Source organism: Trifolium pratense, linkage group LG4 (assembly GCF_020283565.1).
Source record: "Trifolium pratense cultivar HEN17-A07 linkage group LG4, ARS_RC_1.1, whole genome shotgun sequence".
Classification (NCBI taxonomy): domain Eukaryota; kingdom Viridiplantae; phylum Streptophyta; class Magnoliopsida; order Fabales; family Fabaceae; genus Trifolium; species Trifolium pratense.
The window spans coordinates 19,383,218-19,455,306 of NC_060062.1; the positions used below are offsets into that span (position 1 = coordinate 19,383,218).

General features: G+C 32.9%; 9 protein-coding genes and 2 pseudogenes across 10 annotated transcripts in view; 5 read left to right on the plus strand and 6 right to left on the minus strand.

The window, feature by feature from the left end:
• Positions 1-374: 374 nt before the first annotated feature.
• On the plus strand, positions 375-5,606 carry LOC123924277 (protein trichome birefringence-like 38). The gene is made up of 5 exons (XM_045977115.1): positions 375-784; positions 1,183-1,354; positions 4,343-4,521; positions 4,794-4,952; positions 5,177-5,606. The coding sequence occupies exons 1-5, from the start codon at positions 480-482 to the stop codon at positions 5,463-5,465; spliced, it is 1,104 nt and encodes a 367-aa protein (XP_045833071.1). The 5' UTR covers positions 375-479; the 3' UTR covers positions 5,466-5,606.
• Positions 5,607-6,374: 768 nt separating this feature from the next.
• On the minus strand, positions 6,375-10,049 carry LOC123922230 (annotated as a pseudogene).
• LOC123922231 lies at positions 6,636-17,244 on the minus strand (annotated as a pseudogene).
• Positions 16,957-18,962, minus strand: LOC123924278 (two-component response regulator ARR14-like). Its single transcript, XM_045977116.1, has 2 exons — positions 18,289-18,962; positions 16,957-18,204 (listed from the first exon to the last, which is right to left on the minus strand). The coding sequence occupies exon 2, from the start codon at positions 18,189-18,191 to the stop codon at positions 17,253-17,255; it is 939 nt and encodes a 312-aa protein (XP_045833072.1). The 5' UTR covers positions 18,192-18,204; positions 18,289-18,962; the 3' UTR covers positions 16,957-17,252.
• Positions 18,963-38,819: 19,857 nt separating this feature from the next.
• LOC123922232 lies at positions 38,820-41,901 on the plus strand. Its single transcript, XM_045974969.1, has 2 exons — positions 38,820-38,856; positions 39,206-41,901. The coding sequence occupies exon 2, from the start codon at positions 39,208-39,210 to the stop codon at positions 41,899-41,901; it is 2,694 nt and encodes an 897-aa protein (XP_045830925.1). The 5' UTR covers positions 38,820-38,856; positions 39,206-39,207.
• Positions 41,902-42,044: 143 nt separating this feature from the next.
• On the plus strand, positions 42,045-45,195 carry LOC123922233. The gene is made up of 5 exons (XM_045974970.1): positions 42,045-42,714; positions 42,998-43,298; positions 43,391-43,523; positions 43,620-44,024; positions 44,148-45,195. The coding sequence occupies exons 1-5, from the start codon at positions 42,045-42,047 to the stop codon at positions 45,093-45,095; spliced, it is 2,457 nt and encodes an 818-aa protein (XP_045830926.1). The 3' UTR covers positions 45,096-45,195.
• A 1,072-nt stretch (positions 45,196-46,267) lies between these two features.
• On the plus strand, positions 46,268-51,609 carry LOC123924279 (CDPK-related kinase 5-like). 2 transcript variants are annotated; one of them, XM_045977118.1, is made up of 11 exons: positions 46,268-47,523; positions 48,381-48,511; positions 49,005-49,046; positions 49,217-49,325; positions 49,766-49,844; positions 49,935-50,231; positions 50,315-50,427; positions 50,522-50,629; positions 50,715-50,777; positions 50,866-51,033; positions 51,136-51,609. In XM_045977118.1, exons 1-11 carry the CDS (start codon positions 46,996-46,998, stop codon positions 51,277-51,279), a joined length of 1,782 nt encoding a protein of 593 aa, XP_045833074.1. In that variant the 5' UTR covers positions 46,268-46,995; the 3' UTR covers positions 51,280-51,609. The 2 variants fall into 2 exon arrangements, with proteins under 2 accessions (XP_045833074.1, XP_045833073.1); XM_045977117.1 differs by having other exon boundaries at positions 46,359-47,523; positions 49,766-50,231.
• Positions 51,610-53,085: 1,476 nt separating this feature from the next.
• Positions 53,086-55,132, minus strand: LOC123924280 (protein ALP1-like). The gene has a single exon (XM_045977119.1). It carries the CDS (start codon positions 54,727-54,729, stop codon positions 53,404-53,406), a length of 1,326 nt encoding a protein of 441 aa, XP_045833075.1. The 5' UTR covers positions 54,730-55,132; the 3' UTR covers positions 53,086-53,403.
• Positions 55,133-57,267: 2,135 nt separating this feature from the next.
• LOC123922234 lies at positions 57,268-57,702 on the minus strand. Its single transcript, XM_045974971.1, has one exon. The coding sequence runs from the start codon at positions 57,700-57,702 to the stop codon at positions 57,268-57,270; it is 435 nt and encodes a 144-aa protein (XP_045830927.1).
• A 3,955-nt stretch (positions 57,703-61,657) lies between these two features.
• LOC123924281 (zinc finger protein ZOP1) lies at positions 61,658-66,713 on the plus strand. The gene is made up of 5 exons (XM_045977120.1): positions 61,658-61,895; positions 62,301-62,501; positions 65,168-65,246; positions 66,026-66,121; positions 66,211-66,713. Exons 1-5 carry the CDS (start codon positions 61,887-61,889, stop codon positions 66,555-66,557), a joined length of 732 nt encoding a protein of 243 aa, XP_045833076.1. The 5' UTR covers positions 61,658-61,886; the 3' UTR covers positions 66,558-66,713.
• A 4,764-nt stretch (positions 66,714-71,477) lies between these two features.
• LOC123924282 overlaps positions 71,478-72,089 on the minus strand; it is a 1,354-nt gene continuing 742 nt past the window's right edge. Inside the window, exon 1 of the mRNA XM_045977121.1 lies at positions 71,478-72,089. This exon is cut by the window's right edge and continues 742 nt beyond it. Coding sequence (XP_045833077.1) covers positions 71,625-72,089 — 465 coding nt within the window. The 3' untranslated portion in view covers positions 71,478-71,624.

The following is a 72,089-nucleotide window of genomic DNA, read 5'->3' on the forward strand; positions in this document are numbered from 1 at the left end:
TTTCACGCATTTATACAAATAAAACATATCTCTTTCCTGTTTTTTTTCCTCCTTTTTGTTTCTCTTTCATCTACCAAAAAAAATAAAACATATCTCTAAATATTATATCAAGATCGAATAACTTAAATTTCAAATTCGATATAATTTTTTTAAAAAAAATCTACATTAAAATTTAAATTATTTGATCCCAATTCAACGACTATAAACGTGTTGACTAATATGGCAAATTATTAATTCTATTTGATCTCATTTGCTCACAAGTGACATCATATTCCTATCACTATTGCTCCAAAAACCCTCCAAACTCAATTAATTAAGAAAATTAAAATAATTATTCTATAACCCCTCCATGTGACCCCTCCATCTGTCACTAATTATTTTGTTTTCTCCATCCTATATATACATAACCAACTATCACATAGATACAACACAAGCTATTATTCTCTTACACAGTTATTGGACCCCTAATATAGGACCATATGGGTTTCAATATCTATACATTGATTTTGCTCTCTCTCTTTAGCCTAACTTTGCTTGTGTCCATGCACCAAGTAAGTGCAACAAAGTCACATAATGCTCCTCATCCTTCAAAAAGGAGAAAAGAATTGACTAGTTGTAATTTGTTCTATGGAAGTTGGGTGATTGACTCTTCTTCTTCATATACTCTCTATGATTCTTCAAGCTGCCCCTTCCTAGAATCTCAATTTGATTGTCTAAAGTTTGGAAGACCTGATAATCAATATCTTAGATACTCTTGGAAGCCTAATTCATGTTCCTTACCAAGGTATTGTTATTTTCCATTAAATTCCCGATTCGCTTCTGGCCACGATTTTCTATCGTTGCATAATTTATTTTGTTGTAGTGTACTGTTTTATTTATTTCTGTAATGTTCGATCTTTGTTGCCAACAATTTCCTCCAACCCTAACAAAATACTACCGTGGAGTCTGAACTTAAATATAAGCAAAAGTCAAAACATATTTAGGTAAAATTTGGATCAGATATATTAGACTTTTGTTTATATGTAAATCCGGAGTAAACATAATTTTTGATCAAGAACAACAAATTAAATGTTAAAGTCTATGTTTTGTAATGTAATTAGTCTAATGAATTTCATCTCCTATTGTATATATAGTACAATCAAAATGTAATATTGAGTATATTTTTTTTTTTATGTGGTGTAGGTTCAATGGAGAGGATTTCTTGAACAAGTGGAAGGGTAAGAAGATAATGTTTGTAGGTGATTCATTGAGTCTAAACATGTGGGAATCATTGGCTTGTATGATTCATGCGTCTGTACCAAATGCTACTACAAGCTTTTCTAAGAAAGATTCAATATCTACTGTGATTTTCCAGGTAATAGTTGTTATTTGTCTTTCTCTCGTGTTTCAAATTTTAATGATTAATTTAATTTTTTGTGTGAATATAATATTTCATGTGTGTCTTCAAATTTCATTCCATTGTTTGTTTATTATATATATATATATATATATATATATATATATATATATATATATATATATATATATATATATATATATATATTATTCAAGTTGTGGTTGTGGATTATGACACGAAGGAAAAATGTGTCAATGAGCACTTGAAGGAGCCACATAATTTTTTTTTTGTTTAAATAACGTAATGACTAATGTTTTTTTAAGTTGAATAAGTAGAATGTTTGAAATTCGACTAAATAAATATATACGATGTTTTCATTAACTGGACTCAAAATTTACGAGGACAGATAAATTATGATTTAGTGGCTGGCCTTTATATTTCAAAATAACTATGGAGACCTCGAAAAGTTTGATTGAGAGAACAAACGAGTAGAGATTGAAATAGGTTAGAATCGTGAAATAATACGTAGAAAAACACTTGTATTTTAACTCTTAGTTGTATTGTGTGGGTAGCTAAGGAAAATTATACAATACATTTACAAGTTGGACATATGAAGTTCATATCGGTATATAAGATTCGTTGGGACATATGATATCAGGTGACTACTATTGAGTCGCTCAAATTACGCTTTAGAAGTTTAGTTTTAACTTTTAAGTGTTAGAGAGATAATTTAAGAGTCTTACATTGGAGCTGAATTATGATAAGTAATGAAAATGTGTTTCAAGTGTGTCTACCATCACATCACCTTACCAGTCAACTTTTTATAAGACTTTTGAGTTCTCAATTTAAATTTTAAATCATAAGACAAATTTGTGAAATACCTATAAGTGTCATTTTAATTTATGATAATCTTTCTTGTCCTGAATATTTTAAATAAAGACTAGTAATAAAAATTGATATCCTAAAATTTTGTTGGATATGTAAATATTTACACACAAAATTAATTAATTCAAAATTTAAATTCAAACACAACACGATAAATAAGTACATATATAAAGTCCTTAATTAAGAAAATGATATTCATAAGCCACTAAGTTTGGTCTAGTGGTGAAAAATTTGGGTAATATATTATAAGTCATGAGTTCGTTTCCAAGCTCATTCTAAAACAAAAAAAAATGATATTCATATGGTCCTATGGAGTGAAAGTCTTCTTTACACTTTGGATTTCTCACGGTTCCATAGTCACGGACCCAAAGAGTATCCGATCAAATAACTTTTCACATATGTTGCATATTTTTTTTATAGTCTAAAGAGTATTTTAAGGTTCTCGTGAGCTGATATAAACGTCATATTATAGTATATACATGAGTTGAAGTTCAAACCCCAAATAGAGAATTATACTATATATATGACCAACATGAGAGAAAAAATTAGAGAGGATCCAAATGGTTATATATACATGAGTTGAAGTTCAAACTCCAAATATAGAATTAACGTAAGAGATATATTTATTTAACATTTTTTTTATATTTATAATGAACTGAGAATCGAGCATAAGACCTATAACATACTATTTAAATTCTTCACCACTGGACTAAACTTAGTGACTTTATTTATTTAACATTTTATATCATAACTTTTAACATAAGAATGTTAAAGAGGAGACTATTTTAACTAACACATACAATTTTAAGAATAAATTTGTCCATTTGCAAAATTTAGACATTATTTGACCAATGTCATGTCTCAAAATCACATATTGAGTTACTTCAATTTTTTCTTCCATAAAGATATATTTGAATAAGACTTGACAGGCTGTGAGAAGAGGATGCCAACTTGTTGTGATTAGAACAATTTGCAAGTTGCAAGCTCTCTACAATTATTTTCATTCCTTATTTTGGTTTAATCAACATCAGTCACGGGAATGCCTTTGTTATTATTATTATTTATTATATTTATATAATAATAGTAATGTTTAACCATTATTTATGCCAGGTATGTTGTTAGCCACATATGTATAATCATATTTTGCAAACAAGAAAACTAAAAACCACTAAAAATGGACATAGCTAGTCTAGTGGGTGAACTTAATTAAAAAAATTTGATAACTAATTTACTATTTCATCGTTTCTTTTTTAAGTGTCGTTTTAGATCACTGCATACATGCACAACTTTATTCGCTAATATTTTTAATCGTCTAAATAAAAAATTATGAAAAATTTATATTTTAAAAATACTCGTCGAGACAAATTGAACAATATTTTACATACTAATATTTATTTTTATATATTAATAAAAAATTACGATCAAAGGTCCTCATTAGTTTAGCTCAATTGGTAGAGATATCTCACTATATGTGTAGGAGTCGGAGTTTGAACCCTGGACACTCTACTTATTCACATTTAAGGTGTATTTTCTAGCCACTAGACTACATGACAAAAAAAAATTACGATCAAAGTAGATTATGTAAATAGTGTATAGTTGTAGAAACAACACTTAAAAAGAAACGGGAAAGTAATAGTTACTATGTATCCTTTGAACATTTTACTTATTCAAATCAATGAGTTTCCTCATTCCGGTGACCCCAAGCTCAAGTCGTTCTTTTAACCTTATTATTGATGTGAAGTGTTAATCTGAAACTAACATATTGAATTCAAGTGGTTAATGAGTTTTTTTTTGTTGGACGAATCATTCGAGAAAACCCAAGTTTGATTCCTAGTGAAAACAATTTTTGGCTAAGCTTTACTAATCTCGTGCCGAACTCTAGATTATCGAAGTTTCATTCTCCTAGGAACCAGAGGGTGAATAAGTAAGATTATCAAAGTTTAAATTTCGATCCCTATATATTAGTATTACATGCAATATTCCTACCACATGAATTATATACATGCTCACGGAATCGAGTTTTTTAGTCATTTATTATAATTGTTTTAGTTTAAATTTAATTTGAACAGTGCAAAATGGAAGTGGCAGTATGGTAATGATACAGTTTATGATTTTTCACAGGACTATGGAGTAACCATACAGCTATACCGTACACCATATTTGGTGGACATAATTGATGAAGATGTTGGGAAAGTGCTTAAGCTGGATTCCATAAAAGCTGGTAATGCATGGCTTGGCATGGATGTGTTGATCTTCAACTCTTGGCATTGGTGGGTCCATAATGGACCTGCATCACAAGGGTATGCTTAATTTCGTTTACAATAATCAATTAATCATCATCATTATTAGGTAGATAGTACCACAATTTCATGTATGTTTAGTTTAACACTGTTAAATATGATTTTGTTGAAAGTTGAAAGTAATATCATGACAAAATTATCACACACACACAAAAAAAAAATCATGGCAAAATTAAAATGACACAAGAATTTGTCAAACTTATTGTCAATTTTTTTATGCAAATACTCACTAACTCAAACTTGATGGTTGTTAATGTTTGCTACATAATCAGCTGGGATTATATTAGAGATGGTCCCAATCTAGTGAGAAACATGGATCGTTTGGATGCATTTTATAAAGGATTAACAACTTGGGCAAATTGGGTTGATGCCAATGTTGATCCTACCAAAACTAAAGTCTTCTTTCAAGGAATTTCCCCTACTCATTATCAGTAAGTAACTACTACATAACTTTTTACAAAATTCTCTTGATAGTTGAACTCCCTTTCGTCCCAAAATATAAGTAAAAATGAGTCAACAAAGGTTAATGTAACTGGTCTAAATTTTACACCAAATACATCAACTTTTGTTGACCTGTTTTTGCATATATTTTAGGATGGAGGGAGTATTTCACAAGATTAACTGAAACAAATTAAATGATTCTCCTTTAATCCAGAGGCGAAGATTGGAATGAACCAAAGAAGACATGTAGTGGCGAAGTTGAACCATTACCTGGGCCAACATATCCGGCGGCTCTTCCTCCGGCGACTGATGTAGTGAACAAAGTGTTAAAGAATATGAAGAAGCAAGTTTATCTGCTTGACATAACACTCCTCTCAGAACTAAGAAAAGATGCACATCCTTCAGTGTATACTAAGGATCATGGCATTGATTGTAGTCATTGGTGCCTACCAGGATTACCTGATACTTGGAACATACTCTTAAATGCAGCTCTAATAATGTGAAGTTAGAGTATTATTGTGAGTAGATGTTAATAACATTATTGATTCTTGAAGAATATAGAACACAGTCCCAATCAAATTGTTACACATGTTCTAAAAACAATAAAATACTACTAAGTCCGTTTAGTGGCGGATCTTGAGTGATTTTGTTTGCCGTACTGAAAATCTATAAATTATATAAAAAAAAGTAAAAATAAAAAGAAAATTGTATTTGTATAATATAATTCATTGGTTCGCCCCTTTTGTGTTGCATTTTTTTATGATCCCCCATTTCAGTTTGCGTTTTTCGGATAGCCGGGATCCGACGTTGATTTCCGATTTATTTAAATGTCAGCTCCATGTTTTGGGTGGCCCATCTGGTTAGTTCAGCTATCACTGCTGGAAGCCCCTGCGGTTGTTCGGCTGCGTATCTCACCTGGTATTTGAATCATTTGCCATATTTAGGGACCTCTCGATGAACATCTTCAACTGGTTGCAACTGTTATGGTATTATTTAATTACTTATGAATATGCATAACGTAAAAAGATATCCCAGTCAAAAGAAACAAAAAAGACATTCAAAATCAGAAACACAAAATCAAGGAGATAAGTAGCGCTGTACACATGCATAGTTTTCTTTTTCTGAAAAAAAATAAGAAACATAGTTCTAACAATGCTTGAAATACTTCTAACAAAAGTTATAATTACTAAATTACATATTGTTAGAAGCTTGGGACAAATTGTTCATATATGTGTCCTTTATAAAAAGCAGAAAATCCTAGTTCTTGGAACAATTTAGCTTCTCCTTAGTTGTCATTGGAGGAACTGAAAGTATTAACGTTACAACAGTTAGGCTAATTCTGAAACTTCGTCTTTGATAAACATCCACTGTCCAATTAATGTTATATTATATGTATTGCTTTCTTGTGATTTTCATAAGTGTGCAACTTTGGCGTGGTATGCAGCTGTAGCCACAGTGGTCTTACTCTTCACCCTCTGACCTTGTGGAAGGCTGAAAGCTCGGAGGCTTCACTAATAGAAGCAAACCGAAGCTCCGATGGATGAATGAAACAGTATATGGAAAGGCCGGGAACGTTGAATGCCAGCTCCTCAATTGTCCATGCTTCTTCCATCCTGGTCTTAGTGTGGCTCATTGTTGTTTCCCCAAACCTGAAAAGTGTCACTAGAGATTGGCCCGAGTGACCATCATAATCCCTTTAACAGGTTTATAGTCATCGAGAAATGAATTTATCGTGGTCTCCCAATAAACTACATCGCCTTCTGAATGCGAAGTGAACAAGAAGTCCTGTTTTCTGACTAAAGTATCCGAACAAAACATGCCTTATGTTCTCTGCTGGACCTTCACTCCTGGCTTTTAATGTCAATGGATCTGCACAAACAATCCTCTTCATTTATCTTCTCCTCTCCAATGCATCTTGCATTGATAAACATACTAGGAGTTGTTCTTGGATCAAGATCCTATACATAGAACCAAACAAGTCTAAATTATAATTCAACAAGAGTCGCATATGTAAAGGTAGGAGAGAATGGAAGAGTTCTTTAGCAGTATGTGCACCAGCCAAGGTGTGTGCCTCCGCACAAGCTTCTCATTGCAACCAGCATCTTACGGCTACCAATAGCGAGTTCCACATACCACATCCGGATTCATCTGCCACAAAACAAATCAACCAGACTCTGCAACTTTGAAGGAAATTCTGGTTGCACGGGACTTTCTTAGCAGTCTCGAACTCGGATATTATCAACCTCACTTTTCCCTTTGCATAAGCATTGCCAATGGAATTTTGAAAGATTCAAACCACCGGATGCAGCAATGTACTGCTGCAGTATGTACTGAGCAGAAGAAGCTTCCTACAATAACACCCAATAATACCACAACATCAACATTACATTGCAATACTCTTACAAATGTAGAAAAAAGAGAAACCATGACTTATGGCCTGTTTAGATTGACTTTTATTAGCTTATATACTGACATAAACACTTGTAAAACTGTTTGAGAGAAACAATTAAATATTCCAAGTCCTATGAGATTCATTGATATATGAATATGAAACTTAGCTTAGCAACAAACCTTATCTAATCCAAATCTTCAGATTGTAAGTAGCTGCCATACTCATGTAGTAAGCACTAAGCACCTATATCATGAAAAACCAGACCAGTACCCTACAGGTTCAACACAAATTAGATAGTGAAACTCCGAACAAGTTTGCATTGTTGCCATCGTGTTCCAGTGTTGTTAATTGCAGATTGCAAAAATGAGTGGTTTGTTCAAATTCTGTTATGCTAATTTTTAAGCAAGGGTAGGCAAATGCTGTATGCCCGTATAAATTGACCAATTTCCAAATCTATTTGAAACTTAATTTGCTACATTTTGCAGAATTAGGAATTTTTAACTGATGCAATATTAAACAAAACTAAAACCAATTGCAATATTAAACAAAACAAAAACCAATTGCATAAAACTGATATATATCATGATCAATCATACAAACATGGCCTCATATTGAGGATGATACAACATTAATAATCATCAAAATAAAACCTAATTTACATCAAATTAGTAATAAACCCTAAACTTAAAGATATGTAATAAATTCCTTGTAACTCTTAGCAATGTCCATCCAACGGTAGGTCTGAGAAATTATCCAATTGTAAAGAATTCAGTGGCATAGATGAGCCTCCATCGTTGAGGGTTGATGAATCAAATTGAAATAGTGAGTAAAGATAACGGTATGGACATTAGGAGTGAGAATACTTTCGATGACTTTGATGAATGGATTGATCCAAAGGCTGAATCGATCAAAGTAGTTAGCAATAACTGAGTCTGAGGCATGTATAAAAGATTAACTCTGTTTCCATAGTCATTCATTGGTTTTGTTAGTCAAAATAAGGACCAAAATCTTCGAATGGATACCATCCTTGTTCATATAGTGATGATGAATCATCTAGCATCATGTTGGTCTTGTTAGTCAAAATATTGGAAACTTCAAAATCATCAAACACCATCGGAATCGGATGTTGTTGTTGTGCATGAAAGTTGTTATCAGATTTTTTATCATGTTCTGGCATTGACTCAACAACTTGAATGCTTTCATAAGGAACATTTAAATTTTCCCTTCCCCTTGTTGGCTTTGCCTTTTTACTTGAACAATTGAAACGACGAAGTCGAAATTTTTGCAAGTGGCTAGCAACCTGCGAGGTTTCCAAACCCCGAACATCCATCAACTCAATAATTTGTTTTGGTGTTGCCTTGTCAATGCCAAGATGATTCACAGCTCCTATAAATTTTTCTTCAAGTTCTGGTGATGACCTCCATGATACTCTGTTCATCTTTTTTTCACTTTCTTCATCTCTCTTCTTTCGTTTTTGTCCGGTTTTTACCACCTCCGAGTCTCTTTGAATTTGATCATGTGGAATTCTTGTAACATGTAGCCACATGCTTTTGATATCATTCGGGTCCAAAGGTTTTAGCCAATAATCACAAGCCCCATTCATCCTTTCACTTGTTGTGTTATCAACACCCATTATAATGACCGGAATTTTTATTTCTTGTGTAACACGTTCCAAAAAGTCATATGTATCCATATCCGGCATTTGAGCATCAATTAATATCAAATCAAAAAAAGGACCCTTTGTTTGTCTCAAAAGATTTAGGGCAAAAGAAGCCAAAGTGGATGTCATAACATGATAGTTGTATTGAATACACATATTCGCGATGGCATGAAGTCGAGTGATGTCATGATCAATCACAATGACTCTTAAACTCTCTTGTAATTGGTAATGAACTAGGTCATCAATCTCAGTGGAAAGAGCCATTGCAAAAAGAAACCTTTCAATTCCGAGGGGCAAGAAGGAATTAGTGGAGAACTCGCAAGAAATCAAGAATGAATAAGGGAGGGAGGAATTATTGTACCGTAAGTGAATTATCCGAAACAGAGCCGTTTGCGAAGGATGACGGGCGGAACGGCGGCAACCTTGGCGATGAAAGGTGGAGAACTCGCAAGAAATCAAGAATGAATTATCCCAAACAGAGCCGTTTGCGACGGAGGAACGGCGGTAACCTTGGCGATGAAGAATACTGAGGGAGGGGCAAGAAGAGAACACAGAAACAAGAGATAATTTTGAGGGGAATTAGAATTCTGGGCAACCTTGATTTAAGGCGAGAGAACAGTATCCCTTCGTTCGTCAGTAACCCTTCTTGCAACAGAGAGATATCAGATAAATTCTTCAGAAAGAAGCGATAAATTCTGAGGGGAATTAGTGAAGAACAGGGCAAGAACAGAACTTGCAAGAAATCAAGAATTGTATCGCAAGAATTTAAGAGAGAGTGAGAAGAATTTACTGAGAGCGAAGAATTTGAGAGTGAAGAATTGAAAGAATGAGTGAGCGCGAAGAATTGAAAGAATGAGTGAGAGCGAAGAATGAGTGAGAGTGAAGAATTTAATGAATGAGTACTGTGTTATATATAGGATGTGATTTTAGGGTTTAGTAATAACGGTAATATATAATACTTCGTGAACAAGTAATATTTTATTATTTTTCTGCATTTATTCTTTTTATTTTATTTTATCTTACTAACTAATTAACTATCTATCTATCCATTATTATTATTATTATTATAGAAATTGAGGGGAAAAGATGGATATCCAAATCTTATATTCTTTTATTACTTTATTAATCTCTATAATTATTTTAAATTTTATTTTTATTCCTTATTATTTTTTTAGCAATTTTTTGTCCTAAAATATTTTTTGTTACGAGTTTTGGTCCTTGCAAAAAATTATTTATTTTTAACAATGGATTAATTAGATATGAATTTTTAAGTTTTTTTGGCTAAAAAATTCATAAATAATTCATCATAAATTAAAAAGTTCTAAATTTTTATGGACGATATTCTTATAATATTAAAAGCGTGAATACAAAAAGTCATTAAAAAATTTGAAAGTACTCAAGAGTTGACCGAAAAGTAGGACAAAAAATTCTGACAGAAAACATTTGAGGGACCAAAAAAAGTAGGACAATGAAATTTGAGATATTTATAATGACCAAAAACTCATTTAACTCTTTGTTATATAGTTTTTTTTTTTTTAGAGTACGGAACAATAGGTATATATTGTGGGCATCGGTTTGGTAAGTTCTTTTTTTTTTTGTAGAGAGTAACTATATTTAAATTTTAAAGGTTTGTTTTATTCGGAGGACGCCGAAGCAGGCAAGAACTTAAGAATGTAATGTTTTGAAATTCTCGAGAAGTTTGAATACTTTAAAGCTAAACTACTAAATATATTCCTTATATTTTAATAATTTGATTGATGAAAACTGAACATTTTTCAAAATCAAATTTTAAACTCCAATTTTTATCGGAAGGTTCATGTAAGTATTGTATAAATAATTTATGATGATTTTTAATCTCATGAAATATTTAAGGTATTTTGAATAGTGAGATTATTAAAAAACAACAATTATTCAATCTTTTATTCAAAAAAATTAATACATTTTTTCAATTTTAAAACTAATTTTATCTTTTTAATATTTAAATGTCACATGTGCAATTTTTAGTTAAAAAAATCAACAGGGGGCTAGCAAATTTAAAAGAAGAGTAGTACATAATGGCAACTCTCAATATTAGACACACAAAACTTCGTGATTCAAATGTTCCTTCTTCGCGATTCTATTGAGAAGAACTCTGAATCCATGAATAACAAACTTCAATGGATGGGGCTGAACACTTCTGGAGCTTCTTATAAGCCTTACAATGTCTTTCATCACCATTACTAATCCTTCAATGCATGGCGTCTTCAAACCACTGAAAGCATAAGGGGTTTCCTCTGTCAACCTCCTACAATATCTCTCCACCATATTGAGTCATGTCTACCACACAACGCTAATGATTCTAAATCCAAGTAACCCTTTTCGCCGCCATATCGGAACTGCAGCAACAATAAACCATAGAGCAGATTGATCAGGTAAGCACCTCCACGTCCACTTCGCGCAAAGTGCTAAATTGAACAACTCCGAATTCTTCACTCCTAGACCATCTTCTTAATTGCATCTATCCCACTCCACAGAAAATTCCTTTGGATGCTTATCAAAGCTTTAATGACCTTTCTAGGGGCCTTATAAAACGAGAAAAAATAAAACGGGAACACTAGCCAATACAGAATTAATAAGAACCACTCTTCCACCTAATGAAAGGGATTTATTCTTCCTATCAAATGTTATATATGACATTCTAAAAGATCCATACATTGCACAGGTCGGCGTCTAGTTTTGCCGGATATCTATGATAAAACTTCACCAAAGATAATAGAAATACAAAATATAAAGAATTCAGTTAGGGAAATGAGAGTTTTTTTTTCCTTAAAAAGTCATTCAAAATCCTCTCTCAATTTAATTTCAAACAGGGCTTGGTCTTTCTTGATGTCCATATTCTCTCCCCTTTTTTCACTTTGTTTGTATCAAAAAAGTTGCTTTATATAAGCAGCCCTTGAAATAAATCCAACATAAATCACATTTCTTAACGAAAATAGTAAATAAGATCAAGAAATCTAATACAACAATATAAATAGTGACAGTTGCTAACACAAGGCTATACTTGTTAAGTTTCAGATGGAGCTAACACCCTGAGGAAATATATAATGACAAACTGAAACGATAAATCCTTTTCACAATCCAAATATCAAACTGAAACAATGTTACCTTGTGTACAAGCAATCTCCGCTGAGCTACCATTGGGGTAATTCGCATTTGTTGCAGCTGGTCAGCTGACTAATAGTTATATGCCTACAAGAAAACAAATGATTTTAGTAAAACTCCTCTATGGTCTGAGAAACAAGTAACATATGGAAGAATTTATGTGCCAACTTTATGCATTAACTACGAAAAGGAGACAAATACGAGTACTTCAATCAAAACACATGCATAAAACTGTTTTACATAAAATCATTTAAAAACTGTTTTACATAAAATCATTAACTATGAAAACTGTTTTACATAGGAAAACCATTTAAGAAACATAGAACAAATGTTGTCGATATGGATGACAGAATCTGGTAAAATTTGCCATATAAAACAACTAGCACCGATGTGGCTGGAATCCCTTCACAGATTGGCTATTGGAGTCTGTCAGAAAAATCGCCAAGCCATTTTTCCATGGTCTCCATTCAACCACACTGGCTAGAACTACTAAATGCGACAGAAATACCAGCTAAATTTCAAGATGGCAAAAAGCCTTCTCTTTCCAAGTAACAACTTATTGAAGAAACAACACCATAAACCATGATCTTCTTTATCAAAATCAATCATCGTTAAAATTACCCAGTTAAGTTGAAGAAACAACTTCCTTCTTTTTCTTACTTGATGATGGATGTTGTTCATGATGTGCACCATGACGCTTTAAACTATAGTCAACCGGAGTCAGGGTCATTATTCTGTAAACCCATCAAACATAAAAATAATAAACTAAAATTAGTCCTACCAAACCTATATCTACTAAAGCTCAAACAACACAAACTCAACTAAGGTACTAAGAATGCAAAATCAACTAGCAGAATTGAAAAGTACTAGTAATCTATGAAATAATGACATAGACATTAGACAAGGACACCAAACCATCACTGACAAGTCAACACCAGTGATAATTTGAAACAAAACAAATAATTGAATGTAACCAAACACAGCGGCAGTGCTACACACCGACACATTGACACTAGTGATAATTTAGAAAAAATGGAATATTAAATGTAACCACATGTGTCGGGTGTCAATGTCAGACACCAAACACACCTTCAATGTAAAGTTTCGACGCTTAATGCAATATTTTTTATACATTATTCTCTTTATTGATATTCATATCAGTCTCACCAATAAAGTAATTAGTACACTCTAATATTTGATTTGTTAATCAATAATTCATGTAGTGGTCATTGAATTTGAATCCTCTCCGGTTCATTCTCTTGTGCTGTCCATAATTAGTTTATTTTCTATACACAGTTAGTGGTTGGATGAAAGAACAAGAGGAATGATAAAATAGATAAGTGAGTAGAGTAGACCATCCAATTCCCTACTTATTTTACTATGGAGAAGTCGAATCTGTATTTATTAACCACCCCACACAATATGGTAGGGCAATATTCTTCCGACCGATAACTAACATTTGCATATCAATCAATTCCACCAGCAACAAAATACTATCAGTAACTCCAAAAATTAAAACAAAAGTACTCCTACTACTACAATCACATCACATCACCATAGTAACAATTCAAAACCCCAAATTAAGTTAAATAATAAATTCCATTAAATGAAAAACACTAAGTACTAAAGATACCTTCACTTCAGTTTCAATTCACCACCACCACCACCACCTGAATTTCAATTTTGTCGTTCTTTAGTTTTTGTGCAGAGAATCAATGATATGCATGCATAGGTGAGAAAATTCCATTATCACCTGTTGGCAAAACAATGATATTAAGAGAATCAATGATATGCATGCATAGGTGAGGAGCTTCAAGAATTGTGATATTAAGAAAGCTAAGAAGTTGGCAAATCACACACAAGGTGTTGGAGAGGGATTAAAGTTCGTGTTAAACAAATGGAAGCCATGTTACTTTGCATGCGGTGAGAAAAATGGGTTACATTGCAACGTTGGACAAATGAAGTTCACTGTTATACCAATGCCTCGCCCCTTATGGCCATCATGGCCTTGAAAAAATGTTGCAGCTTCTGAATTTATAGTTTTCTCTATTAATATATGTTCCAAAAATTTAAAATAAAAGTGTTTCTTATTCATGTACTGATCAAGATATGATTGTGGTGCATCCGAATAATAGTAGTTGTTTTGTGTTTCTTCAAAATATTGTTTTTGTATTTTGTTTTCTGTCCATGCTATATATAATTTTTGCTTTTTCCCTTCTCTTGTCACATTTTCTTACAGTTAAGTAGCATAACTCAGATTTGAATTATTTACATTCAAAAATTCTATATTCACCTATATTCATTTACATTTAATACAAAAATACTAGGAGCAAGAGAGAATAAAGAGAGGTAGTATGATATGTGATAATGACAAAATTCACCCTTAACACCTCAAAAAGACACCCAGAGAAAGAAATATCTATCAAAGTTAACCCAGAGAAAGAGAGGTAGTATATGATATGTGTACCTTGCCAATTAGATTGTCCAATATGTGAGAATGAACATGAAAGTGATTGGCACTTCCTCTTTGACTGTCATGACAGAAGAAGAGCATGGCAAACAGCATGCTTAAAAGCGACCATTCTGCAAAGAACTCAGCAATTTAACACGCCGATAGAGTGCCAGTGCCTTATGGATATATGCAAAAACACAGATAAAGATACAACAGGGAAGGCAGCAATGGTAACCTGGGTTCTTTGGAATAATCGGAATAATTGGGTTTGGAACCACACAAAAGAAAGCGAACAGCAAGAAATCACAGTAGCAGACGCGAACAGCAGGCAACACAGTGGCAGAAACTGCAACAGCTTTGGCTTAAGTGCAACTTGTCATAAGGTCATAAGGACACACTCATAAAATTACTCATCTTTAAGCTTTGGCTTAATTTGAAAGTAACTTGTCATAATTTGAAAGTTCTTCATCTGTGACTGATCAGTTCTATTTACAAATTCGATGAACCCTGCCGCAATAATCTTTACCATTTTACCTCAGTAAGGTGTCATTAGACGAACCGAAAGTATTAACGTTACAACAATTAGGCTAATTCTGAAACTTCATCTTTGCTAAACATCCACTGTCCAGTTAATGTTATTTATTGCTTTCTTGTGATTTTCATAAGTGTGCAACTTTGGCGTGGTATGCTGCTGTAACCACAGCGGTCTTACTCTTCACCCTCTAACCTTGTGGGAGGCTGAAAACTCGGAGGCTTCGCTAATAGAAGCAAACCAAAGCTCCGATGGAGGAATGAAACAGTCTATGGAAAGGCCATGAAAGTTGAATGCCAGCTCCTCAATTGTCCATGCTTCTTGTCTTAGCGTGGCTCATTGCTGTTTCCCCAAACCTGAAAAGTGTCATTACAGATTGACCCGAGTGAGAAATCATAATCCCTTTAAGAGGTTTATAGTCGTCGAGAAATGAATTTATCGTGGTCTCCCAATAAACTACATCGCCTTCTGAATACGAACTGAACAAGAAGTCCTGTTTTCTGACTAAAGTATCCGAACAAAACATGCCTTATGTTCTCTGCTGGACCTTCACTCCTGGCTTTTAATGTCAATGGATCTGCACAAAGCTAGAGGATGAAACAATCCTCTTCATTTATCTTCTCCTCTCCAATGCATCTTGCATTGATAAACATACTAGGAGTTGTTCTTGGATCAAGATCCTATACATAGAAACAAACAAGTCTAAATTATAATTCAACAAGAGTCGCATATGTAAAGGTAGGAGAGAATGGAAGAGTTCAAATCAACCTGAAGCGCACGCCGAAGAGGCCTCACAGGCTCTTTAGCAGTATGTGCACCAGCCAAGGTGTGTGCCTCCGCACAAGCTTCCCTTTGCAACCAGCATCTTACCGCCACCAATAGCGAGTTCCACATACCACATATCCGGATTCATCTGCCACAAAACAAATCAACCAGACTCTGCAGCTTTGAAGGAATTCCGGTTGCACGGGACTTTCTTAGCAGTCTCGAACTCGGATACTATAAACCTCACTTATCCCTTTGCATAAGCATTGCCAATGGAATTTTGAAAGCTTCAAACCACCGGATGCAGCAATGTACTGCTGCAGTATGTACTGAGCAGAAGAAGCTTCCTACAATAACACCCAATAATACCACAACATCAACATTACATTGCAAGTCTCTTACAAATGTAGAAAAAAGAGAAACCATGACTTATGGCCTGTTTAGATTGACTTTTTTTAGCTTATATACTGACATAAACACTTGTAAAACTGTTTGAGAGAAACAATTAAATATTCCAAGTCCTATGAGATTCATTGATATATGAATATGAAACTTAGCTTAGCAACAAACCTTATCTAATCCAAATCTTCAGATTGTAAGTAGCTGCCATACTCATGTAGTAAGCACTAAGCACCTATATCATGAAAAACCAGACCAGTACCCTACAGGTTCAACACAAATTAGATAGTGAAACTCCGAACAAGTTTGCATTGTTGCCTTCGTGTTCCAGTGTTTCTAATTGCAGATTGCAAAAATGAGTAGTTTGTTCAAATTATGTTATGCTAATTTTTAAGCAAAGGTAGGCAAATGTCGTATGCCCGTATAAATTGACCAATTTCCAAATCTATTTGAAACTTAATTTGCTACATTTTGCAGAATTTGGAATTTTTAACTGATGCAATATTAAACAAAACAAAAACCAATTGCATAAAACTGATATATATCATGATCAATCATACAAACATGGCCTCATATTGAGGATGATACAACATTAATAATCATCAAAATAAAACCTAATTTACATCAAATTAGTAGTAAACCCTAAACTTAAAGATATGTAATAAATTCCTTGTAACTCTTAGCAATGTCCATCCAACGGTAGGTCTGAGAAATTATCCAATTGTAAAGAATTCAGTGGCATAGATGAGCCTCCATCGTTGAGGGTTGATGAATCAAATTGAAATAGTGAGTAAAGATAACGGTATGGACAATAGGAGTGAGAATACTTTCGATGACTTTGATGAATGGATTGATCCAAAGGCTGAATCGATCAAAGTAGTTAGCAATAACTGAGTCTGAGGCATGTATAAAAGATTAACTCTGTTTCCATAGTCATTCATTGGTTTTGTTAGTCAAAATAAGGACCAAAATCTTCGAATGGATACCATCCTTGTTGATATAGTGATGATGAATCATCTAGCATCATGTTGGTCTTGTTAGTCAAAATATTGGAAACTTCAAAATCATCAAACACCATCGGAATCGGATGTTGTTGTTGTGCATGAAAGTTGTTATCAGATTTTTTATCATGTTCTGGCATTGACTCAACAACTTGAATGCTTTCACAAGGAACATTTAAATTTTCCCTTCCCCTTGTTGGCTTTGCCTTTTTACTTGAACAATTGAAACGACGAAGTCGAAATTTTTGCAAGTGGCTAGCAACCTGCGAGGTTTCCAAACCCCGAACATCCATCAACTCAATAATTTGTTTTGGTGTTGCCTTGTCAATGCCAAGATGATTCACAGCTCCTATAAATTTTTCTTCAAGTTCTGGTGATGACCTCCATGATACTCTGTTCATCTTTTTTTCACTTTCTTCATCTCTCTTCTTTCGTTTTTGTCCGGTTTTTACCACCTCCGAGTCTCTTTGAATTTGATCATGTGGAATTCTTGTAACATGTAGCCACATGCTTTTGATATCATTCGGGTCCAAAGGTTTTAGCCAATAATCACAAGCCCCATTCATCCTTTCACTTGTTGTGTTATCAACACCCATTATAATGACCGGAATTTTTATTTCTTGTGTAACACGTTCCAAAAAGTCATATGTATCCATATCCGGCATTTGAGCATCAATTAATATCAAATCAAAAAAAGGACCCTTTGTTTGTCTCAAAAGATTTAGGGCAAAAGAAGCCAAAGTGGATGTCATAACATGATAGTTGTATTGAATACACATATTCGCGATGGCATGAAGTCGAGTGATGTCATGATCAATCACAATGACTCTTAAACTCTCTTGTAATTGGTAATGAACTAGGTCATCAATCTCAGTGGAAAGAGCCATTGCAAAAAGAAACCTTTCAATTCCGAGGGGCAAGAAGGAATTAGTGGAGAACTCGCAAGAAATCAAGAATGAATAAGGGAGGGAGGAATTATTGTACCGTAAGTGAATTATCCGAAACAGAGCCGTTTGCGAAGGATGACGGGCGGAACGGCGGCAACCTTGGCGATGAAAGGTGGAGAACTCGCAAGAAATCAAGAATGAATTATCCCAAACAGAGCCGTTTGCGACGGAGGAACGGCGGTAACCTTGGCGATGAAGAATACTGAGGGAGGGGCAAGAAGAGAACACAGAAACAAGAGATAATTTTGAGGGGAATTAGAATTCTGGGCAACCTTGATTTAAGGCGAGAGAACAGTATCCCTTCGTTCGTCAGTAACCCTTCTTGCAACAGAGAGATATCAGATAAATTCTTCAGAAAGAAGCGATAAATTCTGAGGGGAATTAGTGAAGAACAGGGCAAGAACAGAACTTGCAAGAAATCAAGAATTGTATCGCAAGAATTTAAGAGAGAGTGAGAAGAATTTACTGAGAGCGAAGAATTTGAGAGTGAAGAATTGAAAGAATGAGTGAGCGCGAAGAATTGAAAGAATGAGTGAGAGCGAAGAATGAGTGAGAGTGAAGAATTTAATGAATGAGTACTGTGTTATATATAGGATGTGATTTTAGGGTTTAGTAATAACGGTAATATATAATACTTCGTGAACAAGTAATATTTTATTATTTTTCTGCATTTATTCTTTTTATTTTATTTTATCTTACTAACTAATTAACTATCTATCTATCCATTATTAAAAAACAGTTTATAAAATTTTAAAAATAAAATATATTTTTATAAAAAATTAAAATTTAAAATTTTATAAATGTATTAATTTTTTTAATAATAGGTTGAATGATTATTTTTTTTTAAAAAAAGTTTATAAAGTTTTAAAAATAATTTAAAATAATTGTTTTTTTATGAACTAATTTTTTAATTCATTTTTAAAACTTTGTAAACTGTTATTTTTAAAAAAAAACAATTATTCAATCTTTTATTCAAAAAAATTAATAAATTTTTTCAATTTTAAAACTTATTTTATTTTTTTAATATTTAAATGTCACATGTGCAATTTTTAGTTAAAAAAATTAACGGGGGGCTAGCAAATTCAAAAGAAGAGTAGTACATAATCGCAACTCTCAATATTAGACACACAAAACTTCGCGATTCAAATGTTCCTTCTTCGCGATTCTATGTTGAAGAACTCTCAATCCATGAATAACAAACATCGATGGATGGGGCTGAACAGTTTCGGAGCTTCTTATGAGCGTTGCATTGTCTTTCATCACCTTGATCCTGAACCAGCAACTCTTGAAGAGCAAATTATATGCTGATTTAACAGAAAAACCAGCAGTTGTATCATACTTCTAGACCCATTTATCAACTGATCTGAGGCTCGCAGACACACCAGCTAGCATCTCTTCTAACTCCATCAGTTGAGCCTCCTCCCAGGCATATAATCTTCTCTGCTAACAATGATTCCATCACTCACCCTCGCGACATAAAAATCTGACACTAAATCATTTTTGTTAACAGTACGTAACAGGAAACAACCTATTAAATCTCTCTTTCAAAGTACAACTACCAAGCCATCTATGCGACCAAAACACCCTACTTTCACCATTGTCAATCCTTCAATGCATTGCGTCTTCAAACCACTGAAAGCATAAGGGGTTTCCTCTGTCAACCTCCTACAATATCTCTCCACATATTGAGTCATGTCTACCACACAACGCTAATGATTCTAAATCCAAATAACCATTTTCGCCGCCATATCGGAACTGCAGCAACAATAAACCATAGAGCAAATTGACCAGATAAGAACCTCCATGTCCACTTCGCGCAAAGTGCTAAATTGAACAACTCCGAATTCTTCACTCCTAGACCATCTTCTTAATTGCATTTATCCCACTCCACAGAAAATTCCTTTGGATGCTTATCAAAGCTTTAATGACCTTTCTAGGGGCCTTATAAAACGAGAAAAAATAAAAGGGGAACACTAGCCAATACAGAATTAATAAGAACCACTCTTCCACCTAATGAAAGGGATTTATTCTTCCTATCAAATGTTATATATGACATTCTAAAAGATCCATACATTGCACAGGTCGGCGTCTAGTTTTGCCGGATATCTATGATAAAACTTCACCAAAGATAATAGAAATACAAAATATAAAGAATTCAGTTAGGGAAATGAGAGTTTTTTTTTCCTTAAAAAGTCCTTCAAAATCCTCTCTCAATTTAATTTCAAACAGGGCTTGGTCTTTCTTGATGTCCAGATTCTCTCCCCTTTTTTCACTTTGTTTGTATCAAAAAAGTTGCTTTATATAAGCAGCCCTTGAAATAAATCCAACATAAATCACATTTCTTAACGAAAATAGTAAATAAGATCAAGAAATCTAATACAACAATATATATAATGACAGTTGCTAACACAAGGCTATACTTGTTAAATTTCAGATGGAGCTAACACCCTGAGGAAATATAATGACAAACTGAAACAATAAATCCTTTTCACAATCCAAATATCAAACTGAAACAATGTTACCTTGTGTACAAGCAATCTCCGCTGAGCTACCATTGGGGTAATTCGTATTTGTTGCAGCTGGTCAGCTGACTAATAGTTATATGCCTACAAGAAAACAAATGATTTTAGTAAAACTCCTCTATGGTCTGAGAAACAAGTAACATATGGAAGAATTTATGTGCCAACTTTATGCATTAACTATGAAAAGGAGACAAATACGAGTACTTCAATCAAAACACATGCATAAAACTGTTTTACATAAAATCATTTAAAAACTGTTTTACATAAAATCATTAACTATGAAAACTGTTTTACATAGGAAAACCATTTAAAAAACATAGAACAAATGTTGTCGATATGGATGGCAGAATCTAGTAAAATTTGCCATATAAAACAACTAGCACCGATGTGGCTGGCATCCCTTCACAAATTGGCTATTGGAGTCTGTCAGAAAAATCGCCAAGCCATTTTTCCATGGTCTCCATTCAACCACACTGGCTAGAACTACTAAATGTGACAGAAATACCAGCTAAATTTCAAGATGGCAAAAAGCCTTCTCATTCCAAGTAACAACTTATTGAAGAAACAACACCATAAACCATGATCTTCTTTATCAAAATCAATCATCTTTAAAATTACCCATGTTAAGTTGAAGAAACAACTTCCTTCTTTTTCTTACTTGATGATGGATGTTGTTCATGATGTGCACCACGACGCTTTAAACCATAGTCAACCGGAGTCAGGGTCATTATTCTGTAAACCCATCAAACATAAAAATAATAAACTAAAATTAGTCCTACCATCCAAACCTATATCTACTAAAGCTCAAACATTCAAAACCCCAAATTAAGTTAAATAATAAATTCCATTAAATGAAAAACACTAAGTACTAAAGATACCTTCAGTTGAGTTACCAACAACCTGAATTTCAATTTTGTTGTTCTTTAGGTTTTGTGCAGAGAATGAATGATATGCATTGCATGCATAGGTGAGAAAATTCCATTATCACCCCCTCTGGTCAAAATAGTCAGCAGTCTTGAACAACATCTCATGAACATGATTAGTTACGCCAATAAGCAAGCCGACCCATTTTCAATCGGCTCAGCTGGTGATGTAAAGCCAGATCTCGTTCCAGCTATATTCTTAACTTTCAATTCCTTGAATAATATCAACATGTTGAGGATTTTCATCTTTGAATTTATGAGTAGTAATAATCTCAGCTGTTGGGTTTTAAAAGGATGTTTATTCTGATTTCCCATTCTCCTTTCTTCTCACAGTGTCTCTGTTTGGTTTTAAAAGGTAAACTCAAAATAGCGGGATTTTCAGATCTGTAACAAAATACAGTGATTTCAATTTCAAAATTTACCGCTCATCTCAAAACACAAAATAGGAATTTATTAAATTTGGAAAGGAAAAAAAAATTTGGTACATACTAACATATTAATTTTTTTTTTAGTTACATAATATATTAAATTTATTGGAAAGAGAAAGTGAGTGCAAAAAAATAGTAATTTATTGGTGGATTAAAACTATGATATAACAGGAAGATAAGGTGCAAAAATACACTTTCTTAATTTTGTGTTACTATTCTAACCATACACTTACAAAAACGGAAAACTAAAAAAGTCATTAGGTGCTTGTTCAGAAACTTTAAAAAATGTTAAATTATTAAAGTCATTAGGTGCTTGTTAAGATGCGTCAAAAAAAAAAAGTGATCGTTAAGAGAATATTATAAAGTGATTGCTAACCAAAAATTAAATGACACTTTTATATTTTTCCTCTTACCACTTATGCTATGATCTTATAATAACTACAAGTTTTTTAAATAATACTCCGTCCGTTTTTTTTAATTGTTCAGTTTTATCAGATTTAACGTTTCTAATTAACTGTTTGTTTGGGGTTTTAAGGGAATGATTTGTCAATTGTACTCTTTGTCAATTACTCTTATCTTCTAAAACCCATAAAATTTTCTTCCTTAAAAAAGTTCCGAAATTCTTCCTGTTCGGTTCGTAACTTCTAAAACCCATAAAATAAAAATAAAAATGCTAACCAAATATTAGTTGGTTAGTGGTGATTGGCGCTGAACTTGGTAGGGAGCACCATGGTTCGATCCCTCACAACTACATTTGGGAGGGGACTGGAACCACTTGATTCCAGAACTCGCCCCGAACTCTGGACTACTAGGAACCAAAGGCTGAAAACAAAAACAAAACAATAAAATTCTTATGTTAGTAAGTTTTGAAAGTTATCTTCCAAAATCATGCGTGTTTGGATTGTAATTTCCAGATGACACTAAAGGGTAATTTTAAACATTTGAGGACCTGAAAGTAATGCAAGAGGATGTTTTTTCTCCCCACCTTCCTTGAATCTTTTATCCCCCTGAATTTCCAATTTTGCCCTTGAAAAAAAATTTGGTTCGCAGAAACCGAAGTTTTTTTTTGCCTTGAAAACAAATTTTGGTTTCTATAAACCGAATTTTACTCTGAATTTTCACTAGTAAAAATTCGGATTTTGCGAACCGAATTTTTCTGCAAGGGCAAAATTGGAATGTTGGGGGTATAAAAGATTCACGGGTGGTGGGGAGAGAAAACATCATGAGGCCACAAAAATAATTTTCAAATCAGAGGAACCCACAAAGATCATTGTGAGGAAAATTTCTCATCCCACTACCCACTTTCTCACCACACCCCTGGAAATTCCATTTTTGCCCTTGGTCAAAAAATTCGAAACGCGTTTTCCGAATTTTTTTAGTTCAAATTTGGAAAAAATTCAGAAAATACATTCCGAATTTGTTTTTTAAGGCAAAAAAAATTCGAAAAACACGTTCCGAATTTTTTGACCAAGGGCAAAAATGGAATTTCCAGGGGTGTGGTGAGAAAGTGAGTTGGTGGGATGAGAAATTTTCCATTGTGAGTGGGTTTCAACTAAACTGAGTGGGCTTCAAGAAAGGCCCTTTTATCTTACTTTTGCTCGAGACGGTCATTTCATGAAATTTCTTAATTTTATGGATGTTATGATTTAAATGTGATTTTGTCTCCAATAATCTGAAATTACATTTAAATTTATTTTAAATTAAAAACATTCTATCATAAATCATTTCATATTTCAAATTAAATTTTCATTCAAATTTATGTTTGGGTCTTGTTAACATGTGCATATAGGGCACATGATAAGGTATGTTAATATAGAAATTTAACATTTAATGATACAAGACATTTAATGCTTGAAAAGTTAAAATGCACAAATTCTAAGACATAATTTCTATTTTTACTACCTTAACATGTGCCATATATGCACATGTTAACATTAATTTATTCAAACAGGGACACTTGAAAGGCACAATTGAGAACACTTAAATGTTAACACTACTTTAAAATCAATATTGAAATAGGAATGATACATTTGTATTTTCTAAAACTCCAATTTTGCTTCTTCTTATGAGCCATGTATGTTTATGATGAAAATGAAGGAATGTGCCTAACATTACAATGTCTCCATGCACAAGGGAGAATGTGATTTCCCTACCGTAAAGAATTCCTCATTTTCATGCTATTGAGAAATTGATGGTCGTTCTATTAAGATTGAATAGTCTAAGTTTAAACTTGAAATTTTAAATCATAAATTTAAAATTAAAATCTGCATTTTTTAATCGATTGATCTTCATCGAATGACCATTAATCCTGATTGTAGAAAAAAAAAGCAATTGATTTAAGGAAAATGCTAACCGGTGCCCCCGGGGCATTGGTTAAGGTAACTAAAGATAGTAATATTATCTTGAAACTTGTGAAGTCAACATCTTAAAAGTTTAAATTTTTGTTTTTTCAATACAATTTTTTTCTTTTCTTTCCCTTTTTAGTTCCTTAACTAGTGCCCCGGGGACACTAGTTAGCATGACCCTTTATTTAAACATAGAAATATAGTTGATGCAAAAAGAGTGATGCTAAAGTATACTACTCTATGACAAAACTAAAAAAAAATTCAAAAGCTGAACCGATAAACTGTAACCACTAGTATTGGATAGTATTGCTAGTAGAAAGTGGAAACTGGAAAGTTGCATTGTTTGGAAATTCGGGAAAGTAGCCATAGAGAGAAACTCAAGTTTTCCATTGTAGGTTTGAAGCATGACTTTTTTTTTTATGATTGTCATATGCAAATAATGCAATAAGTGTTAGAAGTCCTATATCGGATATGAGTTGACATGAACAATAATTTATAAATAAAAGACAATTTTTGTCTTACAAGACGATTGTGTAAGGTTGAGTTATGTCCAACTCCCAATTTTAGGAATTAGTATCACATTATTCAGTGATGGGTCATAAGCTCTTTAATATACTACTTTGATAATAATTAAAAAAAATTGTTTGCATGATTAAATTATACTAGTACAGTAATAATTATTCATCTTGGATTCAAAGGGTGATTGATGACTTATTTATGAGCTCTCTGCTTATTTGACTTTTAATGTTGCATTTTTATTTTCAAAACTTTCTCTGTTCATTTTTACTATTGCAACTTATTTCTGTTTTCTACTTAAAAGTTGAGTCTGATTCTGACTGATAAAGAAATTCCAGTTGCTAGTTGTAAATTTTGGCTGTAGTCAATAATTTGTTAGAACACTATTGCAACTACATGTAGAATAATTTCATGTACACAAGATTGTTTTTTATGACCCATCGTTGAGAAAGCTGCCACAAAGGTAAAAGAGAGTCATGCTAGCTAAATGTGGGAATTTGCCAAAATATTAAGGGTAAATGATCATTTACCCCCTGCAAAATAAACAAATTTTTGTTTATCTTCTATGCAGATTTTTTTTCTGTTTACCCCCCTGCAAAAAATAGATTCCCTCATTTTGCCCCCTGGGTGTACAGCAGGACATGTGACTGTGCAAATATGCTGACGTGGCTTGTACACGTGGAAAAAATCATTTATATTTATTTTTTAAATTTCATGTCACATAATATATATTTTTTTTCAAAAAAAATTCCTACAAAAAAAAAATGAATTTTTTTTCCCAAAATTAAAAATAAAATTTCCTACAAATAATTTCTTTCCTACAAAAGAAAAAAAAAGATTTCGTACAAAAATAACTTTTTTTGCCTAAATAAAAAATTAAATTTTCTTATTTTGTCCCCAAAATAAAGAATTTAACGATTTATTTTCAAATATCTTTTAATTAAAAAAAATAGAATCTTTACTTTTGTCTGCATAATTTAGTGCTGCAGATATAGTGCAAGCTAAGGTTGCTGCACAATTTAATATCACATAAGAATTGAAGCATAATTTTGCTTTTTTTTTTTTTTTTGCTGCATAATTTAATATCACATATAATTTTGGTAGAAGAGGAAAACATAAATAAAACTTCTTCTATTTTTTTTTTTAATTCAAAGAGATTAACAAAAAAAATAAAGTTTTGTTTTTAAAAATTAAAGATTATGTTTTTTTTAATTCAAAGAGATTTGAAAATAAATCTTTAAAATATTTAATTTGGAAATAAACTTTATTTCGGAGTAAATCTTTATTTTGGGAGTAAAATAAGAAAATTCGTTTTTTTTATTGTGGGAGGAATTTTTTTTTAAAAATTCGTTTGTTGGAAAACAAATATAATTTTTAAAATTTTGTAGGAAAAAAAATTATTTGTAGGATTTTTTTAAAAATTTTGGGAAAAGAAAATAAGAAAATTGGTTTTTTTATTTTGTAGGAAATTTTTTTTATTTTTTATAAAAAAAAATATCTGACGTGGAATTTTTTTAAAAAATATAAATGATTTTTTTCATGTGTACAAGCCACGTCAGCAGATTTGCACAGTCACATGTCCTGCTGTAGAGCCAGGGGGCAAAATGAGAGAATTTATTTTTTGCAGGGTGGTAAACAGAAAAAAAATATGCACAGGGGGTAAACGAAAATTTGCTTATTTTGCAGGGGGGTAAATGATCATTTACCCAAATATCTTTTATATTATAAGCTTGTATACATAAGCAAACTCTAAACCCTAATTTGTTTTTCCTGTTTTCCCTCCATTTTATCTTGCAATTTTTATTAAAAAATAATACAATTTTGTCTTGGCTAGGATTCGAACCGACAACCCTTCGGTGCAAGGCAATATTTCCAACCATTATGGCAAGTATACAAATTATGATTAAAATTATGTGCAATAATTGATAAGCACCATCAATTATAAAAGTATATCATATCAAAATTATTGTTGACTATATTATTCATCACGAAATATATTTATGTCTTTCCTGATCAATGATTTTTTTTCTACCGGATCATAAATTTAGAGAATAATTATCATGTGAGATTTGGAAAGTTATTATCACGTGTAATTTGGAAAGTTATTGTCAAACTCAATTCTGCTAAATCAATTTTTTTTTTTTTGCAATACAACCAAACACAACCATAGTCATGTCACTAATCACATTCATTATTTTGATCTTAACATTGCAGATTTAATATTAACTGATGATCAATTGATACAATATGCACTGGCAGACCAATTGTGATTTAAATTATGTCCACAAAGTGTTAAGCTCCATCAACTTTCATAGGAAAGATTTCATACGACAATTAAGCACCATCAATTTTCATTGCAAACCCACTTGGAGTTGGTCGAGTGGTGTTGGCTTGGGCCCTTGGAGTATGCTCCTCTCAAGGTCTCAGGTTCGATTCCCACTGGTGCCAATTTCGGTGGGCTAAGTCCATACAGAGCAAAAAAAACTCTGGCTTTAAATGGGCCCCCCGCAAGTGGGCGGTGGGATTGGTCCCCTTGGATTAGTCGGTCCTAAGGCCGGATACCAAGTTTTCAAAAAAAAAAAATTCATTGCACAATTTAAACAATTAAAAATCGATAATCTCTTATATTATAAGCTTGCTAACATAAGCTAACCCTAAACCAAATTTTTTCCCCTCTCATTTTCTCTTTTTTTTTATTGCAGCTTTATATTAAAAAAATACAGATTTGTCATCGAACTTGCATCCCTTACTTACAATAAAACCTTTCAACCGCTAAAACATGTACTTCAATTATGAAAGAATTTAGGAATCCTAATATGTTAACCCTGTTTTCAATAAATTTGAACGGCGGAATTAATCACAATTTTTATTTATTTATGGATGTCTACTTAAGTTTATGTTCTTGATTATGTCTTTAATTATTTTTTAGGCTTAACTATACATTTGGTCCCTTAGGTTTCAATTTGGTCCCTTACGTTTAAAAAGTATCAATTTGGTCCCTTACGTTTATTTTAGGTTTCAAATTAGTCCTTTCCGTCAATTTTGTCACATGTGGCAGTCAATTTGCATATGTGGACTGACACGTGGCACTTGGACACACTGACACGTGTACTGTTCAAACGGTGTTAGTGAAAAAACTAACAGAAAGGACTAACTTGAAACCTAAAATAAACGTAAGGGACCAAATTGATACTTTTTAAACACAAGGGACCAAATTGAAACCTAAAATAAACGTAAGGTTTAACCTTTAATTATCATTAACCCTGTTTTCAAAAATACAGATTTGTCATCGAACCTGCATCCCTTACTTACAATAAAACCTTTCAACCGCTAAAACATGTACTTCAATTATGAATGAATTTATGAATCCTAATATGTTAACCCTGTTTTCAATAAATTTGAACGGAGGAATTAATCACAATTTTTATTTATTTATGGATGTCTACTTAAGTTTATGTTACATATTACACTTAATTAGACCCATGCGGTATTAGACCCATGCACCGCATGGGTCAATGTTCTAGTTAATTAAAACACTTGTATAGTAGGTTTTTTTTTTATTATATGTTTTTGTCAGACAAATTTCCATGTTTTTGTTCACTAGAAGATCTAAATAAAATGAAAAATTTGCTTTGACCAAATAAAAATTGTATTGTTCTTCTTGTCTAAAATACAAGTTTAGGTTGCCGTCTAGGGTCAATGATATCCTAATTTGAGAAATACTATGTAATCTTGTGTTTTTTTAACAAAAATACTATGTAATCTTTTTTTTTTTGAAGAAACAAATGTAATCTTGTATTTTAGAATTTTTGCAAAAGTATATGTGATTTCCTCTCTATTGTTTACTTCTTATAGGCGTGCTCCTTTACAGATTCTCTTTCCTCCTCCCAAAATATTTCGAAAAATATTTTCCAAAATTTTATGCGTCTATTGCGTGAAAAGAAAAATTTGGGGGAGGAAAGAGAAACTGCTGCTCCTTTTATGGGTATGGATTCATTCATTTCATGAGACCCAACCCTAATTTATATATATGGTGTCCACTAAATATTTTTCATTGATTGACAATGATTAGGTGAGGTACGAAAAGGGGTGAACACACGACATATTGTATGTGGAGGGGTCTTTTTACAATTGGAGTTTTATCTAGATTGACCAAGTATGGTAGTCATAGGAGTTCTAATATTGTAGATGATTTTGCTTACTTGATCTATCTCTACTTCTATGTATATAAGTCCGGTGCGTAGTCGTGCGATATGACTGGTCATTAAATTTAATTAATTTATGACCTTAATCGGTCATTTTGTGGTGCGCGGTATATATTTAGATGTCTCATCTTCTCCATTAAAAAAGAACTTGGTCTGTCACGAATATCGAGGCCTAACTCATCCTTACAAAACCGGCTTGTAAGGTGAGGATTGCCTCCTCTTTATAAACTCTTCTCAAGAGTCCTATCTATCCGATGTGGGACTAAATCCCACCGAGTGTTGGCTGCTAACATGGTCCTCTAATTAAAAAAAAATGATATACAACATCATTCTCGAGCGTCAAGCGCGGAAGAAAAAGTTGCTCCTGTTGGTCAAATGTCTGAATATTTGGTACCATACATGTACTTTAAAGGTTTAAAATGAAAAATACAGCAAGGAAGACAAATTATTGTGAACCAAAAATCAAAACTAATTCATGGCTATTTTATCAAATTTTGATACACATGAAAATGAAAGAAAAGGAAGGTTATGTCATTCTTCTACCTCTTTGGATTTTTCCCATTCGGATGATACTCCAAATACATGAGAGATTCATTCCATACGTAATAGGAATATATAATGCGTATAATCTGATCCACCTTCCTATCAACAAAATCGTGCGTTCAAAGTATCAAATCTATATATGGTTTTGGATTGGTCATGTATCAAATAATATTATGGACCATATCATATGTGACTATTTAACAACTTGGCATTAGGGGTTTTTCTTTTTTCAATAATAAGGGGGTTATCGGACATGAATTCCTTTACGGTCAATACATATAGTCATAGAGTCGGTGCATTATATATTGAAATCAAATGATATAGATTTAACACTATAAAATGTATTGATCTAATCAGGTGGTTGAGATTCAACTGCAATTATTATTTGACAATAAGAAATCCATATCCGAGATTATCTAAACTTCTTATATTAGAGATAAGTCAAGAATTGTAATATCTTGTGCATTTAAATCTTCAAGTTCAATTCACATTGACAAATTAACAAGGACCATGGAATTAATGGATTGTATCATTAGCATAGTAAGTTACTAACTGCCAAAATATCCTTTGCATCCAAAAGATTTCCTCCTCACATATAAAGGTGTCTTTGACGTGTCCGTAGTTTAGGGAAAATTGGAATTTAAGAAACCAACAAATCTTATTTGTTTTTTTTACCTTTTGGCAGTATTTAATTCAAAGTATTTTTTCCACCAAAATATTTTATTCAATCTTTTTTATTTGAGTTAACCATTCATTTTTATAAAATTATATCTATGTACATTGAATCTTTCATCAATATATGTTAAAAATTTACACATAAATACATAAAAGATAAACGAACAACAAACTGTACTGCCAGAACTTTCAAAATTAACCTTATAAAAAACTACATCCAAAGTAATTTAATAGTTTGATGGAATTTCACAAGTTGATGAAAATGACTTTGACAACTTCTGGTTTATCTTAATTATGATAACCGTATTCATGAACCAAAATAAGAGGGGGAGGTTTTTTCTTTGCTTTCCTTCATTTCATTTTCTCAGTTGGCAGAAGAAAGAAAAAAAAAATCATTATGAAGCTCATTTATAGTTATACACATTGTGGTAGTTGAAGTACTATAATTTAATTACCAGTGGAAGGTGGGGTGTGGGAGAGGGTTTTAGTGAGAATATTAGTTACTAGGTGGTTCCTATTTATGGATCAATTATGATATTCGTTAATTGAAATATTTTTTTTTTAGATTTTTTTTTTTGATATAAACACATTCAACTAATATAAGAGTTAGAAAACCCCCCTTAATAATGACACAGCACTATGAATTGCACAACAACCGATTACTGAAGAAACAATAATTGTAAGGTATGGTAAATGAAATGAATATTTAGATAACAAACATTGAGTTGCGTTCAACAAGTGATTAATCAACGAGTTCTTCTTACGACAAATCGTTCGGAGAAACTCGAAATTTTTAGTAGGAATAATTTTTGACCAGACTTTACTTATTTCGTGGTCAAATTTTGAATTACCGGCCCTCTTTTTCTTGAAATGAGAAGGTTAAAATAAATATAAAGAATGAATATTTAGATGGACTATATATGACTGTACAGAATTAATTAATAAATACACTAGTATGTATAGGGCAATCGAAGCAGAGGCAAGAAAAAGACCGAGAGAACAAAGTTGAGAACAGCAGCAACGATATATGTACAAGAACATTTGGATCACACGTATGTCTATCAATGTGGGGACTCATCCAACATAATTTTGAACAGTACAAGTCATCACTGCTTGTGGGTTATGGCTGTTTAAATCAATATCATGACGGTGCCATATATTTTTCTATGGAAAAAAGTGATGATTCAAGTACTTCATGTCACCATCCATCCACTAGATAATAATAATAATAATAATTAGTAATGGTAATTAATATCATTTTCATTTTACATGGTTATTTTTATGTACCATATGTCTAAGTATATATATCTTTTGTATGTAACTGAAACAAGGTGAAGATAAGGGTAAGTGAAAAAAAATTGGATGAACTTTGAGTGAGAGGTGGGTTACAAAACTATTTTTAGCTTGAAGCAACATTAAATGGATGCAGTGATTAAACCCACCACAAAGAATGGTTAATTATGGTCAAATTTGTGTCCATTTGGAACATAAAGGTTACACAAAGATTTAGTGGGGAACGCACTTTCATCCCCCCTTCATGATGAGGCCAGAATAATTTACTATACTCATACGAGTTTAGTTTTTTTTTTTTAGAAAAAAAAAAAAACTCATATTTTTTTGCTTTTAGCACCAGTTGAATCTGGTTTGGGGGTCAGTTTTTGCATCAAGTGGTTTCAGTCTCCTTTCGATCACAGTTGCGGTGAATCGAACCGCAATCCTCTCTACAAAGTTCAGCGTCAATCACCACTGAACCAACTATATACTTAGTTCTTACTAAATAGTATAATTAGTATGTTACCTCTTCCTATAATTTTTATTTTTTTACACAAGAGAGTAAAAAAAGATTACTTAGAAATAAATAAACGAAATTTGTAATCATCATTAAGAATTCGATATAATTAGGAATGAACTATAATCTCTCACAATGTAACAAATTATGATTTGAAAGTCGGCCAAAAGAGGTGTTTGAGACCGGAAGGAGTATGTTAGAATTTGAGCACATGATGAGAGTTCAACCCAATCAATTAGTCTAATAGGTGAGAGAGTTTCATGACTTAAATACCACATCAAACACTTTGATATACTTATGTGATGGATTCCTAACACAGTATTGTCTCGAAGAATCATCTCTGTTATAGAAGGAACTTGTCGAATACCAAAAATGCATCAATCAAATAATATATTAATTTCCACTTGTTGAATCATATAATAATTTGGAGACTCTTTAAGAAGCAGAAAAGTGAGTCAGATAGAACTAGAGGAAGAAAAGGGAATGAGTTGGGAGGGTAAAAATGTAATAAGATCAACCTAATAGATGATCACATCGAACCTGCTTTTCTGATAGTCTTAATTTACACCATAAATATACATCTAGGATTCGATTTAATGTATGAGATTCCTATAGAAACCAACTTCATGAAAAAAGCACCATATTTGCTATTCTCCACAAGTTCTTATACCTGTATCATTTATTCTTTGACAGTGGAATAATTGAGACCTCGTTGTGGACTCTGTCAAAAGTTACTATTTTCTTGCTACAAGTATAACTCTATGACTAAGGTCATAATAGATTTTTATTTTATTTGAAGTAATGAAAATAACACCCAAGAGCACTTATGAGATGGCGCGGGTCTATTCTAACTTAACCAAGGTCTTGAGTTCGATCCCTGGTTTGGGTATGCAACAATGTTAAAACTCTTAGAGAGAGTTTGTTATCCATTTAGGTCCCACAAAGCTTAAAGGATTAGTCTCTACAGTTGCGTGTAGATGATACTCTGTTTAAAAAAAAAAAGTAATGAAAATAAGAGGAATATGGTTTTGTTTTTACTAAAAATAAACAATATTCATTCATTCAAATTTAAAGAGTACATCGATGCAATACAAATTCAAATTCGCTAAAAACAAAAAGGATGGATCTGCGAACAAACTCACAACATCGATGTTAATAGCATAAAACGACAAATTACGTAAGCCTACGAATATGATTATATTGAAGTGTCTGAAATGTTCATGCCTCGGATCTGTAGCGTTGATGACACAAAAGTCAACATTGAAATATGGACTTGCACTTGATCGAAATTAATCCTTCAACTTGAAACAAATGAACACCGCACAAAGATGTGATGACAAAATACACCGCACAACGACGGGACAACACCGCACAAAGACGGAACAACAAAATACACAAAAACAAACAAATATGTGAAAATCACACTTATTTAATATAACTAGAAAGAAAAACAATTTGGAGTGGTGATTTCAGGACCCCTCTTTAATAAACTAAGAAGAAGAAAAAGTAGTGACAGCTAGGATTAGAAGATGAGAGAAAAAAACCTCAACAACAATGATAGCACACAACAGTAATATGGTTGATAGCTGCATTTTTGGCTTTTTAATAGTGGACAAAGGTTCAATCTACCACCCTTATGATAACAGACAATATAATTGATCATGACATTAATATTTACTTACCATACCATTATTACCGATAGATCTTTCCCCTGCCTAGTAATTGAGGTGCACCCATAATGTGTTAATAATTTATTGATTGTGTGAGATACTTCTATGAATAATTCATAATTTAGTTTGGGCTAATTATATTTTAGTTGGGTTTAATTTTTTTTTTTTGGTCAGGAGTTGGGTTTAATTTATACATGATGTTAGTGTAATTGTTTTTTACAATGTTAATCAATTATACCAGTAAAATTATGAATAAAAAATCTTTGATGTCACTCGTCTCGTTTCCGACAAACAATATGATATTTATTATACCTATTAACTTCTTATTTCTCGTTCATAAGATGACATTAATATCTTAGAGTGGGTTGTAATTTTGTAAAGGTAAATTTAACCATATTCGGAACAATTAACATCCACAAATGCTTATAAAAAAAAAAACTAACATCCACAAATGACTTTATTTTAGATCTCTTATTTAAAGTCTTTTTGAAGCACTTAATAAATCAAAAAAATCAATTTCAAAATTGTCCATTTGGAAAAGCATTGAGAACAAAAATAAATCGTTGATAATGAAAACAAGACGACTGTATATTATCGGCCAGATCAAAATCAATACATTAGATTATGGTTAATTACATTTAATCCTAACAAAGAAAGAATTAACTACACATAATAGTCTTACAATATTCTTGTCAAAACATAAAAAAAAAAAAAAAAGTCTTACAATACATAATAGCCTTGGTATGCTCTATTCAGAAAAATAGGTTGGCATAAGCTTCAGTAGGCTAAGCCATATGTCCCTTTAGGTCAGTATGGCCTATTTTCACCCCTAATAAAAGTCACACATATATAAGTGTTATTTGTTAACGCTGTAAAAACAATTAATTGAATATATCAAAATTAAATATATATTTTTAATTAATTTTACGAAAAATAATATTTTTTAGACTTTTAAAAATTTCATACCTAATTTTCAATAGAATATTTTAGTATATTTGATTATTTAACAATTGTCCTTACCACTTCTTAGTAGTATTTTTCTTATACTCCTTTCGGTCCTATATATAAGAAACATTTCACCTTTTAGATTCATTGTATAAATAATGTATTTAGACTATATTATTGTCTATATATATTAATTCTACAATGAATCTAAAAAATTGACTTTTTCTTATATATAGGATCGGAGGGAGTATAAAAGAGAGTATGATTGTACACCATAGGAAAACTCAAACATAATTACACTTATATTAGACACAACGAAGCATACAATGATTATGACATAATAACGGGGCTTATTGTTGGATCAATCAAACATAGTAGTATCTTTTCACTTTCTTTATACCAAAGAGAAAGTAAATAGCTTTAACTAAGACATATATAGTTAAAAAAATAAAAAAATTCTTTGGGTGAATTGTTAGTTGATTCATTGGTAATAGATGTCGAACTTTATAAAGAGGACCACGATTCAATCCCCTGCAACTGTGATTGAAATGAGGCTGAAACTAGAAGAACTTATCTCAAATCGGATTAAATTGGTGGTGAAAAAAAAAAAAGAGTAATGTGGATGGAGACCTGTAGTGGAATGTTCTAAAAATATATAATTACTAGTTTACTACATCGTGACAGCGTTATTTTCCTTTGCTTATATCGATAGTTTTAAATTTAATGATCGGTCTTTTTATAAATTGTTGTTATTTCCCTTCAATCAATAATTTGTCACATAAAAATAAAAGGTAAATGGTTAAAAACTTAAATATCCATCGACTATCTTGATTTGGTGGAAAATAAAGCTTGAACACGTGTCTAGGATCATCTTCTTAAAAGTGCGTCATGTCAATTATGTTTTGTACCATAACCATACCATGTCCGTTTTGTACTCGTACGTACCTAACTCATCAAGTCTTAGATAAGGTCATGTTATCAGTATATGATTACATAGTACTAGTAGTAGTACTACGTAATAATTAGAAGTTGCACCATAGTAGTACTAATTATGTAATGTAACCACAGTTATGGAGTGTTTTTACTTCATGGGTTAATTTGAGAAAGAAAAAAAAATAATAATGTAGTAACTTCACACAATAAAAATGAAAATCAACAGAATCCAACTAACTAGCAAAAGTTAGAACAAGGGTCAATAGTAAGTCGTAACATGTGATTTCCTTTGTTATGTTATCCCTTATAGATATGACACATCACGGACATTAATTAAAGTCTTGGTTATTTTATGAAAATGTTTTTTTCATTTTTTAAAATTTATGAAAATGTTTTCTATTTTTTTTTTATAAATTAGTGTTAATTTTGTAACAAAAAAAATTAGTGTTAATTTTATTTACAAAACTTTTGAAGTAAATAACTGTGTAAATATTTAGGAAATAATGAAAATGCAATATTATTGTTTTTATTATTTTTAAAAATGCATAATCTCTAATTAATTTGTTTTGGTAAAATAAATTTCGGGCGAGGGGATGGTACAGAGAAGACTTTAGGGCTCAAGAGCACTTATAAAAATATTCATATTTAAATCTCTCTCAAAGAAACGACGGGACTCGAATTGATTTAACTTGTACTAGTACCAATTTGTAATTTAAGTTAGGTCACCATGAGTTTTAAAATGTACTACTACATCTACAACAATGAACACTTTGGTTGTTATTGTTGTTGAACATTATTACCAAATTAAGGATATAGGGATTGCTTCCGAACTACTCTGTCAATGTTGTTTAATAAGTTGGCACTGCACATGGGTGAAAACCTCCAAAGTAGTGTTAGTCAGAAAAATACTTAAAAAATGTTACGTGCATTGTTAACTTGACATTGCATGTGAAACACAAATCATATGAACGAGCAAATCAAGTTCCTTTCATGTACCGGATCCGTATCTTAGTCCCAAGAGAAGAAGAACAAATCTTAGAAATGTATTAATAAAATGTAGAATCATACACGTATTTCAAATTGCACTCTAAAGTTTATGTATTAGCTAACGTATAAACTAGTTGTGTTACTCAAACCCATAAACATAGAAATGGGTGAGATTTTTTTTATTTTAAATGAAAAATGTGTTTTAAAAATTATAACTATAGAATATATTAATTCCTGCATGAGTATTTTTATTGCATTTCTATGAAATCATTTTTCTACATTAAAATTTTGATGTGGATTTTTTTTTTATGTGGATCATATTGTTCTTTAATTTTTGTTATTTTTTAAAATATTTGTAAGGTGTAGAAGATAAAAGTATGAGCACAATAGAGAAAAACATTAGCTAGCTAGTTACATATTTTGATTTTTAAATAACCTGACTAACTTCTATTGCACCTTTTTTTTTTTTCTTTTCACGATGACTAATCTTCGTCGGAAAACCTGTGGGGCACATAACGTGGGTTCTCCTCTCCCAACCGAATTTTTTCTCCATACACATGAGCCAGAGATCAAACTCCTAACTACATGCTTAAGGGAACCAGATTTAATACCACTTGAACCAATTCATTGTTGGTCTTCTATTGCACATGTTATCATAAAGAAAAAAAAACTCCCAAAATAACGAATTATGTCCCTTTTTATAAGCATTGACAACATTTTTTCAAAAATATTTTCAGCACCATATATGTTAGTGTTAGGTATATTGTTCGAAATTTTAAGAGAGCATCAAACTAATGATCATGGTCGTCGGTCACCAACAAACTTTGACAACACATGCATCACCTTCCACCTAAAATCTTAAAACATTAAATATGTGTTGTGAGTCATCATTCTTATATATCATATATTTAACGTATTTATAGTCATGTGAGACTCACTTAAATTTCAACAATTTTTCTATCAAAGTTTTACATCTCATCTTATCTTATGAACTATATTCCTACCACTACAAGAAAACATAATATTACTGACCAAACTTATTGAGGGCTAAAAGCCCTAAGTAATGCATTTGTGGGATATTGAAGGCTTATGGCCGTCAGTAAGTAGTCTTGAAGAACGGAAATAATTAAAAAATTAACTATTAAGCATTAGTGACGGTCCTGGGCCGTCAGTATTGCACTGCCCATTTCAGACGGTCCCAGGCCGTCAGTATCGCACTAGCCGTTAAGCAATTATGACGGTCCTGGGCCGTCAGTAACGCATGTGAGTTATGACGGTCCCAGGCCGTCAGTAACCACATTTCCGTTGGACAATTATGACGGCTTATGGCCGTCAGTAATTGCTTGATTTTGAATTTTAAATTGTAACGGTCAATTATGACTACTCCTATATATTACTACTCCTTCACTTCATTTTTTCATTTCCATTCTCTCTCTAAATTTTATCTAACTTCTCTCTTAAATTTTCTCTAATTTCATACTTTCAACTTAATCTCCATACAAAAAGTGGTAAGTGTTTGTGTTTTACTTTTACGAATTTAAAATTTTTGTTTTGTTATTTAAATGTATATGTTCTAATATTTGTGTTTTACCATTTTTAATAGCAAGTCTTATTCTCGTGAGGAGCGGAGTTCGTGGGCTAGGTGCGCGCCAAGTAAGAATCTACTCGGCACCCAAGTAAGTAACGTAATTTTAATTTATATAGTGATAGTTTTTTTTTATCGTATACTTAGTAATAGTTATTAATTAATACTTTGTAATTTATTACTAATATTTTCTTATCACTATGTATAAAAGTTATTGTTTTTGTAAAAAAAATTAAAAAAATATATTTAATTTTGTTTATTTCGAAAACAGAATTATTTTTTTTAAATAAGTATTTTTTTTTCAAAAAAACAGTATATTTATATTATTTTTTAAAAAAACGAAATTTTTTTAAAAAAAATTTATAAAAGAAATTTTTTAACAGTTTGTGTATTTACTTTGTTATTTAAATGTATATGTTCTAATAATTTGTTATTTACAATTTTTATTAGCAAATTCTCGTGGTCATCGGAGGTCGTGGGTTAGGAGCGGAGTTTGTGGTTAGGAGCGCGCGCCAAGTAAGACTCTACCCGGCACCCAAGTAAGTAATATATGTAATTTTAATTTATAATATTTAGTGATAGTTTTATTTTTACCGTACACTTAGAAATAGTTACTAGCATTTTATTATTACTATGTATTTAAAAAAAGAAAAACAATTATATTTTAAAAAATTATAATATATATGTTAAAAAGTCGGTAGTTTTGTCAACTAAAAAACTTAGTATTTTTTAGATTTAATAAACCATAAACTTTAAAAATAAAATGTTAAAAGTTTATATGTTATTGTTGAGTAGACATATATATATGTCCAAAATACTTTTGAAAAATAAAGTAATAAATTTAATACATATATTGATCTAATTATATATTAATTAAACTATACGCAGATATGGATTTTACCAATCGTAATTGGATGTACGATAGACATAATCCTGGAAAGAGGGGCCGGGTTAAAGAGGAATTTAAAATAGGGGTCGAAATGTTTATCAATACAGTAAAATATAATGACATTGTGATACGTGAAGGGGGAATTAGATGTCCGTGTGTACTTTGTCGATGTACAAGAATACGGAGCGAAGATGAAATTAGGTCTCATTTATATAAAAAGGGATTCCAACCTAATTATTGGGTTTGGTCAAGTCATGGCGAGGGATGTTCCACGACTGTTCCCGTGAATCAAAATCGTGCTTCAAGCAGTGTTTTTCAGCCCGTTGTTGTTCCCGAATATTATCATCAGCATTATGATCCGTTTAATGAGATGGACAATATGATAACTAATGCCCTTGGGTTTAATACGCCGATTTATGTGCCAAATGATGTCGACGACCCTGCTGATGATGAATATGACGCTGATGTTAACGTCGAGAGACCAAATGAGGAAGCCCAGCGATTTTTTGATCTTTTGAAAGAGACAAATACACCGTTGTGTGAAGGCTCTCGAGACTCAAAGTTAACGGTGTGTATTAGACTTTTGGGTATCAAGTCTGAATGTCTTGTTTCAGAATACACCATGGACTTGATAACGAAACTGATGTTGGATATAACAATAGACCGTCCTCTTGATTTGCCAAAAAATTATTACGAAGCAAGACAATTGGTTGCAAAGTTAGGACTCGGAGCGAAGAGAATTGACTGTTGTGTTAACGGGTGTATGTTGTACTATAGCAACGAATTTGGTGTAGATGACGGTGCATTACTTGAATGTAAATTTTGTCAAGAACCAAGATATCGTGTAACAAGAAATTCACGGTCAGTCAGAAGGAAGCCAATCCCAAGAAAGGCGATGTTCTATTTACCCATAATACCAAGGTTGCAAAGGTTGTATGCATCGATGCAAACTGCCAGTAAAATGACATGGCATCGTGAAAACTATGAAAGGAGAAAAATGTCAGGTGAGTTGCGACATCCTTCTGATGGAATGGCTTGGAAGCATTTTGATCAAGTTTATCCCGACTTTGCTTCGGAGCCACGGAATGTCCGACTTGGGTTATGCTCAGATGGATTTACACCATATACTCAAGTATCAGCCACTCCATATTCATGTTGGCCTGTTCTGATTACCCCGTACAATCTTCCTCCTGATATGTGCATGTCAAAACCTTACATGTTTTTAGCCGCTGTAATACCAGGCCCATCTAGTCCAACTGTTGGTATTGATATCTATTTACAACCTTTGATTGATGATTTGAAGAGATTGTGGAACGGTGTTGCGACGTATGATATCAACCAAAAACGAAATTTCAATATGAGAGGAGCTTTGATGTGGACCATTAATGATTTTCCTGCATATGGGATGTTGTCTGGATGGGGGACACATGGTAAACTAGGATGTCCTATTTGCATGATGGACACCAAAGCGTTTTGGTTACACAACGGTGGGAAGGCTACTTGGTTTGACTGTCATCGTCGGTTCTTGCCTACTGATCATCCGTTTAGAAGAAATAAAAATGCTTTTGTTCATGGTGAGACCGAGACTCGTGATCCACCAGATTATTTGACATCCCGACAAGTCTGGAACAAAGTGAAAGATATTCCAAAGGTTGAGGTTGTAGGTGGTGTTGCCTCTAAACCGCGTGGTTATGGACAAACACACAACTGGACAAAAAGAAGTATCTTTTGGGATTTGCCGTATTGGAAAGACAACCTTTTACGTCACAACCTTGATGTTATGCATATTGAGAAAAATGTGTTTGAAAATATATTTAACACTGTCATGAATGTCAAAGGAAAAACGAAAGATAATGACAACGCGAGGAGAGACATAGGGTTGTATTGCAAACGTAACGAACTGTTGTTGGTGGAGACATCTAACGGCAAACTTCTTAAACCTCGTGCAAACTATACTTTATCTCCTGACGAAGCAAAATCTGTTTGTCGATGGGTAAAAGAAGTGAAGATGCCAGACGGTTATTCGTCGAATTTGGCGAGATGCGCTGATGTTGACCACGGAAGGATGCGTGGGATGAAAAGTCATGATTGTCATGTTTTTTTCCAGACTTTACTTCCGATTGCATTTAGTTCTTTACCCCAACATGTATTGAATCCGCTTATTGAAATCAGTCAATTTTTCAAGAATTTGTGTTCGACAACGCTAAGAGAGGCTGATCTCATCAAGATGGAAAATGACATTCCACTGATCTTGTGTAAGTTGGAGAGAATATTTCCTCCTGCCTTGTTTGATTCTATGGAGCATGTTGTGGTGCATCTTGCATACGAGGCTAGACTTGGTGGGCCGGTTCAATATAGATGGATGTACCCGTTTGAAAGGTTCATGGGTTATGCAAAACGTGCCGTGAAAAACAAAGCTAGGGTCGAAGGCTCAATTTGTGCAACATACTTACACCGCGAAACAATTTACTTTTGTTCGCATTACTTCAAAGACACGTTGTCATCAAGTCATATTCGCAATGAAACTGAAACATCTCGGCCTGTGAGAATTCACCCATTAAACATGTCAATATTCAGCTTGCCTGGTCGTAATGGTGGTGGTGAGAAAGTGTTGTATCCTGGTGACAAAGTTCTCTATTCGGCGCATGTTCACTTGCTGATTAATTGCAATGAAGTCGAGCCATATTTACAGTGAGTATTTTTAATTAGTTAATAAATAATTATTTATTCCAATTAAGTTCGCTTATAACTAACGATATTTAATAACTTAGGATATTTTTAACACAACATACTTCTGCTCAAATCAATTCGGAATTTCCAGCATGGTTCAAAGAATACATGTACCAACAAACACCCGCAACTCGTGTCATACAACACTTGAGAAACTTATCTGATGGCCCAAAGTCAACCGTTAAACAATGGCACACCTACTTTGTCAATGGTTACAGATTTGAGACACACAGTTGGAGTGAAGGAAAAACAACAGTAAACAGTGGAGTGTGTATGAAAGGTGTGACTGAAAATGGTGAAGGAGATTTTTACGGTGTCATTGAGAACATATTTGAAATCGAATACAATTACCTTGATTACAAGAAAACAGTCGTGTTGTTTTACTGTAAATGGTTTGATCCTTCAAATAGAGGTACCAGATATGATTCAAAGACTAATACCGTGGACATAAAAATGAACAAACATTATCCATTGTATGATCCGTTTGCTATGGCTCATAACGTCAGACAAGTTCACTATGTCCCTTATCCATCGACTACAAGGGATAAGCGAGGTTGGTGTGCCGCAATAACATCAAAACCAAGGGGTCTGATTGAAAAAAATGAGATAGATGAACGTGAAGATGAACCATATCAGGAAGATGAGATGTCCAATGTTGATGATGTCATTGCAGTTGAAACTTTTAATCAACTTTGTGTACAAGAAGAAGCCGAAGAAGTACCTTCTGATGGTGATGTTGATGAAGAGGACGTCGAAGATAATGGTGATGATGAAGGCAGTGATGATGAAGATGTATCAGATTGGGATGACAATTAATTTTATAATATAGTTATCCGCGTTGTAATAATATTAATCGTTGTACTTGAATATTTGTTTTTGGTTGCATTTGTTTATCGTTTAATGATGATGAATTATAAAACAATATATGTCATGTATTTCTTAATTAATTATATATATATTTGTCATGTATTTCTTAATTATATATATATTTGTCATGTATTTCTTAATTATATAAATATATTTATCATATATTTTTTTATTATAGATGAATCCAGATGAAGAAAATTTTGATGATGACAATGTCGATGATGACATTGATGATATTCCACCAGCACCGGGTGTCGGACGCGAACGCGCTCCACGTAGACGTAGATTACCCCGCCGCGTTGTTCGGAATCGATGGTTGGAGGGTATGCCCAAGTCTCGAACCGTAGATGGTGTGGAAGAGGAGTACGACTCCTACGACGACGATGATGACCACGAGGACGAGGAAATTGCCGATATTGCACTTCTAGCTCCTCAAAATGAATTGTTGGTTGACCGGCATGGTAGACCCATCATCATGCTATATACCGCCACAGAGTAAGTTAATTATTATTAAGAATTTGTGTTTAATAAATTAATTGGATATATATGATAATTATTCTTAACTAATATATATATATATTGTGCAGTTTGCAACCCCAAAATCCGGCGAATAAGGCAATCAATAATGCATTGAAATCCAAATTCCAGGCTCCATATCTCAACTGGACGGAGGTTAGGGCAGATGAGCGTGGATATCAACAATTTTGGAATGGCTTCAGGGTACGTTTTTATTTATAATTACTTTTTTATCAAATCAATTTTGTTACTAAACATATATTTACTAATTTATTAACAATTTTTCTTTATTTTTCGTAGTCGCAAGTAACTTGGCTGAATCACCACACAGCGGCTATTGAGCGTATATTCAACAAAAAAGCCACCAAGCGTCTGTCGACCTTACTTTTTGAAGCGCGGAAAAAGATTAAAAAGGATCCTTCAAAACCACCACTTTGGCTCGCTGGCAATTCATACCCTATGCTGTGCCGCAGATGGGAAGAGGAAGAGTATATTGCAAAGTGTATAAAGAACAAAGCCAACAGAAATACTGATGAAGCCAATCGTGCGTGCGTACACTCTGGAGGGTCTAAATCTGCCGGAACGCTTCGTCTTGAGTTCATCCAACAAATTGGTCGTCCACCCACCTTTATGGAGATGAATGACATGATGCACCGGTATGCAGATTCCGGTCAGTGGACGGGGGCAAGGGCGCAAGAAGTGTCGGTAAGTATTTAATTATATATATTATTTATTATTTATTTCGTATAACATTATTTTTTAAACATTATATAATTATATCTAAACATTATAATTAATTAATTATAATTTTTTTTTAATTTATTGTAGAGGTTGACGCAAATTTGGGTTGAAGAATATAATGCAAGCCAACTACGACTACCACCTCATAGGCGAGATAATGAGGATGTTCGTCGAAACAAGATGTCGTTGGCTTTTGTTAAGAATGCTGGTGGTCCGACTCGAGGTCGCAAATTCGCTGCTGGGTGTACATCTTCTCTATATGCAAGTGACCCAACTGGTTTGAGAGATGTCACTTACACATCTTCATCTTCATCGAGTACAGGACGCTCTCGTCCAACTCAAAGAGAGGAAACCGATGATGAGTATGAAGCGCGAATGAGGGCCACGTATAGAGAAGAATTCCGCGATGAGTTCGAAGCATCATTTGATGACCGGGTGGACCTACGGGTCCAACATATATTGCAGGAATTCTTTGCGCAGCAGAGGGCGCCGGCGGGGGGGGGGGGGGGGGGGGGGGGGGTTGGATCATCATCTCAGGCTTCGGCACGACAAAATCAAAATGCCGGTGAACAAGAATATCGACCGGATTTGAGTAGCATGGTTAATTTGAATCAGCTGCCGGAGTACCGAGAGGGTGATCCAGTACTGAGTATGAGCATAGAGGATATGAGTCAGATGCTTAATGAACCAGTTCATTTACAATTTTTTGATCCTACTGGGCAAACAAGTGGAAGCAGTAGTGACGGAAGCGGTAGAAATAATCAACAAACTGCTTTCACCGAATACCAGAGATCATTAAATCCACAACAAGACTTCATAATCCCACATCCAAATCAACCCCAAGGCAACTTCTTCCCAAATCAAGCCCCAATTAACTTCGTTCATAGGCCTGTGGCACGACCTCCTTCGCGAACGTCACTCCCCGGAGTCGTAATACACGAGGGAGGTAGAGGCCGAGGCCGAGGAAGGTCGCGTCAGCCAACAGACACTGGCAAGGGGAAGCGACCACTATATCAGCCGCCTGACCAACGTTGATGTGTAATTTTAATAATCTGTTGTTGATTATTATTTGTTTAATTGTTTTCTTTTTGTAATGACAATATTATCATTATATTTAATTATGCTTATGTTAAGTATTTTTATTATGCTTTTTATTAAATTTTAATTTTAATATTTTTTTAATTATTTATTATGCAGTATATTTTTTGTTTTAAAAAATTAATATTAATTTTTTAAAAAAAAAATTAATAATTTAATTATTTAAAAATCAAATACTGATTTTTAAATAATTAAATTATTAATTTTTTTTTTAATCGTTCACCATTACTGACGGCTCTAGGCCGTCACAATGTGCGAAAAGAACAAAGCATACTGACGGCTCCAGGCCGTCACAAATGCGTGGCCTTTTGAATTGACCGGTGTGTATTATTGACGGCTCCAGGCCGTCAGTAACGTTATTGACGGTCCTGGGCCGTCAGTAACCATTACTGGCGAGCTAATTACAGAGGGCCCAAGGCCGTCAGTAATGCATGCATTTTAGACGAAATTTGTGCATTACTGAGGGCCAAAGGCCCTCAGTAAATGCATGTTTTCTTGTAGTGTACTTATGCTCTCCCACCGAGTTAAATCATGCTTGATATCACTTTTTGGGTATTTAGTGGAGCATATCAGGATAACAACGAGCTAATGATCCATATCACTAAGAGACATGAATATAACATTTTCACTCAACATCTTACGACATTAAATATATGAATCATAACTTATTTTTATATATCAAGGTTTATTTATAGTCGAAGACTAGTTAATTCCGTTTGAATTTTAACAAAATTTTGATCTAATATTCTAAATAAGTTTGGATCTACCCTATTTTTGTATTTACCTTATAATCTATAACTTATATCAATTACATTGACAAAATCAACTCATAAATTACGTATAAGATAGTGATGTATGTAACAAAAAGACTTTGGCATGATATCTAATTTAAGCCAAGAAAGGGATCAAGCATGCATATACCCTTACTATTTATAATAAGTAAGTGGTTAATGAAGTCAAGAATATGCTATGCTCTAAATTTGGAGTTTGCTTACTTGAAGAAGCAGAGATGACGAGTTGAGTGAAAAGAAAACAATAAATAATTGAAAGTCGTATGGTATACATCCATCTTATTTAATTGTTTGCACATCACTATCTTATTTCATAACCACTCAATGAAAAAAATAAAACACATGACATATTTATTTATTATTCAATGATATATATAACTGCCCCCTCCATCTTTTTTTGTTTTGTTTTTCAATTTTTGTATTCTTGCCTTCATATTACACTATGACAATCACCTTTTATTTTCCTCATAATTTTGCTTTCCATTATATACTTGTATTTCTTTTGGTACGGCATTCTTGGCCTTCAGTCAAAAAGGGGAACAATGTGTAGCCAAATCTGTGGCAACAATACAATTACAAATTCACAATAATACCCCTTTTCCATCTTCACACCAATTTCTTCATTATTCTCTTTACCACCACCACCACCATCATAATCATAAGCATAATCATAATCATCATCACTATAGTTTTTTTTTTCTCCCTCCATATTCAATTTTAGTGCCTTTTTTTCTTTCATCTCTTCTCTTCACACCCCAAATTCAATGAACACCCAAACCAAAAATCAACACTCACGTGCATGACACGTGTCACATGAGATTTTCATTTTCAATCTATTTTTCTTCATCTTTTCATTTCTCATACACCTAAACAAATCCACTTCAAACATATCTCAAAAAAAAAAAAAATATACCCTTTTGAAAACTCTTTACAAAGTTCGAATCTTTAGCAGAAAATAAGAAGACCCAGAAAAACCGTTACTCCAATGCGACAACGACAACCTATGATTCTGTAGTTTCAGCTTCTGTGATCGTTCAACTTCAACAATGGGAGGTTGCACTTCAAAGCCACATAAACCAAACCCATATGCGCTTAGAGAAACAGAAACTGACCCAACACAAATCCCAAAAACCCCACTAAGTCCCGACGGTGAAAACCATCGTCGGAAAGATGACGTCATCGCCGGAAAAAAGTCTCCGTTTTTTCCTTTTTACAGTCCAAGTCCAGCTCGCTTCCTGAAGAAGTCTCCGTCGACGACTCCTAGCCGGAGTACTAGCTCGACGCCGAGGAGGTTTTTCCGGCGAGCTTTTCCTCCACCTTCTCCGGCGAAACATATAAGGGCTGTGTTGGCTAGGAGACAAGGGAAGAAGGAAACTGCGGCGATACCGGAAGATTCGGAGGAGGGTGCTGGTGATTTGGACAAGAGATTTGGATTCTCAAAGGATTTTAGTAGTAGGTTGGAGGTTGGAGAAGAAGTGGGTAGAGGGCATTTTGGGTATACTTGTTCTGCTAAGTTCAAGAAGGGTGAGTTTAAGGGTCAACAAGTTGCTGTAAAAGTTATCTCTAAAGCAAAGGTTAATCTTGTTCTTGTTCCTTCAATTTCTAGCTAATTGCAAACTTAAAATTGTTTTTTTTTTTTTTTTTTTTTGGGTATTAACCCCCTGGTTGGGAACTAGAGGAATGAGGTCCTTCAGAGTTCGATCGTGAGTTAAGTAAAGTCTGACTAAGAATTGTTTTCAATAGGAAATATTTTTGTTAAGTGTTGATACTTAGATGAATCACTTGGTACAGTTTAGAAGATTGATATATGCTTGGAAGTTCTTTTAATTTTGGCGATTCATCTATTTGTTTGACAAACCTTGAGGTTTTAGGTTGTTTTAGTTCCTTATGTTTAAGGATTTTCTGTTGAGGATTATTTGCTTAGAATAGTTTGGAAAGTTGGGATTGAGTGTTAGTGTATGTGTCTTTTGTGAAAATAGAGTAGATCAGCCTCTCTTAGTACTCTTATTTTAAGCTTGATCTAATAGTTAGGTTGATGTTTTCATCAAACTTGTTAGAGTGAAACTTGAGGAATAGAGACTATAGCACTTGAATTTTCCTTTGAATTTGGATGATATTGTTCTTTACTCCCTCCGGTCCTTAATATAAGAAAGATTTTACTTTTTAGATTCATGGAATGATTGATGTATTTGGTCTGGAAAATGGACCAAATACATCTATCTTTCTATGAATCTAGAAAGCAAAAATTTTCTTATATAAGGGACTAGAGGGAGTATTATGTAATAATTTCGGAGTTTTTGATACTCCGTACTTCATTCTACTTTTGTCACCTGTGATGTCATTTTATGTTTGTTTCCTTGCACCTGATTTAAATTTTGTTAAGGGAACTATGTATAAATTACACATTCATCTTTAGATGTTTTGTTGCCAGATGACAACAGCAATTGCAATTGAAGATGTTAGAAGGGAGGTGAAAATATTGCGAGCTTTGAACGGTCATAGTAATTTGGTACAATTTTATGATGCATTTGAAGACCAAGAAAACGTCTACATTGTAATGGAGTAAGTTTGGGGGTATTTGTTTCCTTTTCAATTTTGAGTTTGGTTGTGCTTTGTGCATTCTTGTTAAGAAACATATGTATATATATACGTACATACATACATTATATTCACTTCCTATAACAAGTTTTTTTAAACTTTGTTCAATAACTTCGTATGAAAATTTAATTTCATCAATTCAACTGGTAGATTGGACGATCTTATCATGTAGATCAAGTCTACATAATTGGTACATCATCATACAACTTTTTCCAGTGTGTAATATACTCAAATATTTACTATAAGATCACATACTATATCTAAAATTGATTCGTCTAATTAATGATTCAGATATTGGATTTGTTAAATTAATTTTCACATACAGTTAAAAAAGGGATTAAGCTCGAGAGTTGTTTCTAGAGTAATTGAATCCCCATATATAGTTGACACTAAGGTAGAATTTTTTGTTTGTTTATATAGCATTTTCATAATTAACTGGATACTATTGATGTTTCAGGTTATGTGAAGGGGGAGAGCTATTAGATATGATACTATCAAGGTAATTCATAATTTCATATGTTTTTAATGGTGTGAAATAGTGCCGCTATTGCGGCGTCACAGTGGGCGACAGCCCCCACACGTGGCATTGTCGAGTTATTTCAATAGTGAAATTTGATTTTCTAATTGCACCTTGTCATTTACTAGCTACATGATTTAATTCTTATTCAGAGGAGGGAAATATACAGAAGACGATGCAAAGGCTGTCATGGTACAAATACTAAATGTCGTTGCATTTTGTCATCTTCAGGGTGTGGTGCACCGAGATCTTAAACCTGAGGTGAGTGTATTCCTTCATTTGTCATTCAGATAGTGAGTCATTGTCCCTGTGTGCGTTGACTTAGTCAAAATCAGTGTGGGGGGGGGCTTTTGCAAAAGGGGCTAAAGTTAGGGGGTCAAAAGTGCTATTGTGAAAGCTAGGGGGCCAAATGCAGTTTAGCCTTGATTTTTTTTCCCTTCCTTTTAATGGTTTTGTTTTGTGTGTATGTGTGTGTTTACTCAGTTATGGTATATAGGTTGATATAATCCATGAGTATGACCTAACTTTATGCAGTTTCATACTTTCATTTAGTGTGCGTCGGTCATCTAGGCTCTGGAAACTAGCTCCTTTATAGGATAAACCCTGTTGTTTGTATTATTTGAATCAAGTTTAAATTGATTTAGTATTTCAATTTGGAAATGGTTGCATATTGTCTAACCAACTTGCATTTTCTCATTCAGAATTTTTTGTACACTTCAAAGGATGAAAGTTCCGAGTTAAAAGCTATAGACTTTGGGTTATCAGATTTTGTCAGACCAGGTTTTCCTTCGCATGTTCTTGCTTTTTCTATTAACATCCTTTTCCTCATAAGAGTAGCAATTTTCTTAATTTTATCATCATGTCATACAGATGAAAGGCTTAATGACATTGTTGGAAGTGCATATTATGTGGCTCCTGAAGTTCTTCATAGATCTTACAGCACAGAGGCTGATGTGTGGAGTATAGGTGTGATAGCATATATTCTATTATGTGGCAGTCGTCCATTTTGGGCTCGAACAGAGTCTGGTATTTTTAGGGCAGTTTTGAAAGCTGATCCAGGCTTCGATGAAGCTCCCTGGCCATCTTTATCTTCAGAAGCAAAAGATTTTGTCCAGCGCCTACTGAATAAGGACCCTCGGAAGCGAATATCTGCTGCTCAGGCTCTGAGTGAGTTTTCTTGTGACCTCTAATATCAATGATGTTCTAATAAGACATTTCTTCAGATTCGAGCAATAATTTTGTGCTTGCAGGTCATCCTTGGATACGTAATTACAACGATGTAAAAGTTCCGCTTGATATCTTAATATTTAAACTCATGAAGACTTATATGAGATCATCATCCTTGCGTAAGGCTGCCTTAAGGGTGCGTATTTTGGTTTCTGAATACACTAAAATGCAATTTGCAATAAAATGACCGTGTTTTGGTTTTAGTTAATTTATGTTCATCTCTTTGGCAGGCCTTATCAAAGACATTAACTGCTGACGAACTCTATTATCTGAGGGAACAATATGCACTGTTGGAACCAAGCAAAAATGGGAGCATATCCTTGGAGAACATTAACAAGGTTGATTGTCATATCAACTTTTTAGAAGTTTATCGTTTTGTCAGATAGATTCCAAAAGTTTTTCTAATTCATATTTTATGAGCAGGCCTTGAAGAAATATGCAACAGATGCCATGAAAGAGTCTCGTATCACAGATTTTCTTTCCTCGGTAATAATACGTTGTTCTGTTATCGTAGATTCTTTTAGTTTGACTGGTTCCTTTCTGAACTGTTCCTGCTATTTCCCTTTTATTACAGCTGAGTTCATTACAATATAGAAGGATGGACTTTGAAGAATTCTGTGCTGCTGCACTAAGTGTGCACCAACTTGAAGCTCTTGATCGTTGGGAACAACATGCCCGTTGCGCATATGAACTTTTTGAAAAAGATGGAAACAGGGCTATTGTCATTGAAGAACTTGCTTCAGTAAGTTAACAAAAGCACTGAAGCCATTATTATTTTTGTTCTGTAACTGAATTAGTATACATGACTAATCAAAATCATATTTCTTAAAAAATTGTTTTGTAGGAACTTGGACTTGGTCCGTCTATTCCTGTTCATGTTGTTCTTCATGACTGGATACGCCACACCGATGGGAAGTTAAGCTTTCTCGGGTTTGTCAAATTATTGCACGGTGTATCTAGCCGAAGCCTTCCAAAGGTTCAGTTATGATGTAAAGCACAGCTTGTGGATATGCCGAATTTTCTCTGCCATGTGGCTCAATCATATTTGAATCTGTGTCAATCATCTGAAGCTATTGCAACTTGCAAACATGACCCATTAAAGTATAGTTTCATAATGAAATGCAAAATGATTCTTTTGAAGGTGCTCAAATTGTAAAATAGTCTACAGAACTTTGGCTTAAGAAATTAAGATATGAATCGTAGGTTTAGAATTAGGTTTGTGTCGATGGGTGGTAATAATTTAGTGTCACTTGTCTTAATGAATGCCTTTGTATACACTTCAAATTTGCAAGTCTTATAATTTATACTCTTGTTTTTACTGTGTGTATTTGGGAAACAGATTTCCTGCTATAACTGTGTTGACGCAATGTGAATCGTCCAAATCAATGAATGGTCAAGAGTATTTTAGTGTATGTATAATGTAAACCGTTCGATGTAAAATCAGTGGCCGAGATCAATTACAGTGTAAAACTACGGGCTTTTTCAACTGTAGCAAATCCAGATCCGTGTATTTGTGCAGGAGTTTGCTAATTTAACATTCCTCTGATCAATTTATTTTTCTCAAATGGCCTTTGATTTGAAACTAATATATTTCGAATATGGAGAAAGTAGTGGAAACTGGAAAGGGTACCACAATTTCCAACTTTTACAAATAAGACTCCAAATCTAACTCTTAAACAGTAGAGTATCGCAAAAAACAATCAAATAGGTCAACATACAATTCATAATAAAGACAAAGATCTCTCACCTTTCCAGTCCAGCAACCATTTTTGAGACAATACTTTGATTTTCTCTACTATGTTCTCATCCTAATTAGAGAAAATACAATCATTCCTCTTTTTCATATATCCCAAACATGACATATCATAAGTAACATTGACCTCCCTTTTACATACCAAAGATACAAACATCAAAAGAATAACCAAGGCAACTCACCCAGCATCATAAACTACACCCGAAACCACAGACAATCTTGGTACAACTACAAACCTCCATGAAGAACTACGACTTAACAAACAAGGGAACCTCCGACTCTAGATAATCAAAACATAAACACTTTGATGTTTCAGCCTCTACAATTACCTTTCTGCTAACTCATTCTGTTGTGTCATTTCTTTTGATTCTTGTTCACTTTTCAGTAGGTTGATAACAATCTATAGTTTTTACTTCTTGGTTACAGATGCATTGTTGTGTTAAATGCTGAACTTTGGAAAAAAATAGTTTAATGACAAAAAATAAATAAAAAAAAAAAGATAAATAATATGCGATAAAACAGGATATACACACAGAAGGTGCAGCTTAAAAAGAATCTAATTGCACCAGTCAAAGAACGGATTTTGCACGTGATTCTAAATTTGTGATCCCCATTAATTTTGTAATTATTTTTAACCCACAGAATATTTCTTTCTGATCTCACCACCTGTTGCATATTTATCTGATTCGTATTATCAGATATTCCCAATGACAGATATGGGTGTTGATAGAAATGGTGATTGATATACAAATATTAAGAAGAAATACATGTACAAACAACTTCAATAACTTTGCATCACAACCAGACACCAATAACTTCAATATATTGTTATCTACTCAGGCAATATGTGCAGTGAAAACTAAGCTCAAACCATGTTAACAATGCATCAGAACAGCTTGGCATTCAGGCAGCTATAAAATTATGAATTTGTGAATTTATTCTGTAATCAAAATAACATACTACATAAGTATAACCTTAGTAGAACTATTTTCTGTATGATATTTTTGTAAACTGATTAAACTTGACGAAGGAAACAGGATGTAATAGTAACCCGAATGGCAAACTGATGAAGCTCTGCCATTAATGTTAAGTTGAACTTGTCTGAAACATCTAATTCAAATCTAATGTTAGTACAATAGTCCTCCTCATCACAAGACAAGGAGACATTACAGTTGAACACAACCACAAATCCTGTTATCTAATTCTAAATCTGGTTACTAAAATCATTCAACATAGATAATACACAATGCACATCCTACAAGAGTATAAATATTCTTGTTTTTTAAAAAATAAATCTACATCATAAGGTTGTTCACCCTCTCCCTCACCATGAATGAACCTGGTAGCGAAGTAAAATAACTATCTTGAAGAGAGCTTTTGGTGCAAATCCTCAGTCAGAACTTGCCTCAAGCTTTCTGCAAAGAAATAGAAAGACTTCTCACTATCCAGCATCCTAGGTTGAGCTCCACTCTCATCAGGCTCCTTCCACGGCTCCGGTTCAGGTTCCCTAGCAATTTGACACAAATTATGCAAAACACAACAAGCAACTATCGTTTGCGGCACATGATGAAGACCCACATTCAATTCCTGAAGAATCTTCCACCTTCCTTTAAGCAAAGCAATAGCATCCACAACCACAGACCTACCCTTCATAAGCATTCCATCAAACAGATTCTGCGCAGGAGTACCCATCCCACTAGGCGAATAAGGTGTAAGCAAAAATGGCAACAAAGGATAACACCAATCACCAACAACATAAGGACGAACATGGTGACCGCGAACATTGATAACCTTTTCCCAAGCAACATCTCCTGAAGTAAGACGCTGGTAGAGAAGACTATCCCTAAAATGAGTAGCATCATCAGTGCCACCAGGAGCTTTAACACAAACATCCCAGAAAATCTTTTTGTGATCAGAAACAACCTGAAGAAGAACTGAAGGGTAACCATATCGCGAATGATACGTAGCAGGGTTAGAACTAGGACCAGAACGAAGCTTAACAGGGCTAGAATCAATAGCACCACACATGTTAGGAAGTGAGGTGAGTTCTTCAAAGGCTTGAGTGGTTTCAATGAGTCGGCGACGACCAACTGGGATTTTGATGAATTCAGGGTAGAGTTTGGTTGCAAGAAGGCGCGTGACCATGTTTGTGATTTTGGAAACAAGGTAAGGTTCAAGGGAGTAACGAGAAGCGATGGTTTTCGCAGAGAGACCGTGAGCGAGACGAGAGAGAACCATAGCAACAGCGTAATCGGAAGGGAGGGAAAGATTTGAAATGGCGATGTGGGGTTTGAGTTTATTAACGACGGTGGTGAAAACTGGGTAAGAGAGACCGTAAAGAGAACGCCACTGCGCGTCACGGAGTGGAGCTTCGAGAGACCAGATGTGTTCCGTTGAAAGAGCACGGAAAGCTGCGACGGAGTAATCGGAGGCGTTAGGGTTCCGACGGCGTTTCTTACGGCGGTTGTTGTTGGAAGGTGAGGATGGAGTACGGGTTGATGCGACGTAGGAAAGGACGGAAGCCATGGTGAAGAGAAGGAGAGGTGCGATTGAGGATGAATGGAGGAGAGTTGTGGTGGAGTTAGCGGAGGAGGTTGCGGTGGTGGAGAGTGTGTCGGTGGTTGGATCGAGAGAGTTGTGAAGATGAAGAAGATTTGAGAGCATTACCAAGAACCATTGATCCATTTGAAAACCCTAATTTGTGTTAATTTACCCCCCAATTCGAATGGAATTAGGGTTTTGTGTTGTGAGAGAGACAGAAATGGTGAACGGTGGATCTATCTATTGTTGCAGCAATAATGAGATATGTGATTTGATTATGAGTGGGAGAAAGTGGGGGTATGGATGAAAGAAAGGGAGGAGAATGTAGCAATTGTATGTGTAGACAGTGTTGTGTGACACTTTCTGTCTGTTTGTTTGTGGTGTTGGGTGGTGGTGGCGGTAGCCGGTCACTGACTAGCTCAGCACCCACTACACTGCTCCAGCTACCCATTTCTACTCATTTCACATTTTCTAAAAACATTTTACGTCACTTTTTCTAATTTAGTTTTAGCATCAAAATATTAAACAGTGCTTCCATTAATTGTAGAGCAATGGTAAATTAATACTCCATCCGGACCAAAATATAAGAAAAAATACACGTTATAAATTCATTGAATAATAGATGTATTTAGACTATATTAGTCCAAATACAAGTTCAAATATATATTATTCAATGAATCTAAAAAGTTCATTTTTTCTTATATGTGTGTCCGGATGGAGTATTGTTTAGTAATATGACATTCAAATTAATAGCTCAAAGTATTATAAAATTGTTACTTTTCTTTTTAACCAAATAAAAAAATGTCAAGTATATTTAATATACGGTTTTTTTTTTTGTTAAGACATAAAATTATTATTTATTCTTTTAAAACCTATAAACAATATTAATTTATTTGTATATCACATTCTTTATATATAAATTTATTTATTATTACTAGTGGTATGTGACCTTGTTTTATAAAATTTATGCATTTTTTTTTATAAAATTTTCATATTTTTTATGATTCTTTTTTTAAAGACTGAGTTATCCGATTCGACTGGTTTAATAACTATATAGTTTTATTATAGAGACTGATTCATTTCACCGGTTTATCATGCGATTCGACCAGTAACCCTGTGGTTCGATCAATGAACCGTTAACCCAGTGACCTCGCCGGTTCGATGACCAGTCCGATTTTTAAAACACTGATTTGAAGTTTGAGTTTAGATCTCTCCATTTGTTTTCTTTTTCTAATTTGAAGTTTTAAAGTGTTTTCAAATTATTATTTTTTTACGAAAAACGATATTCATTCAAATAGGCAGAGTACATCAATCGAAATCATTACATATTCAAATTCGCTAAAAACTAAAAAGGATGAATCTGCGAACAAGCTCACAGCATCCGAGTTAATAGCATAAAACGGCTCAATGTCTACAAATATGACAAAGCCTACAATTGATATAATAAACTCCAAGTGTCTGGAATAGTCATGCCTCCGAATCTACAACATTGACGACTCTAAAATCATTGAATCTATTCTGAATTTGGATTGAAACAAATCTGCAAATTTAAACAAAACAAACACCGTACAAAGACGGGACAAACACCGTACGAAGACGGGATAACAAACAACTCCGCACTAAGGCGGGATAAACGGAGAAATCACAAAGGAAAAACTCAAATAAAACCTAAAGTTATGTGTAAATCACTTATTGAATCGAAAAAGAAATAAAAAAACAATCAAGAGGGGTGATTCTGGATCAAAATTGATCCTAAATTGCCCCTCTCTAATGAATGAACCAAGAAAAAAGAAGAATTACGGTTGTAATGCCTCTGTCGACTTAGAGGAGAAAGGTAAGTGTTTTCAAATATAAATTACTAAATAATTAGAACCCACTAAATACTCCCTCTAGCCTTATATTTATAAGTCAAAATGTGTTGTTCCACACTTATTAAGAAAATTGTTATATTTACTAAAATATCATTTACAATACATTAAATTTATATTGGAATAATAGCATTAAATAGAATTGAATTGGTCATGACAAGATTAGACGGTCTAGAATCAATGTGGTTTAAAATGAAAGAATAAATCTTCTTTAAATGTGGATGGTTCGATCTGATCGGACAATCAAATTTGTCCCGATTAATTTTGACATATAAATATTTACTTTCAAATGTACCCGTGAGCATAGCTCATAGGGATATCACATTATCTATGCAGGGGTGAAGTTTAAATTTGGAATTTTTCACTTATTTATTTTAAAAGATGAATTTCTATCGACTATACTATTTGACAAAAAAAATAGGTTAAATGCATCTTGGTTTAAGTTTAACGTTAGTAACAAATTGCTCCTTTAAATTTTTTGAGTATCATGTTGGTCTTGCTAGATTTTCTAAGTACCAAATTCGTCCTTTAACTTTGTAATATATTACACTATACCATTTTAATGATCCCCGGTTAGAAAAATGTTTATGTATATGTTTGGTTTTGTGGCAGTAGAATTGATTTTATATAATTTATGTTTGTTTTAGTGGCATAATTGATATTTTAATAGAGAGTAACCTATCATAAGATAGAAACAAATTAATAAGAAACTCAAAAGATAAATGAAATATGAGAGCAACATGGTACTATGAATTGCTATTCTCCAAAGCATGGTACTCAAAAACTAAAATAATGCACTTAAGGTTACATAACATCATATAAATTGAAATAAGAGATCAATTTGTTTACCAGTCTCCCCTATTGCTAATAAAGGAGCTGCTTTTTTCTTGGTCTTTCTTTTCAGGAACAATTGTTTTTTTTCTCTCTTTTGTCTACTAGTTTGTCTAATAGCTCTATGTGAAATATTCAAGTTAACTTTTGCAAATTCACTTGTTGCCTCAACACTTGCATCTTCACTATCACTTGAGCCTTCTTCCATATCTAATCCAAGGTTCTTTAGGCTTGGGAGATACACATCATTATCGGCTTCATTATCGGAGTATACATTAGGTGGTAATATGCCACTTGTTTGTGCCCAAGCATACTCTCCATTAGCCACTATATCCTTAAAAAGTGTGGTTAGTTGGTGAGCAAATGAAAGTTCATTGTTTCTAAATTTTTCAAATATTGGATTTTTCTGAATATTCATAGTTATCATAATATAAAACAAAATAAAAAAAAATAAAAACATGATAACAACTCCAAATACGAAGAAAAGGGATTACGATCAAAGAAACGTTGGAATTGATAATGAACATTGAAAGAAAGTAACAAAAGGCATGTTATAGGTGATTCTTCGTATGATTATTCAGCCAAGATAGTAGTGGGTGTATTGAAAGGAAATTTACTATTTTACAGTTTGCCCAAGTTTAGTTGTATTTATTGTTCTGAGAAAATATTGTCTTAGTTTGTACCTGAGAAGTCATCGGAGCATTAACCATGACTTTAGGTGTTTTATAGTTTTTTTATTTTGAAAAGCCTTCAGGTGTTTTATAGTAGGAGGTACTCCACTATGCATTTATGTAATACTACAAACATTTGAATAAAGGAGTTCATGTATTTTTGCCTCACTTTTATTTCAAATGTTTAATTTGAATATTAAATTTGGTTAAAATCTTTTCAAAATTATTGTCTATATTATAAACGCAAATCTTAAAATGTGTTGCCTATAAGTAATGGGGACCTGTGAAAAGTGTTCCCTTTGTTTAATCCTGAGGCAACAGTTATGAACTGTAAATAACAATGGCAACGGGTAAAAAGTGTTGCCTAAAGTTTGTTGAAAAACTGTTCCCTCTTTTCGTTAGCTTAGGCGACAAGTTTTAAAAGTGTGTCCAAAAAGCAAAAAAACTGTGACCAAAGACAATAGGTAACGCTCGTTTATAAAACAGTTGGAAACGGTTCCCTATACTTTTAGATAACAGTTTTCATGGTTTAGGCTACAATTTTGACCTGTTTCCAAAAAACAAAAATGTTGTACATTAGAAAGCAAAAACGGGTGCGTTTGTTTTAGTTTTAAAAAAAGTTTTTTCATCTCACACAGTATATTTAAAATAAGATGATATTATAATAAGATATAAATCTTAAATTCTAATATCATCTTTTTGAACTAACTTCCTTTTTAGATTTACTAGACGATTACTCGTGCGATGCACGAGTTTTATGCGTTGTTTTATACTATAATATAAAAAATTTATTTGTATAGACAGTAAATCTAAAATCGAAAAATAAGTTTTATCAAAATAATAGTAACAATAGAAGTTATCTAAATGTGATATAGATATTAAATATGTGTTTATACATTTAAAAAAAATTATTTATACACTACATTTGAAGTCAACTTGGTATATTCTTCATTAACATTTTTTTGAAGACATATTCTTCATTAACATTGTTTATCAATATCTTTAATTCATTCTTTAAATTAACTCTAGAAATACCAACATATAATTGACCATTGAAAAAAATTGATGTTGGAACATAAGTTTTTTTTTTTGTATTATAAATTTTATTAGATGATTCTGAGTTGGATAAACTACTTCATTATATTTATATTTATTTGAAACATATTGAGGCAAAGATAAACCAACTTAACCGCATACTCAAAATTGAATATGATAAAAATCATGAACAACATACAAACCATCAGTAAATTTTATTTTATCTATTTTTTTTATTAAAACTTCAAATTGATTTTTATTTGGATCAACCAAAAGAATGTGACGATGAATTTGCGTACCAAAATCATCCGTAAATAGTCTTGACAATCGACCAACTAATTATATACACAAAGATTGAACAAAAGATTATTAGCAAAAACATTACCTATTATGAACCAAAAATAATTAAATACACAAAATAATAAAATGAAGAAAAAAAATTAAAATGAATAGTAACCCAAAAGAATAATAATAATAATAAAAAAATAACATTTAGTACCACACATTAAATGAATGTAAGTGGGTGATATGGCTAAATGAAAGGTTTTCATTGGTTTAAGTAGGTGATGTGGATTAGGGTTTTAGATAGTCAATTGGACAACTATCTAGGATTTATATATATAGATATTTAAAATAAGATGATATTAGAATTTAAGATTTGTATTTCAATTTAGAATATTTAGGATTTATTTAGAATTTATAGGATTAGTTTGAGATATGATTTGTTTTTATGTAACTTTGTATATAGATTCATATAATTATGAATAATATATGATAATGAGAATAAGAAAATAAGAACTTGAGATTATTCTCCATATAACACTATATCTCAAAAGAGTTTATTCATAAAAATATATTTCACCAATTTCTGCAATACAAAAACACAAAAAACCATATCACATTTCTCAAGTCATTAGGTTTGGTCTAGTGGTGAGGAATTTTGGTAGTATGTTATAGGTCTTTGGCTCGATCTTCAACTCATTGTAAACAAAAAAACACAAAAAACCATATCACATTTCTCAAGCAATCATACTTATTCTTCAATTTTTGCTTGTCATAATTCCCTCCCGTTAAGGCCTTAAATTGGGAAACAATACCTCTCCACCATTTCTTAGTAAAACTAGTACCAATATGTTCCCCTTTGTTAACTTGATCTATAAATGCTTTAATAAAGCTTTCCGTGGCTTTAACATCCCCCCAACTAGCTTTGGATCTTTGAACTTCATCATTAGTTGAATGGGATCCGCATAAACTTTTCTCTTAAATGTTTCCATAATACTATATGCACAAATTAATACAACTAACTTTGGTTCAGTTATAGCAAATATAAATGCAGCAAGTTATAACAAATATTAATATAGTTATAGCAAATAACATAACTTACAGCAACATAACTTACCGAAAATTTAGCAAGACAACTTAAATAATATACTCCCTCTGTCCCAAATTATAAGGGGAAAAATCTCTAAAAATCATTTTCAAGATTTTTTTTTCTTAATTTTATAAAATTAAATGCAAATTGCATTTAATTTTTTTTCTTTCCCTTTTTCTCAATAAACAACAACCGATAAAAATTGTTTTTACATATTCCCATGCAACTTAATCAAAGGAAAATCTACAAAAACATTTTCAAATTATCATGTTTTATTTTTTCTTAATAAATGTGATTTTTGTTTTTTCCCTTGTAATTTGAGATGAAGGGAGTAACTTACACATAATTTAGTTATTAATACAACACGTTTTAACAAGCCGTGAATTATATATAATAATAACATAACTTACAGAGAATTTAGCAAGGCAACTTAAACAAAGTAACACAAAGAAATTGTTTTTTCCTTATGAGACATTTTCCGTCCTCCACCTATAGTTCATATTTTTATTAAAAAGAAGAAAATAAGAAAATTATAAGGGGGACTAGGCTTTACCTAAAGAAATGAACATAGAATAATAAAGCATACCAACTCGCATACCAACTCCTATTTAATCTAAAAGACCAAATAGAAGTCCCTAATAATTTAAGGCGAATGCACCGACCGTCAACACGGAAAAAACAAAGTGTATATACCCGAGACAATTAGAGTAAACCGGAAAAAAGAAAGAGTAGTATTGCAACAAGTAATCATTCATACTATACTGAGAGAAAATAGAGAACATGGTTCTCACATCGTTGTCATTTTAAAGTTCATGTTGGTGAACAAGACATGTCCATCTTGAATGAAAAATGAACCACACCCGTTTATTTATACAAGTTTTGATACATTTTAGATCACACAAACTGTTTGGTGCGTTTCAGACCACATATATGCGTACGGTCATTGTTCACTACTTAGAATGCGAACTGGGCGAAGGAATTCGTTATCTACGTAAAGAACAACATTTTTTTTTAAACAGGGTGTTATTTCATCTAGGGAACATGACAAGTGCAAACATTAGATTTAGATTAAAAAAAAAACTATCACTCGCTACGTACTCTACAAACTGAGCTCACTACTTAAATAGCAAGAAGGGTATTTCGGTCATTTTGCAGTGAACGTGAAAAATAGTGGGGGCACGAAAAGAAAAAAACTGATCAACATCATAGCCTTCTTTTATAAATGGACTCACTTCATCTTGGGCCTACTCTACTAGTCCCATTTTAAAGCCCAACTTTAGATTGGAAATAGCCCCACCAAAAATACCAATTCTTTTCTTTCTGATCGCAACGAAGAAAGAAAAAAAAAATCTTACAGAAAAGAAAAAAGTCTCCATTGATTCCCCCCAAAATTTACACGAAAGAGAGAATTAACGGAGCTTGTTCTAATTCTTGTAGGGTTTTGAAAATTGAACAGAGTTTGGTGAATTATCTCTCAAGCTTGTCTTCTTCATTTGTTCTTCATTCAAACCCTAATTTGCTACCATGACTGAGGTTTGATCTTATCTCATAATTTCCATTATTATTCTAATTATGTATTTTTTTCTTCACTTTTTGTATTCCCTTCAACAATTTATGGCATTTCCTTTGCTCAGAAGCTAAAAAAAATGTTTTTTTTTTTTTAATGGTAGCTCTATTATGATGTATCAATTCTCAGACCTAAAATTCAAGCTAACGTAAAATATTTTGACTTGTGCCTAGTTTAGATGCACTTTGTATTCGTTATTATTTTGTCGGAAACTCAGGTATCCGGTCCGTGGACCGACTATTCCAGGGACCAATTTCACCGTCCACTTGCGTGTTCAATTGAGCTTAGAATTGGCACCAGGAGGATTTGAACCTGAGACCTAGAGAAGAGGAATTTGTATTCATTATTAACTATTTCCTTGTTTTTTGCAGTACTGGGTAAGTCAGGGAAACAAATGGTGTGATGTCTGCAAAATTTATATATCAAACAACCCTTCCAGCATCAGAAATCATGAGCTTGGAACACGCCACAAGGAAAATGTTACCAAGCGGCTTGCTAATATGAGAAAAGAGAATGCTGCTAAAGATAAAGAACACAAGGAAACAGCTAGTGCCCTTGAACAAATCGAAGCTGTAAGATTCTTTTTCTTATTTATGTTACTCATGCTTCCTTGCCTTCTCATTAATTGAACTTTTGTTTTTCCCGTTTGAATGACTACCCCGGATTAAACGTATGATTGTTTCTGTTATGGTGCATATGTTTATTTGCATTTCATGTTAGTTGAATGTGTTGTTGGTTAATATTAGTTGAATAATAAACCTTTTAAATATGGTGTATTATTTTGGTCACATAGCCTAGTGAGTGGCTAGACTCACACTTTAAGTGTGGAGAAGTGGGGAATCCGGGGTTCGAACCCCGGCCCCTGCAATAATGTCCCTCGTGACTACCTATTAAGCTATACTTACCGGACTAAATATGGTATTTACTTGTGAAAACATCACATTTGATACCAAACTCTGCATGTGATTTATCCAATAAAGTAGTTATAAAGGTTCTCAACAAAGAAAACTCTGGGTTATATCAGGATGAATACCGAGCCATGTCTTTTATTTAGAATTCTTAGAAATATAACCTTACTGGAGTAATATTTTCAATAAACTTAATTTTCAATATATACAACGTTAGTGAAACACGACTTTAGAGAACCTATGTTTTTTAGTCATGTGCACAGGGATCTATAGTATAAAATGTAGGTGTTCCATATATTAGCGCTCTGCTTGCATGTATTGTACATTGTTTTCCTGAGAAGAACTTATTTTCGTTTTTGCGGTTTTTATATTTCATTGTTTACCATTACCGTAAGCAAGTGAACATCAATGAGTTGTTCTTATTTGATCCATACTTGAAATAAGAAGGTTGCTGTCTTCCTGATATATGAGATATTTCATGTAGAATGAAAGGTACCATTATTATAGTTAATAATGAGTAAGGAGAAGAATATGCTGAAAGCTTAATGATTATTTACTGAAGTGTTAAGATAATTCTAAGGCTGTGAAAATTGAGAATAAACTAGGAATGTACTTTTTTAATTGCATGAGTGATTTACACAGTTAAAGTTAGCATGCTGCTATTTATATAAATGAAGTTATCGACTCTACTTCTATTTATATTTACCAATAGTGAAGAATTGAAAGCAACACCGACTTAAATTGTTTCCAATCCATATTAGTGACTGTTATCTTTTCAACACAATATCAACTACATGATTCATTTCCATCTGAATTTGTGACAAACACATGTTTGTTACAAAGTCAGTAATGCATAAGGGTTTTCCATTCCCACCACATACTCCCTCTGTTTTATATTGACCGTCACTTTAGTAAATGAAAAGAACTTCATAGTTCATATTTAGTGCCATGTTATCATTTTTCATGGTAACATTTTTTCTTCTAATTTACCCTCAAATGAATGCATTATTTCAAGCCTATTATACTCCAGTACTCCACTATGCATTTATAACAATGACTAATATATCTTCAAATTTTTAATCAAACAAATTCCCAATATATCTTACTTATCTACACATCCTTTTCATATCTAAATCAAGATATGTTTATCTACAAATGAATTATTAAATTATCAATTTTAATCTTCAAACTTTGAATTTTGGAACCCAATAATCTCTGCCTTTGTCATCCAAGAGCTTTCTTCAATGTATTCAATGTATATTCTCCTCCATCATTCAAATCCAAATATTCCAAATTAGGATGAAGACATCAAGTTATTACTGAGCAATATTACCAATCAAACATTCATACTTGCACCATTGTTCTGTGGAAGCCCTTGGTCGGCCTCCATGTCACGAGGAATTTCGACCTTAGCTTTTACTGCTATAATATTCAATTGAAAGTGTATCATCGTGTGGTCCCTTGATCCATAGCTCTTGGAACACTTGTTGGGGGAATGTCACATCCCTGTCTAGTCTACATATGCTTGTATTATAAATACAAGTAATCAGTAAAACAACACAATTAGCATGGTTCTTTTTCCCTAAACATGCTTACATCCAAAGTCCACCACAATATTACTACATAATGTTTGTGGACACACCTAATCTTCTCTGCCCCATTTGACATACTCTCGTTTTAGAGTTGTCTTTACAACAGTGTTCATATCTTTGGCATCTCTAGCATCATTGAGCTGCCTTCCCAATCATGTTTTGTATAAGCTTTATTCCATGTCCCTTTCTGAAAACTCATTTGTAAAAATTATAAAGCTTTGTAAGTTTTAGCTTGAGGGAAAGTGTTAGAATGAATGTATGGAAAGTATATCATAATATCATTATTGTATCTTAAAATATTATACTGTATCGTAGTTGTTCGCCTATTAGGATTTGTTGAGATAGAACAAGAGAATTGAATTACCAACAATGAGTGAAATTTAATCAGCATGATTCTTGAGAAGATTTATAGATATCCATGGTATGCTCTGATAGCATGTCATGAGCCCAACTATTTCAAAAGCATGAGTTATTAAATGAAGCACATGAACGATTTTATATTTGACAAAGATATTGGATTCCCCAAGGGACTCTTCAAGTAAAATATAGACTCTTTCAAAGATTGGGAAATGAACTGGGAGTAGCAGGAAGTTCACACTTCTGTTGGTGTTTAACTTTTGGCAAATGGGAAATATAAACATTGCAGTAATAGCTGTCAGTTCATGTTATTTTCAGATTTACACACATAGATGAGATGTATAACTTTTCATATATCTATTTCTTTGAATTCTTATACAGAGAGCACAACGTAGCTATCAAAAGGATATGGCGAAGTTTGAGGAAGTCAAAGAATCACATGAATTGGATTCGCAACTTGGTTAGTATGAATTTTGTTGCATTCTCTTGATAGAGTTCTAAATAACTTTTAATTTGCAAAGTCTTAGACATGTTTTGAAATTCAAGCCATGTTTAGATCTACTAAGCTGATACTGTAGGGAATGAATTGGTGGTGCCTTTTGCAAAGAATTTTTTTTAGTGACAACACAATTACATGAGCCCCAATTCTGGAAATCATTTAACATTATCTGGTCTTTCAAAGTAAAACTATAAAATTCGTATGCCACAGTTTTCTACAAAGGTGTCTAGGAATCATTGCACTCATAACGGATGGTGTTTTTGCTGTATAAAGTGGTGGGCCTGAGGCTTCCTTGTATAAGTGGATGCCTTGCAAACTGCAGTTATCAAACAATTATGTATGTGAGTAATAAATTAAGGAAAGGGAAAACTATATATTAAGGATTGGAAATAGGTACCGAGTTAAAACATAAAAGGATTGGAAATTGATTTTTGTGGTAGATTGAGGAGTTAGACCTCATTATGCATAATTACTATTAGCCCAATCAAATTACCACCATTTAAGTTGAAGGAGTGGTGCTCTGGTGTTTTTTAGAAACTTGGGCAACTTTTACTTGTTACCTAATTATTATCTTCATGATCTTTTCTAGGGAGTTGAATGTGGTATACAATGTACCCATGTAGCTTCATACGTTGGTTCATGGACACAAACCCAGAACTCAAAGATGTGTTAATGTATTTCCTTACTGCTGTACATTGATTTTTCTTCTTGATGCTGATTTTTGCTGCATGGTTTGGCAGAATGGGAGTTTGACAGCACTTCAGGCTATTACTACCATAAAACAAATGGATTTTGCTATGATCAAAAGTCGGGATTTTACTATTCTGATGCAATCGGTACGAGTGTTATACTTCTCATTTACATGTATATACAGTAATAATATTATTGAGTTTAATACCATATTTACTTGTTGAAATTTCAACAGGCAAGTGGGTGACCCATGATGAAGCATATGCCTCACCTCACTTTGCATCAAATGCTGGGCGGAATGTACCATCTGGAAAAAAGGGCTCCATAATTTCACAATCCAAATCAGTTGACACCAAACCAAATATACATCATAATGTAGCTTTACCTCTTAGAGTGAATCCCATGAGACAAGCAAAAGCTGCCGCGTCATCTCTTGCTGTCGGTAAGAGAAAGAGACCCAATGAAAAACCAAAGGTTGTCTCGGAAGAAGAAAAACAAGCTCTCAAGGCAAGAGAGGCTGCAAGGAAAAGAGTGGAACAGAGGGAGAAACCTATGCTTGGGCTTTACAGCAAGCCTTACTAAGTGTGAAATATTTGAGGGTTATGCTTCTTTATGCCTGATTCGTTTATGCTGGCATTAACTGTGTCTAATTCCCAAGTTATTTCTTTCTCTCTTGTGAATGTACCTTGTAAAATATATGTAACCTTTCCATTTTTTATGCAATGCTTGTTAAATGTCTGCGGATCTGTATGTGTTTTGAGAAATGGTTGAAGGAGAAAAGGACTTGAAAGTCTGATTTAAGTTAGGCTGATAAAATGCAGGTTAAAAATTGCTCCTTCTCCAAGCGAGGGTAAAAAGTTAGACAGAGATAAGTGATTGAGTCTGAGATAAGTGAGTATGCGTATCATATCAGTACTTCCGAAACACTTGTTAAGCATACAAAAAAGGGAATCAAAAATAAAATTAATGTTGAAAAAGAAATATTTTATATTTTTAAAGTATTGAATGAACAAGTTTTAAAATAATTTTTTTATTTTATTAAAATATTAATTAGTATTCCATAGACATTGTTTAACATTTTTTTTTATTAATTTATATTTTCACTTAAAAGTAAAAACAAAAGAAAGACATATATATTCAAAATTTTAAAGAGTTTAATTGTTGTGCACCGTCGGTGTAATTTTTTTTTACACATACATCCAATGACGTGTTGCCACACCATTTAATGAATGTGACACATCATGTGTTTTTAATTACCATACATGATGTGTCGATATATTATTGGACGCATGTGCAAAATAACTTTACACCGACGGTGCATATAAATTAAATTCAATTTTAAAGGCCATGTGTCGTGACTTTTCTTCTTTCATTAAAGCATGAATTTAAAATGACAGAGTCAATAATTTCGGCTGGGCAGTGATGATTCTCTCCTGTCCGTAGCTAAACTAAACAGTTCTAAATTATACTCCTCCTCCCGTCTTTTTATAAGATGTTTATTTTTTATATTTATTTTAAAATTAATATATTTAATTATATTATAAAATTATTATTTTTTTAAAATATATTAGTTATTTAATGAATATGAGGCCTTACATTTTAATTATTTTTGTAAAAAATTTAATTAAAATATCTATAGAGTTTTGATCTAACGAAAGAGGATAATCTCTTACGGTATGAAGAACTAAATCAAGCCAATGTAAAAAGTATAGCAATTGAGATCATAACCCGTGTAAATCTTTTATTCATATAAATATTTAGATATTATTTGAATAATTAATAATGTAAAATCATTTGTTTAATTTTTTTTTTACGCATGTAAAATCATTTGTTGAGAGAAGAAATTAACCCTCAATTATCAAAGAAGAAGAAGAAATTAACCCTCAAACAAAAACTTAAATTATGTAATGATATCATGTTATTTTTCAAATATATTTTATTATATTCTTAAAATGGATTTAATTGATATGCACCGACGGTGTAAAATAATTTTACACTGTCAACCAATACCAACCATGTTTTCCACCACATCACCCCACTTTCTTGACATTACATGACTAAATGATGGTTATTTATTGGACGACTGTGTAAAAACTATTTTACACCGTCAGCGCATATCAATTAAACTCTTTTAAAATTATTGACAATACACGTAACTCTTGTTTTAAAGAAATACTTGTTTTTTTATTTAAAAAAAATAAGGGAGAATTCTTTTTATTAATAGGCGTCACTAATACTTGTTTCATTATTTAAAAAAAATAATGACCATTTTACGACACAGAGGAACCCTCTTTAGGAAGAATATTTCAGTATTTGAAAAAGGACACAAATGACTATTTCTTTTAGCATAACTATTTCTATCTCTCTTTTCTCAATTAATTGTTTTATTTGCTTATCTTTTGAAAGTTTATATTTTTAGAGGGAAGAACCAAAATAGAACAAAAAAAAAAAAACCAAAATAGCCCCTCACAAAATAGTCCCACAAATTGGTTCCTTGCAATAAAAAAATACAGAATTTTAATCCTTTACAAAAATAAATCAGGACATTTAAATATTTAATTGAACCATTATTTTAAAAATTAAGTTTTTTAGCTTATTTAGATTTTTTTTTCATTCAATCTCGCATATGATGCTGTCACCTCTCACCGCAATACATGCATGTCATGTTTTTAGGTGCACTCGGTCGTGCTGTGTTTTTTTTTTATTTTTTTTATTTTCTAAGTAATATAGTGGAATATTCGAGATTCGAACTTCGACTCTTGTATTTATAATGTGATGTACATGTGCATGTGCTTTGCATTCTACCGAAAGGGAAAAATAAAAGTAGGTGAGAAAAAGGAAAATTGGGTTACATATAAATTACATTAGCTTCATAATCATAATAATAACTAGCCTTTACATAAAGATAGTATTGCATTGCATGCTTGCCTTCTCTGCTTCTCTTAACTTTCATTTCGTAAAAAACTTGGCTTTTTCTTTAAAAAAAGACTTGGTAACCACATGAACATGCATGGATTGGATTGATATATGTGCTAAAAAATATCTCTATCCTTTATTTTTATCCCTTTTGATGAAAAATATACTTTAATGTTGTTCCCTATTAGCCAAAGGTTTAAAAATATGTGTATATACTTGAAATTTTAGAAAATTGCTTGATGTCACGAAACATTTGATCGTAGTGTGTTACGAAATAATAATATTAAACATTTAATGGTAGTAGTGTGTTACGAAATAAAAAGTGACGTGTGTATCGTCGTGATATACAGATATTCGTGATTGGTTTTTCTTGCGACATATAAGTCTATTAGAAATTTTAAATTCTTTTTTGAACTAATTAGAAATTTTAATTTAGATATACAAATAGAAAACAATTTTTAAGTGTTCTGAAAACTTAATCAGTATACATATATGCTATTACCAGGATATAATTAAGTATATTTTGTATCTCTAATGTACCAGTGTCATATAGAATTAAGCAATGCTATGCTATGTTAATTATGAGCATAAGGATTAGGCACCTGGTAGTGGTAGGTCATTAATATCTCAAAAGTATTAGTGTAGTACAATTAAGCAACTGTTCTTATTATGAGCAAATATGTTTTGATCATTTTCAATTTTCAAACTGTGTGCTGTGTTCTGCTTTTGCTAATTTTATTATTAGTATGTTAAAGGCTATGATTTGTTCCTGAGTGAGTTGGTACTTGGTATACTTGGAAGCAGCTCATGTGGACAGTACAGTGGTCCAATGTACAACAAAATTGCTACTATAGTAATTAACATCTCATGGTTATCACTGCTTAAAGATTTATAAGTGACATAAACTACTCAGAAACTTTTTGCTTTTGTTTCTAATTTCCCAAAACTTCACTTCTGTACAATTTGTTTTCACCTTTAACAGATTTTAAGTATGCTAATAGTTGTCTGTGAAGATGTAATCAAGTGGTATGGGCTTAATTCTGGGCGGGTAGCTCAACTAATTTGAGCTAATGGTTAAAGATGTTAAGATGTAAAAGAATCCGAGTTCAAATTGGTTAAATAAGACCTTTAAATAGGTTTATTAATTCTAGTTTAAAGAAAAATTTATGATATATGTAATTGATTCGAACGGGCCTAAACTCCAAATTCCCCACACAAAGTTATCCTCAAAAGTATGAAAGTCTAAATGTCAAAAGACCAAACCGGCTCAATCCGATCGAAGGCCAATTCGCCCTCAAAGGTGCAACGGCTACCCTCATAATCATAACGCCTATGCGTTCTTTAACGACGTTGGAGCCTAACATTTGATGAGTGTCGTCGATCACACATCAATGCTCCAATGACACTATTACCTTCATTATAAAAGGTGTTTTCGTCCAATACTACATGATATGTAATTCCTATTCTAAATACTCTCATATTAACTTGAGCGTGTAAACATATCCCACCTATTTCAACGTTGACGATTTGTTGTTCGAAGTTCGACCACTTCTTAACTTTTTAGAATTAATCAGAACCATATAAGTAAAGTCTAACTCAGCTAAGTATGTTTTTGTTAAATATGTTTGGATCTCATCCCCAAAAGCTAGCTTATAGGGTGATGTTGCCCTCACATATTTATACACTCAACAACCCAGGAACCTTAGAAATGTGAGACTTCAAACCATCTCCAACAACACACGTTTCCTCCACCAATAATTGCATAAGATTGACATGAAAAATTAAAAGTGTGTGATCCTATATCCTTCTTTTAATTTGTTTTTTCTTAACTATAGCTGTGTGGGGAGAGGGGGGACCAGGAGTATAGGAGGGTATAATCCGAGACACAACACATGCCAATGCTTTACACATTTCGTAGTGATGGACAATAATCACATGCTTTAGGGTATCTTACCATCACTTTTTTTAACTCTAATTTGACTTTGTGACAAATCAACAGCAAAATTTATCCTGTTTTACACTCTTGCGTTCATTATTCTCCACCCTAATGATTATGTAGACTAAAAGTTTCATTCTTTTCTTCTGTCAAGCTTTTATACAAATTAAATCTTTTAAACACTAATTATAGTTAGTTGGTCCAGTCATTGACGTTGAACTTGATAGGGAATATCAATGTTCAATCCCCGCAGCTGCGATCGGAATGGGCAGTTAGCACTTGATGCTAGAACTGACCCTCGAACTAAATTAAGCGATTCAGTGGGCCGAATACCGGTGTTGGAAAAAAAAAGGGTGAAACCACATTTGGCCATTTCAAACTCAAATTTTGGAGTTCTCATAATTGAACCAAACAAGCACTAAATTTTCGCCAACCATGTTACTGTTCTTCCCATTCATCATTTATACTACTCACCTTTCACCAATAAAATCAAATTTGCTTCTAATAGTAACCGGAAGAAGTATAAAGTATAAACACCAGAAGTATTACTAGGAGTTGCTTCTTGGCAGAACATAACTAAATTGATCAAATAGTTAACATGTTAATTAATTCTACATCAACAAAAAAAAAAGTTAATTAATTCTGCAACATATGTAAAGAACATTTTATATATGTTTGTGTGTGTTCATACAATTTTTAGACTCATCAACAACATGAAAATGAGAAAAGAACATGTTTGGCAACAGCATAGAGCCCTGTAAAAAAATTAAAGAAAAAACAAGATATATGTATTACGATTATGAACGTGGGAGAGACCCGATTCCCCTCGAAATCTGATCCATTCGATGATGATTAGACCCCAAACAACCTAACAAACCTCTCTTATAAGGCAAGAAAGTTTTTTTCTTCAACTCTTCATTAGCAGCCCGGTTAAGCGTATAATGCAATTCATGAGCCGAAACCGGTCCACGCCGCCTTGAAAATGAGCCAGAACCTTCAGTAGACCGGAAACTAGAGTTCCTAACATCATCTTCGGCCGCAGCTGCACTTTTTTTCGACAAAGCTGTGTACTTTCTCAAAGGATCTTTCTCATTTGCTCTTCCTTCAGAAGCACTCCTAAATAATAGAAAATCTCTTATTCTCCATTTTCTGTACCCTTTTGTGAATGACAAAAACGATTTCATGTTACTTGTGGAAGAAGAAACAGAAACAGAAACATCTTCGGAATTTTCCACTATGTCAGAGACTCTCAGAGGGGATAA

Excerpts from the sequence above, each read along its gene's own strand:
- LOC123924277 (XM_045977115.1), top strand. The coding sequence starts at position 480 with ATGGGTTTCAATATCTATACATTGATTTTGCTCTCTCTCTTTAGCCTA. Across the intron at positions 785-1,182 it reads AATTCATGTTCCTTACCAAG|GTTCAATGGAGAGGATTTCT; the intron begins GTATTGTTATTT and ends TATGTGGTGTAG. Across the intron at positions 4,522-4,793 it reads AATGGACCTGCATCACAAGG|CTGGGATTATATTAGAGATG; the intron begins GTATGCTTAATT and ends CTACATAATCAG.
- LOC123924278 (XM_045977116.1), bottom strand. The coding sequence starts at position 18,191 with ATGGCTCTTTCCACTGAGATTGATGACCTAGTTCATTACCAATTACAA.
- LOC123922232 (XM_045974969.1), top strand. The coding sequence starts at position 39,208 with ATGGATTTTACCAATCGTAATTGGATGTACGATAGACATAATCCTGGA.
- LOC123922233 (XM_045974970.1), top strand. The coding sequence starts at position 42,045 with ATGTACCAACAAACACCCGCAACTCGTGTCATACAACACTTGAGAAAC. Across the intron at positions 42,715-42,997 it reads TAATGGTGATGATGAAGGCA|AAAATTTTGATGATGACAAT; the intron begins GTGATGATGAAG and ends ATCCAGATGAAG. Across the intron at positions 43,524-43,619 it reads AATTTTGGAATGGCTTCAGG|TCGCAAGTAACTTGGCTGAA; the intron begins GTACGTTTTTAT and ends TATTTTTCGTAG.
- LOC123924279 (XM_045977117.1), top strand. The coding sequence starts at position 46,996 with ATGGGAGGTTGCACTTCAAAGCCACATAAACCAAACCCATATGCGCTT. Across the intron at positions 49,047-49,216 it reads TTAGATATGATACTATCAAG|AGGAGGGAAATATACAGAAG; the intron begins GTAATTCATAAT and ends ATTCTTATTCAG. Across the intron at positions 51,034-51,135 it reads TCATTGAAGAACTTGCTTCA|GAACTTGGACTTGGTCCGTC; the intron begins GTAAGTTAACAA and ends ATTGTTTTGTAG.
- LOC123924280 (XM_045977119.1), bottom strand. The coding sequence starts at position 54,729 with ATGGATCAATGGTTCTTGGTAATGCTCTCAAATCTTCTTCATCTTCAC.
- LOC123922234 (XM_045974971.1), bottom strand. The coding sequence starts at position 57,702 with ATGAATATTCAGAAAAATCCAATATTTGAAAAATTTAGAAACAATGAA.
- LOC123924281 (XM_045977120.1), top strand. Across the intron at positions 62,502-65,167 it reads CCCTTGAACAAATCGAAGCT|AGAGCACAACGTAGCTATCA; the intron begins GTAAGATTCTTT and ends ATTCTTATACAG. Across the intron at positions 66,122-66,210 it reads TTACTATTCTGATGCAATCG|GCAAGTGGGTGACCCATGAT; the intron begins GTACGAGTGTTA and ends AAATTTCAACAG.